Source organism: Polyodon spathula, chromosome 6 (genome assembly GCF_017654505.1).
Source record: "Polyodon spathula isolate WHYD16114869_AA chromosome 6, ASM1765450v1, whole genome shotgun sequence".
Lineage (NCBI taxonomy): Eukaryota > Metazoa > Chordata > Actinopteri > Acipenseriformes > Polyodontidae > Polyodon > Polyodon spathula.
This window is the reverse complement of record NC_054539.1, coordinates 2,988,992-3,061,080: the sequence shown is the minus strand read 5'-3', so window position 1 is coordinate 3,061,080 and position 72,089 is coordinate 2,988,992. Positions and strand designations below refer to the sequence as shown.

Below are 72,089 nucleotides of genomic sequence, written 5' to 3'. Positions count from 1 at the left end.
CGGGTGTCATTTGCAGTGCTGCTGTATTTAATTGCTAATTGATTCCATGACACTCCTATGCCTGGCACAGACACTGTTACAAGTTTTTCATGCTTGGTTGTGATCCAGGTTCTTCAACAAGATAATGTAAGTTTATTTTTGTTTGTTTTTCCACTCTCTTGGGTTGAAACAACAAAACAATGTTTTTTTTTCCCCTACCTTTGTCCCAATATTAATGTTTTCCTGTTTTAAACAAGACAGCTTTCTGTAAATTAATATAGGTAGATTCCAAGCCTTTGTGTGGCTTTGCTTGCAGGGGCTCAGTCCAGTAACTTTTATAGGTTGGGGGTATTCTCTCATACATTTACTATGAAGTGGGAAATCTCCCTGTCATTTGGCCACAATGGAAAATACAGACCAGGATATTTTACAAATCAACACATTCCAAAATTGCCTCATAGCCTTTGGAATTCTGTTTGACATTTGAGTGATTCCATATCTGAGCAAACCCAATTTCTGTACATATTGACAAGCTCCAATCCCTAACACAGGACTGTAGAGTTAGTCAAGGTTAAACAAATATTGTGAGCACACTTGAGAACACCGATCAAACACAGCTGTAAAGTAAGCTGTTGTGGGAGGATGTTTTTCAGCTACCAACCAATTGATAAACTGAGATACGTTTGACCTTGTGTAGAAGAGGTGCATGTTCTGTGCCAGGAACAACATTGTAACTCACGTCATATTGTTAGGAAAACAGCTTCATGCACACACAGTTAGGCAAGATATATGAGACAGTAACATAGCAATTGGTATTGTGCACATCATTTACAGACATTAAATCAGTTTACACATTTCATTATACAATTATATATTTTCCTAACTATGAATTCACAATACGCCCTGCACTAACTTTTATTAAACTGCCCACAACTCCAATTTTCTCATGAACAGACTGTTATGTTGAAAGTGTGTGAGTCAAAGAGCAGCCCCAAGGCAGGTGTGGCAGAAGCAATGGAGTGTTCTATAACAAAAGAAGCGGGCGGATGAGAATTCTTCTTGAGCTTCCCTGTTGTAATAGAAGTAACAAGCTATACTTAAATAGAGGGTGAAATTTGAGTTCTGCTTGCATTCATCAAGACATTCTTTTTTTTTTCAATTGACCTATTTTATATATATTTTTAAACATAGAAATGCTACAATATAAATGATATCCATGTGATTTGATTTCTATATACAACAAGGTACACAGGGTTATTTTCCAAGTCATTGTAACTTGGGTCGAGTAAATCTCTGCTAGAACTTGTTGCAGAACTAAAAAGCAAATCACAGGTTGTCCATGTTTTTTTTGTTTTTTTTTAAATAACTCAACTGAGAGAGAAAAATAGTGTTCATTTAATTTGAAATACAAAAGGAAAGCAGACCTGTGCTTTTGAAAATGCGGAAAGTGGTTGAATTTGTGTTTACCAAGTTTTGAAAATAAAACCCTTTAGCGCGTATTAGCCTGGCACAATAGAGATAAAATGTTGTCACAAAACTAGCAAGAAATAACTCAGACCAATAATACGCTGTTTAAATAGCTTGTACATTTCAGCCTTCCCTTACCTTGTATGATGTTTGTAATGGACTGAATATAGGGATGCGTGGGTTTGCCGGTCCTGTTTATCATATATTAAAATATCATTCATAGTCCATCTCCTTTGCTTTCACTTTTTATATCTTTACCTACACATCTTTCTTTGAGCAACATAAAGTTGCCAGTCTGTATGAGAAATTGGAAAACAAAAAACATAACCTTGACTGTCACAAACCTGGGGGCCGAGTATAGGAAACAGCATTACAGGAGGGAGGTGAAAAGCATTTTCATGTTTCCCGATTCTGTACTCAGTCCTGGATACAGACTCATCGATTTAGACACCAGTGTTTTCTTCTACGGATCACTAGAACAATGAAGGAGTCCAGACAACACGTGACAGTGGCTGCCGCTGGCTGCTTTCTCCTCTGTTGTTTACTTTGCAAAGTAATGGAACGTTTCCAGAAGAGTGTTTTAGGATTGCCGCTGTGTGTATAGTGCGCTATGCATTGGCTTGTTTTGAATGTACGTTTTTTTTTTTAGATAAATAGTGCATATTAAATAGGGAGCATAATGTAATTTGGACCCAGTGTCTGGAAAATGGGGAGAAGATCCTTACAGAAACTATAGTCTACTGGCAGATCTGATTCGTAAAGAACCCACTAGTTTATTAATAAGAACATAAGAACATAAGAAAGTTTACAAATGAGAGGAGGCCATTCGGCCCATCAACTCGTTTGATTGTTCATAGCTTATTGATCCCAGAATCTCATCAAGCAGCTTCTTGAAGAATGCCAGGGGGTCAGCTTCAACAACATTACAGGGGAGTTGGTTCAGAGACCCTCACAATTCTCTATGTAGAAAAGTGCCTCCTACTTTCTGTTCTGAATGCCCCTGTATCTAATCTCCATTTGTGACCCCTGGTCCTTGTTTCTTTTTTCAGTTAGAAAAAGTCCCTTGGGTTGACATTGTCAATACCTTTTAGAATTCTGAGTTTTTAAAAAAGATCGCCACGTAGTCTTCTTTGTTCAAGACTGAATAGATTCAGTTCTTTTAGCTTGTCTGCATATAACATGCCTTTTAAACCCGGAATAATTCTGGTCGCTCTTCTTTGCACTCTTTCTAGAGCAGCAATATCCTTTTTGTAGTGAGGTGACCAGAACTGAACACAGTTCTGGTCACCTTGCTACCTTTATTTCAATAAAGACCAGGAAACACTAAATAACTTTCAGTCACTTTTTTTTGGCATTTGCTGAAGCAACAAGTTTATCGTGACAATTTTTTTTTGATATTTTTTGCCAAGTTGATCAGTGCAAAAGTGCTTTGAAGTTATTGCATTAACTCCTAAAATTGTGAAAATTCCCTAAGAAAAAGTGGTCTGTGTTTCATGGGCCCAGGTTAAAACCCAAATGCTTTTAAAAATAAAAAATCTTAAAGGAGAGACTAATTTAGCTACAATATGCATTTATTTTCACACTTCCTAATTCCCAATGTGCTACATTAACTGCTTGGTGATTGTTAAAGGAAATGGCATGCACACATGACGCAAGAAAAGGTCATAGGCTATACTTGGTTCATGTTGATGTAATTTCCTTCAGCGAGGGTCATAATAAAACACCTGAATGTAGGACAGTTTTTTTTTTTTTTTTTTTTTTTTTTTTAAATATAAAGCATTAACATACTGGTAAGTGCATTGCAAAGCTTTGTATTCATTAGCATGTTAACACATCACAAATAACCCTAGAAGTGTTGACAACCAACAACAGCTGTTACAGCCCCTCATTTCACCAACAGGTGTCACAGTTATGCAGTGGTGGTGGATGAGGACTGTTTTTTTTTTCTTCAACCCACAAAGCATGTTCAGTATTTTTCAGTTCATAACAATACTCTTGCACTACTAGAGGTTTTGGACAATTTGGCCTTTGGCGCTGGATCATTACTTCCTGAAACTGGTATATAACCTAAAGTCTTATTTACTATTCTTAACAAAACATTTAAAGTGACAGAATGAATAAATAAACACATATATAGCTACATGATGAACTACCATATCTAACCCTAATAATAAACGGTAGTACAAAATAGAAACAGTATTATATATTAATATAAACGTGAAGGTTTGCTAATGTTGAAAGCTATGGTAAACAACTGTTATAAAACACTTGTTATTACATTGTACAGATATGCTGCATACAAATGAGATTTGGACTTTACCTTTAGGGGTAATATTAAAACTAAGCACTAAACTATGTTACTAAAAGTAACAATCCCTCCAGCTTGCATCCCATCAAGACTCATTTTGAGTCATATTGAATGCTCTCTTAAAACAGCAGGTTCTGTTTCCCAACCTGCAGCCTCTGGGAAGGTCGTGACCTCTGTTGTCATCTTCCACATTCACATCCCGAACTTTGCAGTGTTCAAATGATCCAGTTATCCACGTGGGAGTGGATCTGGGGATGCAGAATAATAACTGACTCCATGTCAGCACTGCAGGGATGCCCTTGTGACCTGAGCTGGTGTCACATGTCGCACATTAATTGGCACTTGATTTCCTAAAGCTCCCCCTGACAACAACATTTGGTACAAGGTGTAAATCCTCAATTTCAATATTTCATTGAGTGCTCCTCAGAAACTAGCCTTCTCTAGTGCAATCAGGAGCCATAATATAATCCATAACACAGCAGTTCTCATGTACCTTTTCATGATGAAGTAGATTCAGGGTAAGGATTTAATATGATTGACTAGGATCTACAGGGTATTTTTGCTGTTAAACATGTAATGTGTGATGACTTTCTGGGTCATGTTGTACCCTGGAGTGATTTACAGTGCTGTGTCTTATATCTTTTTTGTTAAGTGGATTGACTGCTGGACTGAAGACTGAAACTCTCCCCACTGAGCCACAGAACAGCAGTGTGAGTTTCCCTTCTTTGTCTCTCAAGCATGCCTCAAGCCTGCCCTGAACCATCCAAATGCTGCTCCTCTTATTTTGAGACTGTCTGGTCATGTGATCTTGGGCACCATACTAATTCCACTTGTGATATAAAACCGATTTGAACCCCAATCACCAAGATTAGGTAAAGGCTGAGTCTGTTTTTCCGCTATCACCTAAGATAATACAGTATGCTGTGGTTGTTAATGGTTAGTAATCTGATATTGAAAGAGGAGAGAAAAGCAAACTTAGATATTTAGAAGGCCTGCCAACTTTAACATTACCCACATGAAAAAAAATACAGTTGTATTCTATATTACAACATACCTTACTATGTAATGTATTCCATATAGTAAACTAGAGAAAACTATAGTGTTCTAGACTCTACTATACAATAATATTTTCATTCGCTTATGTTTTCCCAGTAGAGCATCTTGTCCTGATTATCTGAAAAGAAAATAATTTGACTTACTGCTCATTTGAGGTAAAACTATATGTTTCGCTCTTTTATCTATTCCAGCTCTTTTGTTCACAAATGAAGTAATATGAGCATGAGAAACACTGATCTTGAGATGGTGCTTTTTGGCCTGTTGAGTCCAGTCCCCTTCCACAGCACCGCTCCTCCAGGAGGGCTCTGAATGACCCTGATGATTCAGCTTCTGTCACCTCACCTTTCGTCATGGCTGTTATCTGTCCCATCGGCGACCCACTGATTATGTCAAAACCAAGAGGTTTGCCTTTTTATTATGTGTATATATTCAGTTTAATGCCCTGCTCGTGCCACCTTCAATCATTGTGGTTTGTCCCCCATTCCAGTCCCTTTTTTTGCAAACACATTTTCTCCCAGTGACCTTAGCCTGAGCTGAACTATCTTCACTGCCCTCTGCCCCACCCCACTCCCTCACTGCCAGCCTGTAAAGATGAGACGTCTGGTATGGGTTTAGATTTGAAGGTACCATATAGAGTCCAGACAAACAGAGCATGTTGATTGTGCTAGTCAAATCCTTCAGACTGCATATAGTGTGCAGAGGACCCATTACTAGGGTACTCACACTGCCTCACTGGAAATGAGCAGGGCTATTAATCTATGAAGTGGAGACGGTTGTACGGACGCATGTTATTGAGAATATAAGAATTTGGTGATAAATGGTGGCGTCTGTGTGTCCGTACACTGGTCAATCTGTATGTCACAGATTTTTTACATATATCTGATGAACCATTTATCCAAATTTCTGGAAACTTGGTATAATTGACATTGTTGAGAATGCCAGACTCTGGGGATATACTGTGGAGGAGTTTGTACATCCATCCTGCGCCTGTATGTCACACTACCAGATACCTGGAGAAGTACTTATCAAACTGGGATTAAACCTTTCATATTCTAAACTATTCTCTACATGCTGTCACGAAGCGTCATTAGCTTCCTGAGGAATTTGAAGAGAAGCTTTTACAATTTCAGCACTTTGTTATTAGGATCAGTTCTAATCAGACCCCCGTATTTTTCTACTTGGCAAGCAATATCACAGTTCACAAAAAGGGCGAAAAACATGTACGAGTAATCACAACTGGAAATGAGAAGCAGCTCATAACTGTAATGCTGTGTGTGACAGACTGGAAATGAAAAGCAGCTCATAACTGTAATGCTGTGTGTGATAGCAGACTGGAAATGAGAAGCAGCTCATAACTGTAATGTTCTGTGTGACAGCAGAGTGGAAATGAGAAGCAGCTCATAACTGTAATGCTGTGTGTGACAGACTGGAAATGAGAAGCAGCTCATAACTGTAATGCTGTGTGTGACAGCAAAGTGGAAATGAGAAGCAGCTCATAACTGTAATGCTGTGTGTGATAGCAGACAATTGCAAACTGCCTCCATACGTCGTTTTCTTATATGAGTAAATGCAGCTTTGTAAATGCAGCTTTGTAAATACAGTTTTGTAAAAAAAAATTTCCTCAAGTTGTGAGTGGGTAATTTGGGCAGCATCTTAAATTTAAGGGTGTCTTAAATTCAAAGTAATTCTGAATTTGTTTACTAAGGATTTTGATAATGAAAACTATATTCATTGTGCAATCTATCTGTGCAGTACTGGTCTCTCCTCCTTCTTGCTTGGGTTGGCTCTTTGTAGTCACAGCCAGGAGCTTTCTTAATGCGCAGTTAATAAGCTTTTTATCTGTGCATTATTCATACTCTGAAAAATGTACATTATTGTTAGGGATACTTGTAGGATCTGAGGACTCGGCACACCCCTAATACTAGAACATATTAATCCATTGCTTATGTCCTTCCATTGGTTACGTAAAGGATGAGTCCTATAGACTAGAGATCGCAGGTTCAAATGTCAGTGCTGACCGCCACAGGGGGTTTATAGGGGCTTGCGCACAATTAGCTTATAAGGAAAAACAAAGACACATATTTAGTAGATGATGAAGAAATACATACTATAGGAAAATATGTATTAGAAAGAAAAAAATGTTTTATTATTTTAAAAATACATAATCATCCACAAAAAATACATAATGATCTCAAAAGCTGGAGGCAGGGGAATAAGGATTTTTATTTTATTTACTGAATTAATGGAAAACATACCTCAAAATAAATATAGACCCAGCAGTGTTGGGTAACTATATGGAAAAATAATTAAGAGTCAAACAGGAGGTCACAACAAAGGTGGTGCAATAAACATGATGACACTGCCTTGGCAAGTTTGTGCAATTGGAGACATGAGAATTTTTTCATATATTTGCATAGCCTTACCAGCTCTGGAACAGACTGCATCCCTAAAACCTTTTTTAATATAGTCCTTTCTTTGTAAATGTGGCCCACTATATGAAATATAAATTGGATACCATTGCTCCACAGTACAGTTGAACTGCCATGTGGCGCCACTTAAATTCATTCTCTGAGGGTGTCATTCCACAGCCAAACACTTAAAGAAGCGCTACAGTTTTGATTTTAATCAGCAGCCAGCACTGTTATAGCTCTGAAAGCACTCCCAGCAATTTTGGTTTCAATTAGGAATTCAATACTGGTTTTTAACATGTATTTCCAGCTCACACAACACCTACAGCATCTGACTCTACACACAGTGAGTGTGTGGATACAGGGAATGCTCTAGAGCAGGGGGCACAACTCCAATCCCCGAGGGTCATTCCTCACCAGGTAGATAGAATAGATGTTTCATTGTTCAGGGTATGGTTGGAACAAATAGCTGAGATAGGATGGCTCTCGCTGTGTAGCACTGCTGCAGACTAGAGTCTATAATGTGAACCAGATTGCAATACGAAATAAAAAACAAATAAAAAAGAGAACAAGTTTAAAACCACTGAAATACTGGAGATTATTTTTATATATCTCATAGAAACAAAGAGTGTAGCTTCAAATGTAATTAATAATTTTGACTATTTTATTTTATTTGTTTATAATTTCTTTTGGTGTTTTTGCAATACACACACACACACCACACACACACACACACACACACACACACACACATATATATATATATATATATATATATATATATATATATATATATATATATATGTGTGTGTGTGTGTGTGTGTGTGTGTGTGTGTGTGTGTGTGTGTGTGTGTGTGTGTATAGGGGCTGCTGGTGTGTTTGGAGTCTGGTTGTTGGTGAATTCAACCGTAATTAAAGGTAGTGTTTAAAAAGCCTTTTTTTGTGTTAACATGTTTTGGTGTTACAGGTAAACAGCTTAGCTGTCCTGTTTTAGTTAGGTTCCTGTTTGTGTGTATTTAGTGCTCTTGTAGAGCTAGGTGTTTGTTATTTTGTGTTTGTGTATTAAAAAAATAATGCACAAGTGCTGGAAAAATCAATTTGGGTCCTGTCTTAAAGGGGTAATGAACCATGGTGAGGTGAAATCATTTCACTAATATAGAAAGAGAGAGAGAGAGAGAGAGAGAGAGAGAGAGAGAGAGAGAGAGAGAGAGAGAGAGAGAGAGATCTATCTCAAAGTTTTCAGGTTTTATTTTTGATCACATGATGTCCTTTTAAATTTATTTTGAGCTGATACTGTTTCCTAAATAAACACAAAAGTTGTTCATTGCAAAAGGTTGAGTTTACATGTGTTATTGACACGTGAAGTAGTGACTTGCATGCACGTTTGGGAAGAAAACTCAGGAGAATCAGACTTGTGGCCGAAAAAACGGCCACAGAGAGGGATAAGGTAAATCTCATTTACCTGAATGCATGACGTAAAATTCACGTCCATTTTCACCTGGAAACCCGCATTTTACATAAAATATCCACTGTTTCCAATTTCAAATACAGTACTGTAAACTGTATGTAGCATACATGTAAAAGGAGATTTAAATTTCACATGAAACATCAGTAACAATAGTAGCCTTTGTGTGCATTGTAAAAGTGACCATTTTACAGCCAAACTTTGAAGAGACCACCTCTACAGGTGACCACTCTTGCTAACTCCCATGAGTGGTCGATCTTGGCAGGTTTTACTGTATGTATGTATGTGTGTGTGTGTGTGTGTGTGTGTGTGTGTGTGTGTGTGTGTGTGTGTGTATATATATATATATATATATATATATATATATATATATATATATATATATATATATATATACACACACACACACTCTTAAAGGTATTCATGCGCAGCAGAGCACAAAACAAGGTGCCGATCAAAAGGCACATTATATATTAATGTCTCTACAGAGTTAAAAGATAGTTAACAGCAATGGCATGTAAACCATATATACCCCGTTCGATGCCACTCGTAGAGATTAGGCTGGTTGCACTCAAAAATCTCTTCTTTTAGACTTGACTGCTAATATTAGGCACATTTTAAAAACTTTTTTTAATTATTTATTGATACAAAACAAACAAACACAACGTGTTTCGACACATAATATCTTCATCAGGTGTCGCAGGGACATTATGGGTTGAAGCTGATAGAGTTAAAAGGTCAAGTTTAAAAACAGCATTCTTTCTAATAGTTTTTGTTTACAGTAAAATTCCTTCAACATGGTATATTTTTCTACTTCGGATGATATACGTGCTGGATTGTTAAAGTGCCGTTAGTGTTGCCAAAGTCAAACAAAGCCCAGCACATTAAGAACACTTACAATCAACCAGCTGCAGACAGAATGAACCAAACTTCTCCAGAACAGATTGAAGTGACTGCAGGGTTAGATGGAATGTGGTGTAACAATCACAGGACATGGCATTTCTGTGTCAGCTCCTGTTTACACATCCAGACCAAAAACAGCTATCTGAATACTCGCTGAAATGAGAGGCTTGTGTTCTTCCCCTTGCTACTGCCATGCTAGCAGACCCAACTGTTATAAAGGATTAGTTCGCAAACTTGGCAAATAATGGCAATAAGCTGGTAGGAAATATATATTAAGGTATATAGAAAGAAACTAAATATTATGTAAATGTTGCTGATGAATACCCATTCTCTTTGAGTTGTGTTTTGACCAGTTCTTTGTTCTAACCTATTACAGTAGATTTAAAATCCTCGGTAGAGTCCCTCTGTTCTGAGCACCAAAAGGAAGCTGAGGTTTGAAGTTGTAGATGGTTTTGGTTGATTGTGTACCAGTTTTGTGTAAACGTTTCTCTGTTACCAACGTTACGGTGCATCAGTTGTAGATTATTAGTGACAATGATTGATGCGATGCAAAGGATCTCTCCTGAATGCCCACTGCTTGTCTGTAGATAGTCAATATTTAGCTGTGTCACATTTCCATGCACTTGTACATTAATTCTCTATAGTACAATACCAGTTGGATATCTCTGATATGGGAATTGAATTATCAGTGTAGCAGGTAGGACTAATGTTATAGTTGCCTCCCCGCACACAATTTGCGTGACATCATTAGAATAAGCACGCTAACTGGGTACACTCTGATGGGTGGGCTAGCATTCCAAAACAGCATGACAACAACTTGACAACAAAAATAAACCCTTCTAGAGGGGTGACAAATTATAGCTATTGTGCATTTCTGACCAAGACCACCAGACTCCATCTCCACTGCCCCTATATTATTCAGTTAAGGACCTTGACAATCCTTTTCAGCTGTTTCTTAAGTGGCACCCCACAGGTAAAACACACCACTCTTGCTGGTAAATGGTAAGTCGTTTTTTTAGGCAATTGGTGCGATTTATATTGTATCGTACAACAACCAGACACGGCTCTCCCATTGTTTTCAGTGGAGGTCAGCCGTTCTGTTATAAACTCAGTAATGGAATGGCGAATAAAGCACGGCTGAGATGACATTAATTAACGACAGCTTTTACCAGTTCAAAGGAGTGCCATAGCACTGATCAAAGAGTCATATTCACAAAGCATGTCACAGCTAGGAAAAATGAACAAAATTACTACTCTCATTAATTCCTGGATTAAACTAGCTGCCTTAATGTTCTGGAGCTTCAGCCTACCAAGAAGATATTCTTTAAATCACAGGTTTCACTTCAAGATGGTTTCTTCTAATCCCCTATAAGTGTCATTATCCAGCAAGACAGCTGTAAATAAAAGGTGTAGTTGAAAACGGGTCAAGATTGTCCTGGAAGGGAGAGCATTCATTGGTGTAGTAGCTAATGAAGCAAACACATCACTATCAATTACCACATCACTTCCATTGTAAACACATTCCAGGCTATGTAAAAAGACTAACACCTTCCTAAATATTTATTCATCACACATTTAACTCAACAAACCTACTGTAGAAATACACAATTCTGCCCCTGGGTGATATTGTGCAGTATGCAAACATCCCATTATAAAAAAATCAATTTCAGTCCTGTGTCTTAATCAGTGTGCTAAGCCTTTATAAATTCAGTACTATGAGTTTCTTTATTGCTTCGGATCCAATTTCTTGTCCAATTTCTCGAAGAAAAATAATGTATACTTAGCCTTTTAATTGTATTTTGATCAGTTCTTTGTTATCATTTTAAATGTTCAGCGCCGTCTCACTGTTCTACCCACCAATATGAACTTGATGTTTGAAGTTATGCATGGATTTGGTTGCTTGTGTGTACCTTTTAAAACATTTTCAATGACAAAGTATATATAGTCATTAGTATCTATGCATGCTGATGCGCTGGGGAGGCTCAATCAAGGCTGATCCTCAAAACCAGCATTGCATGTTAATATAAATATAAATTTATATAAAATAATGTTAATTAGAATTAATAAAGATTTAAAGATATAAGTAAAAATGATGTCACAATATATAGAACACCATTACATCATGTAAGAATAAATCATGGATTTGAATATAAACAATAACAAGTAGTTGTCATGCCGTCAAAAACCTATAAATACCTCCAATGTTTTGATTCAAACACATGCTCCCTTGAGAAAGATATGTACAACATATCAAAACGTTGGGCAGCATATATATATATATATATATATATATATATATATATATATATATATATATATATATATATATATATATATATATACATATATATATATATATATATATATATATATATATATATATATATATATATATATATAGTATTTTACTTCTCTATTGATTTATAATTTTACATTGATTTTCACACACAGCAATCAAGTATATTGACTTACATTGCATCAAGATATATTATACATTCTGAACAGTTTTGTAAACCAAAGTAGTGTGAAAATGAATGCAGTTAATTTTTTGTTAATCATTTGTTAAAATTGTATGCCTGTGAGGTGACAGGGAGAGAAGGAAGTCTACTTCCCAACCAGGCAGGGTGCTGGGTAAGGTTGGTGGTACATCTTCTCCAAGATCGATGGTGGGACGGAACTGGAAGTCGGTCATCTTGGGGAAAGGGCGTAGCTGTATGACTGCAGAACTCCATTGTGATCAGCTGTGTTGCGGGCGGCAGTTGGAGAAAGCGCGGTGCTGCACTGATCACTGGGAGGAGTTTGACAGTACAAGGGGGTGCTCTGACGTTAATGCAGCTGGACGTGTGTGTGTCTGTGTGTGTGTCTGTCTGTGTGTCTGTTCTTGTTTTTGTGTGTTTTTAAGCTGAAGCCTCTGAGCCAGCACGAATCCGATTCACTTTCCCCTACACCTCGCCAGTCCATTACCCTACACTTGGAGCACAGGTGGATTATAACGATTGGATACTGTGTTTATTTTGTGTTTGAACTATTTATTTTGGGACTGCAACCCTGTATATGTGTACCCCTTGAAAATTTGCTGGAAGAGGGGTTGAAATACAATTAAAATAGTCTTTGTTTTGGAACTGCATTTCACTGACTGAACATTCACTCCTTCCATACACCACTCACCTTCCTGACAGTGCCACTTAGGATTCGTTTGCTATTTAAATGCACATTTAAAAGCACATTTATCTTCAGATCAATAATAAAAACAAACATTATTGTCATAACCCCTCCCCTAATCCTGAGTGAAATCCAATTCACAGTGCCTGGATCCGGTGTTAGAACCAAATTGGGCATCAGCAATTGCCCCTTGATGAGGCGAATGCAAAAACTACAGGACCTGTTCGTTGGACCCTTTTTCATGGCACAGCATAAAATCCAGTTGCGTTTTTTTTTTTTTTTTGTGATATTGTTTCTCTATCCTAGCCTTTAATTGGATTGCAATTAATCATTAAAAACACCTCACAATTGTACACTGCAAGGAAGTGCAAGAGGTTCTTTATTAAAATGGGGGGATGGGGGCTAAAAAGCTGCAAATGCCACCATCAGACAGAGTTGATTGATTGAGCCCTTTACTAAAATCATTAAATACAATACCATTTTGTTGGAAAGGGATCTGAGATTTAGGTGCCGTTTTAGGAGTCTCATAATATAAATAACATGCACAAATAAAAATGGATAAATACAAAAAATAAATGACAACTTAACAGATCAATGATGGCTGGCATTTAACAACCCCCCCCCCCCCCATGTACATTGTAGCTGAATCAGGCAGGCATTCTATTTCTGTGTCAGTGCTCAATGCTCATCTGCAAGGTCTGTACAGCAACCAGTATGAGTTGCATGAGCTTAAGATGTCTGGCTGAAGGGAGGTCATTTCTGTTCTCAGCAGAGAAGGAGGGGCTGTGGGGTGAGTGAAAGCAATTGAGGACCTTTGAAACCATAAAACACTATATAAAGGGTTAGAGTTACATTCACATGTCATGTGCCAGCAGGAACAATTAAAATTAAAATGAGGCCCAACCATGAAACTGTGAAATGGAGCATGGCCTAATGGCCCCTCCTCTGCCCAGTCAGCAGTGAATTAGTTGGGTTAGAACACATAGAGGCTCCGCCCCCTCATAAATATTTAGAGAATACAAAATCATCCTTAGGATAAAGTTAGGGAATTTGCCAGTGTATTGACAGTAAACAAAACAGAGGACTGTTCTACGCAATGTATTCAGAAGGAATCTGATAATTCCAGATACAATAAACATAATAGTGTCCACAAAGTATGATCAAATATCCCAATAGTATAAATTACTATAGTTATATTACAGGATTAGCAAAAGTACTACTTTTTATTGTGCTTACTGTATATCTTTTAAATGCAGGAACTTTGCTAGTCCTATTGTACTATACCATGGTATACAGACTAAAGCAGATTGACAATACAATAGAAATATGCATTTTAACACAGTCAAAAGGGTTTAGGACAAACAGCAGGCAGCCAGGACAGTGGTTTGGAGTGATGAGTCTGCAGCATTACACTGTTCTGGAGGGATGCATGATCATTTGTCAATGATTACTGCCTATAGTTATTTCAGGAAGCTGGGGGAGGAAATCTGCAGCAGAGCTGATCTGCAGAATGGTCTTTTAAGTCATGAGTGTTCCTAATAGTGAGGCATGGAATCCTGAGCAGGCTTGGAGTGTTCCTAATAGTGAGGCATGGAATCCTGAGCAGGCTTGTAGTGTTCCGAATAGTGAAGAACTGGAATCCTGAGCAGGCTTGGAGTGTTCCGAATAGTGAAGAACTGGAATCCTGAGCAGGCTTGTAGTGTTCCGAATAGTGAAGAATTGGAATCCTGAGCAGGCTTGGAGTGTTCCGAATAGTGAAGAATTGGAATCCTGAGCAGGCTTGGAGTGTTCCGATGTTTTATATTGCTATGTATTTGAAGACTTTTTTTGCTTCTTGCTTTTGAATAATCATGCATTCTCAATGAAATGATTAGCAATTATTATTGTTAATTATTACCTGTCCGTGTGTTCGAGTAGGGAATCAGTTGCCGACTGCCTGTCTCGAACTAATACAGTCTAAATGGGTTAACTCTAAATACCAAATACTTCTCACATCATGTAATCTAATAATGCTGGATGGATTTCAGTCATTGGCAGTGATTTTTACCCCGGTTTTCTCCCCAGTTTGGAATGCCTAATTATTATTTTTATCCTGGTTCACTGCTGCAACCACCTGCCGACCTAAGCCCTCCCTACCCGGGCAGCACTCAGCGAACTGTGCACCGTCCCCTAGGAACCCCGGTCACGTTCAGCAATGACATAACCTGCATTCAAACTTGCCATCTCCAGGGGCCGGTTTTTCAAAAGTACTAATTTTGATCAAAGTTATCCAGATTTTGTAATCCTATATTTTGTGAATCCAGATAAAAGCTTTCTGCAACACCCTTAAACGCAAAGAGCACTTAAGGGGAAAACGAAGGCGAAATTTAACATAAGGTGATTTATGCAACAGCCCACTGAGCCTATTTAGCTTAGAAATTTAGAAAGGTTGAGAAGAGATGATGATATGTGTTAAAAATATTTTAAGGAGTCACCAAAGTCAACCTCAGTCACTATTTCAAACAGCACAGAGACTGGGACCAGAAGGGTTGAGTGTAGTAGGGGTATGGGATGGGTAAGAACATAAGAACATAAGAAAGTTTACAAACGAGAGGAGGCTATTCGGCCCATCTTTCTCGTTTGGTTGTTAGTAGCTTATTGATCCCAAAATCTCATCAAGCAGCTTCTTGAAGGATCCCAGGGTGTCAGCTTCAACAACATTACTGGGGAGTTGGTTCCAGACCCTCACAATTCTCTGTGTAAAAAAGTGTATGACATGCCTTTTAAGCCCGGAATAATTCTGGTCGCTCTTCTTTGCACTCTTTCTAGAGCAGCAATATCTTTTTTATAGCGAGGTGACCAGAACTGCACACAATATTCAAGATGAGGTCTTACTAGTGCATTGTACAGTTTTAACATTACTTCCCTTGATTTAAATTCAACACTTTTCACAATGTATCCGAGCATCTTGTTAGCCTTTTTTATAGCTTCCCCACATTGTCTAGATGAAGACATTTCTGAGTCAACAAAAACTCCTAGGTCTTTTTCATAGATTCCTTCTCCAATTTCAGTATCTCCCATATGATATTTATAATGTACATTTTTATTTCCTGCGTGCAGTACCTTACACTTTTCTCTATTAAATGTCATTTGCCATGTGTCTGCCCAGTTCGGAATCTTGTCTAGATCATTTTGAATGATTTTTGATGCTGCAACAGTGTTTGCCACTCCTCTTATTTTTGTGTCGTCTGCGAATTTTGCTTACTATACCAGAATCTAAATCATTAATGTAGATTAGGAATAGAAGAGGACCTAATACTGATCCCTGTGGTACACCGCTGGTCTGTAGTTACCTGGTTCAGTTTTGTTTCCCTTTATGTGGATCGGTATTACGTTTGCAATTTTCCAGTCTGTCGGTACCACCCCTGTGTCAAGAGACTGCTGCATGATCTTGGTTAGCGGTTTGTAAATTACTTCTTTCATTTCTTTGAGTACTACTCAAGGTAGGAAGGTGCTGCTGATTCGTTGGATCCTTCAAGATCCATCGGAATGCAGTTTCACTTGTAGAAACCAGACGAGCATCAACGGGGGTACGGGTCCTTCTCTCCTTTTGTACCTTTTCTTTTGTCCCCATTTTATGAATCATTAAGCTCAAGACAGATGAAATCTGGCTGGCTGTCCCTGAAGGGGACAATAAAACAAAAGAAGGTAATGCAATTGCATTCCAATTGTAAATCACCAGTCTGTGTTTTTGAGTATTTGAGGGTAACGCATAGAGGAGCTGCTCTGTCTGATACAGAAAAGATGCTGGGGCCATTCTTGTATTCTTCTCAACATTGTAGGAGTGAGAGTGCTGATCGATCATGGCTTGTACCAAATGGCTTTACAAGACAGGTATATGCTATCTGGAGGCATAAAACCAAAACTGTACAGTAGCTTTAAGAGACATCAACCCCTATGAGAAACATATTTAATTCTAACAGAGTGGAGAGTGGTTCACAACAGATGAAATATATTCCTATCTCAAAATGTGTAGCTTTTTAAAAAAATCTTTTTGAAGCAGAATTCACACTTGATAGTCATTGCAATAGAAATTGACTATTCATTTCAGAAACTGTACTACATAAACTTACAAAATAGTAAAAAAAAAAAAAAATTATAAATTCTAAACGTGCGCTGAGACCTGCACATCTCCAAAGTGTCGGAGTATATATTCCATAGCCTGGGCTACCTTATTCCGTGCCAGTAATAAGGTAATTTCAAAGCAATTGAAAAAAATACACTATCACTACACTACTGTAATTATGAAATGAATAGTATTTGTTGTACTGATAAATTTTGCTGTGCCTGAATGCTTATTTTGCCAGGTTATTGCCACTTACAATGTTCAGGGCTGTCCTTCAAAATGTGCGCCTTCCCTGAGCAGAGACAAAGTTGTTCAAATACAAAAGCAATAATAAACCAAAAGCAGTCAACTAGTTAAAAGGGTGAACTTAAAAAAAGCCCTTTGCATTAACTTGTGTGTTAATGCCTTACTAATACAGATTGATTTACAAATATAGCAAATATAGCACCCCTAACAGACACACGACGCTTTCTTTTGTTTCTTTATAGGAAAGCCAAATTCTCTATCAACTACATTACTTTCTGGCAATAATTCCCTATTGTGTTTCTGTTTCTGTGAAAGAGCAAGGACTGTTTGCTTTTCGTTGGTATGTCAAGTCCCTAACCCGTGCGTACTACTTACTGCAGTAGTGTAGCTTTTAGAGTCACGTCTCCACTTTTAGAAAGTGACAAGGCAGATTAAGGTAGCCTAATTTGCTTAAAAGAGCCATCGAATGCGCCCAACCCCAAACGTCTACACTACTTGTGTATTGCATTTTTATTTCCACTTTCTCGTATCTCAGTCAGAACCCCACTATTGATTTTAAAAGAAGCATTCCTATTTGCCGTCAACACTCAGAACTATGAAACACAGGCGGTGATTGGCTGACAGTCTTCCCGTGTGAATTTTTTTTTTGTGTGTGTATGTCTCCCCCAGAGTCAATGGCTCCTCCTGCCAGAGAGAAACGGAGTATAGAGAGAGGAGTACGGGGGATCTTTAAGAAAAATATAAATAACACCCCCAAAAAATAACAATTCCTGGGCGTATGAGGTAGGGATTTCACGTTAGAAGGTTAGAGGAATTGTATTTATTGGTTTGTTAGTAAAAATAATTCTGGAAAATTTGAGGGAAGGGTTCACATTTTTTCTTAAAAATAATAAACTCCCCAAATGAACTCCGTCAGAGCAGCCAACAGAAGACCCAGGCGAGTGTCGAGGCCGCGCCCGGTACAGCCAGAGAGGAACAACGGAGAAAGAGGTAAGGAAAGACATTTTTACACGCCCAACGAAAGGTGGTATGTTAGAAAGAGGTGTCTCTGGCGTTTATTGTATCACAGAACCCCAGTGGGCCTGCGTTGTAAACGGGCATGGGGGGGGGGGCTCAGTGCCTTTCAAGTTAGAGATCCATCGATAGGAAAGCTCGAGGCTTCCCCTACAGTGGCCCATAGTCCAGGCCGCGCTTTGTTTAGCTTATTTGCCCTAATCCCTGCTGATCTGGGCACAGTGTTAGAGGCATGATCTGTGCACTGTAACACACACCGATAACATGTATTGTTACAGGAAATAAACATTTTTAGTTAGACGTACGCTTCTCAGATATTCTGCGTTTTAGGGGATAAAAAAACTGATTTACGCAGGTTTGCAGTTTTTTTTTCTCTCTTTGGGGTGTAGTGTTAAATCTGAACTAATTTGTGTTGGTACCCCACCCCACCCCCCGCCCAAAAAAACCAACAATAATTTGTTTTAATGGTATCCTAGTTAGCTATGTAAGCTGTATGCTTGCTGCGCAGTTGGGTTAGAGGTACTTGGTAAAGGGATCTGACAAACACTCAAACCGAATAAGATAACCTGTACAAATGTTTATTGCGCCGACATACGAGAGTGATCGTTGTTTTATTTTTTAGTATTTATATATTTTTTTTATTGCTGAAAAAAACAAAAACAACATTTTGTCCTAATGTGGTCTTTTATTAATGACCAGGCCGTGTTTTGGGTGTCGATTGGCCAACTGTGTTAATCTATCAGGCACCATTGTCTGTCTGTGTTACAGAACTGAGAATGCTTGAAAACTGCTGGTAAACTCATTTTGTAATTTAAATGTGAACTTGGTTTCAATTTTGGGTTGACGTTCAACTTGATGTCGTATATTTCACAGGCGATAGTTTTTGTTTGTTTGTTTTTTGTAATTGTTTTATTATAACCTCATGTGCAGATTTATCGTACAGCATATTCAATGCTGAAAATGGTAATCGTTGCTAAATTACTGTAGGGGTTATATTTGGACTAACATCCAGTGTGGCGATCTTCTGTTTAATGTCGTCGAGTCAAGCATATAGTCTTCCTGTTTTGCTGTATTTGATTTTGCATAATATTCTTTTTTAGCCTAGCCTATTTTTAACCCTTCTCAAATCTTAGACCCTGCGAGCCAAAATGTGGCAAATCTAATATATATATATATATATATATATATATATATATACACACACACACACACACACACACACACACACACACACACACACACCTGAAAATCAATATTAATTGAGCCCATTTATACAATGTTTACATTTATTCATACAGGTTTGTAAAATGTTACGATAATATTAATGACTACATATGCTTAGGTGGCCATATCTTTTTAAATGTTTTATAGATACTCCCCATGCTTAAGTATGTCAGTGAGTAAGTCAGCCATGTATTCAAATGAAACATTATTTAAGTTAAGTACAATTCATACAGAAAGCAAGCTGTGCCACCTAGTTTGGATTGTAGTTAAGAGCCAACAATCAGTGCCCACTTATTTGTGTTTTTCAACCACAGTAAAAATGAAAACATCCATACTCTGGCCCAATAGCAACATTGCAATTGTTACCGCATGGATTCCAATTTGCACCAGTTTGGCAAGTTCTACATAGATGACAAATTAGAACAGGAGCCCATAAATTGTTTATCGATTTGTTTGATAAAAATAAAATAAAAACAAAAGCCTGATGTGCGAAAGGTTTAGTTATAGTCTGAGTGATGAATGTTTAGAGCTGGTGACAGCAAAGAATGCTGTAGCCTAATGTTCCCTTTATCCTCAGATGAGGTAATATACAGGCAGACATGGAGTGCAAGCATCACAACACAGTGAGAAATGTTCTACTTGTATTTACTCTCTGAGAAGATCACTCCCCTTATTAAAAAATTTAAATTAAAAATCCCCAAATAACAACCTTTGACAATTAATTAACATTACGTTACAGGCATAGGAAGTAGATATTCTAAAAGATGGTAAAAAAATAGCCTTCTAATTTAATTAATTTTAATTCTTTTTTTTGCATTCTGACTAGCACCTGTAGGCAGCAGAGGTAAAAAGCAGTTACCCGTTACCTCCACAAAAAAACCCCCCAAAAAACAAGCAATGTTACCACGGTTACCGCCAGCAAAACCTAAGTTGTATGGAGGTTCATTAACGCAAAATGGTGCAAAACCGAATGTTGCTGGATGAGGAAACCTCTCAAACCCACACATTTTGCTGCACCGCGGATATTCTGTAGAACAAGGTTAATTTTGCTCCAAGTCCAGAGCTGCAGTAAAAGCTTCAGCACTCTGCACAAGAAGCATAAGCAGTTCACATTTAAGGGATATGTGCAGGGAGCATTGTGCATATGACAAGTTAAGCCTTCTATATAGATAAAATCCAAGACAGAACCTGACTGCTCTCTTCAAGTACAGTAGATGTGTCCTGTAATTGTAGATGTTAAATAGCAAATATTTTGGTCTTTCCATTAAGATCCCACATTAAGTAAATAAAATTTAAAAAGCTCTGCTCGCTATGGACCATGCGCAGCATTTTTCAGTTCATTTTAAATGTTTAGTAGTAAACTAAGCTGAACTGTCGGTTTTACATTTAAACTCGACACCCCTCGTTTTGTTTTTTCTTAGCTGCAGAAAAAAAACTGACAACATATGCACATGGTTATCGTTGCAGGCAAATTTTTACGTCTTTTTCATACATCTAGTGTTACATTAAAAAAAAGTATGTCGTGGACGAACAGATGCAACATATCTCATGCATCATATCTCATAGATGTAACTCGTATGATGCGGCACAGTAGACATGTAATAGTCTGTTTCTTCCACAATAGGGGTGGGTTCATCTCAAAGGTTGCTGCCTTGTAGCAAAGTGTATAAAGAAACGGGGGGGGTGTCACGTCTTAGTCACATTAAGTCACATTTTACAGGTGTAATTCACCTGGAGTTGCACACAAAGTCATTGTATTCATGTCTGTACTATTGCTGCAGATCCTTTGATTATTGCTTTTGCAGATGGAAAAGAGAGGTTTGCTCCGATCCGCTCCTTTCCAGATTTATGTTGTGAGTGTACATTCTTTGGATTGTAATGGGTTTGTAATTCCTTGACAATTAAATAGTTTACCCGATTTTTACCAAATTCTAATACAGCAGTGCTTTTTGCTGTACATGTTTCCATGATCATGTTTGTTGCATTTCACTGAGTTGTGTGGGACTATTGTTTTCCATAGTAGAAGTAGATATGATGCCATAAAGGTTGGGAACAACCAAATGCCTTGGCATTTTCTCAAAATCCTTCTTTAACAGGAAATTCCCCAAAGCCAAATTATTGCTAAATAATCTCTCCTAGAAGCTCTTTTGTTATTGTTTTTTTGTGAAAACATTTGTAGATGCTGGTGACTTATTGGTGAGACAGAAATTTGAATCTGGAACCTTTAAGATACTGTGTGATTAGGAGTGTGCACTGGTTTTGTAGAATGGGTTTTTTAACATGGACAAGGTGTTTGTTGTGGATTCATGGTGAAGTAGAAATTATCTATATCATTAGTAGTGTGCCAGCAATGATACTGTGGCACTTTAAACTGACACAAATCTGCCACCTTCTGATCGGCCTGTAGTTCTTAACCACCAGGTGTTTGTAAGGTAGCATTTTTTATCATGGGTTTTGAGATTCTGGAGAGACACAGAAACATGACACACAAGATATGTGTCTAGTAGACCAAAGTACTACATAAATTCCCTTTGTTTCCCTTGAGCATACAGGCTCATTTTACCATATCAAGGTTTCTTATGCCATGAAAAGAAAATGCGGATGGTGTAAGAGCCATGCAGCATCCTTGGTGTCTGGGTACTAGGAGTGCAAATGAATACTATCGTACTCCTCACAAACCAAAATAAAATGCTTAAAGCAAACAGTGTTTTCCTTTTGTCATTTATTTTGTGCTGTGTGCATGGACTGAGTTTGGTAATTGCCGTATGGATTCATACCCATTTTTCAGAGGTGAAATATCTCGACCTGCTGTGGTTTCTAATTTATATCAACTGAATAGGTTTAAAAAAGCCACTACATTGAAGGCAACATTAAGATTTAACCTCAAGAACTGATGCCATATACATTCTCAATGAAGCATTTCCATGTGTTTGAGCAGACGCAAGGTGCATGTTATCTGTTCTATTACGAATGAGCATCGAAATATTTCATATCAACTGGTTTGTGTTATGCATGCACACTGTAGCAATGCAAATCTATGTAGTAAAATTCAGTTTCAGTACAGTGCAAATGCAAGAACTCCTGTTAATTACGTTTACAGTAGCGTATGATGGACTATGCTAGGTGTAACAGGTCATTCTAGCAGCTACAAGTGACTTTGGGCAAACTAAAATCAGTCAGCTCAGCTAGCTTGGTGGAGCTAGAATGCCACTGGTTCTAAACTATATACGGGATGCCAGCCTTGAATGTAAATCTGGCTACCAGGGATTGTGGAAGATCAGTTAACCGTAGCTGTCACATAAATCTGAAACTATACCAAGTGAACCAGAAAGTTGGGGAAAAAACAAGTGTCTAATTCATCTTGCAGGGAAAACATAAAGGTCTAATGCATCTCGCAGATCTAACTTGCCCAGATGTCATACCGTCTTTTTAAGGTTACGCTCATAAGCCTGAATGTTGTTTTTTAGAGTTTAGATTATCAAAGAAAGCAAAAATGTGATGTTTAAATATCCCTGTCCTAAATTGTCCAGTGTCAGACAGCCACCCCCTACACAGTAGTTACTGCATATTTTCTAGCCATTTGGCACCATGGTGTGATGTTACTACATTTCCATATTGTAGAAAATGTGTATGGAATTTGATTTTCAGGTTTTCCTAGTTGTCAAAGAGTAATTGAAAATTACTATTTTTTATTAGCCAATTGGGAATTGATGTCTTATTATGAGTGCTTAGCACAGTGATCCCTTTTATTGTACATTTTGATAAGTCATTGGACTATTATAGTTGCACGGTTATGTTGACAGTACATTTGTACTGTACTTTGCCATGTAAAGACCCTTTACAAATTATTTATCCACTATTTCACGATTTTGTATTATGTCAGATGGTGAAGTAACAAGGGAGCATTGTACTGTGTATCTGTTAAGATAGTCCACAAGGGAATTCTTCAAAACAGAACTGGTTAAAAATATAAATGGAAGAATCATGGCATAATGTTTTTGAATTGTATAATGAACAGAAGTCTGGTAGCAAGCTCAGTGATGTTTCTTCATCAAATGAGCAAAATGCATACAACACAATTGCAGGTGCTTTTGGTGCGTCCTGTCCATGTCACAAGGCTGTGTGGTCCAGTGGTTAAAGAAACTGGCTTTTAACCACCAGGTACCTGGTTCAACTCCCAGCTGACTCATTGTGTGACCCTGAGCAAGTCACTTAACCTCCTTGTGGTGTGACATTGTTGTAAGTGACTCTGCAGCTGATGCATAGTTCACTCGTACCTTGTAAAGTGCTTTGTAAACGCTCCTCTATGAAAGACACTATATAAAAGTAAAGATGATGATTAATAATAATAATAATAATAATAATAATATTTGTCCACCTGCTGCATGTTCTGCTTTTCAAAATAGCATTTCATTTTTCTGATGTCAACACATATTGTGGATAAAATAAGAATTTTTAAGTTAAGTGTTAGTGAATGTAAACATTGAAACAAGTGGTCTATATCTGCCTTTGGGCAGCTTTGCATATGTACAACATGTGCTGTGTTCTATGCTGCCATCCATTTGAAGTAACCCTTCTTGACATGTTGGTCTCAAGCTCTATGGAATTTGGCATGTTGCCACATTCATAGTATTTAACTTTTACAGGAGGCTTTTAGTTAGGAAGGTTTTCATCACAGGAGTCATAACTCATGTCATGTCAGACAAATCCACCTACAGTGAGAGGCGAGGCATGAACAGAGTCAACATGTTGCTATCTGAGGGTGTTTCTAATGAAGTACTACTGTAGCAGATCACTGCCTATGATTGTTATGTAGGCTACAGCATGTATTTGTAAACAGGCTTTGAATCTTTTGCAAATCTAATTTTGTGCACAGTCATTTGCTCAGCTGGGCAAAATAACGTTACTAGAAGTGTAACTGTAAAAGGAAAGCGATTTTATATCTTAAGAATTAGTCCGTGAATTTACTTTAAACCCCCCTTTGTTGTAAAACGTGAGTAACACTTCCTTCTCAAATTTATGTTAGTTACTGTTGGAGCAGACTAAAGAGCCCAACAAATGTGGTTATCCTGAGTTGTTAATAGTTGAAATATTTTCTATCCTGTCATGTTGCTTTCATTTTGCATGTTATTGTTGAGTGAACTTGGACATACTGGCAATATCTGGCCTATATTTGCATTAGGGAGTGATTTCTGCATGTAGTAAAAGTGATTTTTAGTTACTGTCATTTCAGGAAGCAGGTAGCATGAACACCCATAGCACTAATCATTTACTGTCCAGCATCTTTCAAGTAATCTCTAATCACTGAAAAATTAACTCCCAACAGATGCTGTCTGGTTTAAAGCTTGCACAAGATGCAGTACTGATGAGAGATGTGCAGAGGCAGAGCCTCGTATAGAAGTACAGTATGTGGTACTTTTATCCTGGTATATTACCAAATTAGTAACATTTGTTCAGGGCTGGAAATAAAACTCCCATTGCATAGCAGTTTCACCCATTCCAGGTTTTAATATGAGCTTGATTAGCCACAGTGACAAGCTCAGGTGTGTGATTTAAACTTGTGGTAAAACCAGAAATGGATCAAAGTCTTATTTCCATCAGTTTATTTGTGATGCAAGGAAAATAGAGCTTGAAGTACTTATTGGATTCTGGAAAAGAGGCAAATTCAACAAGTATGTTGGTGTCAGGATTGTGAGTAGTTGCAGTGTGGCATCTGTAATATTCTATAGTGACTAATATACCAAAGTAGTCATATAAAACACAAGTGGATTGTATATATGAGATGAGTAGGTTTGTAAAATGACCAGGAAAGAAAATTGGTGTTTATTATACAACCTTTTCTTGCAGTGTCTTATGACTGTCTGTATGTTTTAACAACATTATTAATGCAAATAACAATTAACATAAATCTATTGCAGTACAAGTATGTAGCCCGTCTTAGGCTATGTAATGGTATAGATGCACAGAATTGACAACAATGCTTCAATAACATGTGCCTCTAAGTGCCCCCCCGAGTCACTTTGGACTCCCAAATTACGTTCCTTAAATTGAAAGTGCTGTTGGCTGTTCTCCTGGCTAGCAACAGAAGGTAGTGACAAGGCATGAAATTTAAATATTCTTGAAGGTTAGTATCTGTTTCTGTAGCTAAAGTTACAAAAACAATGTTTGTCACAGCGTTTTATTTTATTTTTTATAAACAGTCCTGGAAAGTTTAATACATTTATTTTATTCATAAAGACTTTCTTAATGTAGGCTAACTCATGGATTAATGCTTTGTGAGTTAAGCCCCATGCAATTTCTGCAGTTACAAATACCACTCATTAGCCCTTATCAGTTTGTTAGAAGTGTTTTTACATTTTTTATAGCTGTTGTCTGAAACTGGGTTTTTGCTGGGCTATACTGTTCTTCTATATATACAGAATAGACTGCGTGTCAGAGATACAGTTTGCATAACATAGCAATTTAAGGATGTCTTTTTTTCTTTTCCCCCCTTCTGGTTTAAGTGTATTCATTTCATTATAAACATTTGGGAGTTTGCATCTGCCTTAAACTGGGTCTCTCAAGAGAACACTAACGATTGCATCATTTTCTCAGGCACGTGAGCACACTCGTGTACCGACAAATCTGTTGACTGAGTTGTACCCTCAGTCTGTTTTTTAGCTGGGCAGTCTTGAGCAGGATATGTGCTGTGTACTAAACATATTTGTGTGTGTGTGTGTATGTATAGTGCTGCAGGGATTTTACAAGCAGTAGTGATTAAAATTACCCACACTATCCTGCCAACATGGTTCAAACATCCCCCTGGTGCAGTAGTTCAACCTCAAAGCCTCCTTGTGTGTGTTTTTTTTTGTTTGTTTTGTTTTTTTTAATTAAGCATTTCTGTAACGGGAGAATGTTTTTGATATCCCTGGCTGCTGCTTTGACTACTCACGCAGACTTCATGTTTTCAGTGCTGTGGAAATTCATTATGTAGTCAAACCCCTCAGACTGAATACGGAAGCCAGTTGAGGTTTTGTGACTTTTTTAGCATTCGGCATGATTGAGACAGCAGGCAGTTTATTTTCTTCATATTTGATACACAGCTGTATTATAAGATTCTCTGTGAAGTTCCATTACAGATGTGGTCCATCAAAAATGAATTGTTTCATAAAATTTGATTCTACTTTACAATGTGAGGCAAAAATCTGACTGCCAGCTAACAAAGCCTGCTCAAATTGAGGTACAGGGGTGTGCAATTCATATCGCCTGACACCCAGGACAACAAGATCTGCCATTGTACTTTGCCTATTTTGATAAATAGTTATTTATTTTTCCTATGTTGGTTTTGTTACTAGAAAGATATTCTGGGTCTATTTCGAAAGAGCCACAAAAGTTTTTGAAAAATGAATTGTGGAAGTCTAGCACCGACACACAAACATTTTGTAAAGTGTTTACGTCCCACCCCTATCGCTTCTGATTGGCTATTTGTGGATAAAGCTGATCTTCTATTGGTTACAAAGAAACCCAGAAATAGCTGCCAAGTGAGCCTCTGGCAAGGCAGAGTAATCTTTTAATCTTAAGGTATTTACAGTTTTTGTAAATTGGCGAATAACTGACACTGCTTTCTTAATACTTGAACCTGACATTTTAAATGCAGCAACCTAGTGACGTTTCTTTCAATATTTATTGTTGCTAACCTAGTTTTGCCATTAACCATATATACATTTTTTTTTAATTTAGTATAAGAATTGACTTTTTTATGAGATTTGAAATGAAGCTATATTCATTATTTATTGGACATGCGCAATCCATCGATTTTGTGGAACTATTAAAACATGAAGATTTGACAAATGTTTATAGTGACACAAATGAAGTGCTTGTACATAATCTCTAATTTTAAAATAAAGTGGACTGTAGATTTCATGGCAGTGTGTTTATGTATTTATTTTTGTATTTATTTTTCAGTGAGTAGTGCACGGAAAGAATGCTGCTGTAAAATGTTGTACACTATTCAAAAACAAAAATATAGAAATAAGCATATTTTGTCTTTGCATAATTTGATGGGGTCTACCTAAATATTGCATGCATTTTTTTGTGTATCTTGAAGAATTTAGTGAACCTGTCAAGCTACAAGGCTAGATCCACCCCTGTTAATCACTGATTGATTGTGTTCACTGTTTAATTAAATAAATAAATAAATAAATCCTAAGAGTTATATTCAACTTTTTTTGTGTGTGTTTTGTGCGACGGGGAAGGGGGCAAGTAGATTTTTCTATTATTTTGTCCCTTGGACAAGTTTTTTTTAGCATTTCTTTTTAAATAAGTAACCGATTTTATTTGGTGGTACTGTGATATGTGACTAACAGAACTGTAAATCATCGGACCTTGATCGCACATGATCTTTGTCCATTTTCATTTCCTGTAAGCCATTTTTTAAAGTTTGTAATTGAAGGTGTCAGGATAGTGAAACACTTCTGAATAATGTTCAGTGTTCCAAAGTATACAACCCTGCGCTATAAATGTTAAACTGCTACATGCTTCTGTCTTGAACCAGAGATCTATAGGCCATGTGCTGCCATGATACTGCTGAAGTCTGTGTGTGTTATTAGGACAGTTTATTAAATGCATCTTGTTTTAACAGGACATGTCAGACGACAGGCTAGTCTTTTTTACTTGTTTGTGTACACTTGCGTTTTCATAATTAAACTCCCGTGCTATTGTTCTCCAGTCCAGTAGATTGCGCCTACACCCTCCCTGGTTACAGTCAACTTTACAGTAAAGCCTGGACAACATCAGGCTTGTTAAGGCCCGGCGCAAATATAACCTTGTATCCCTGTTACACCCGACCATTACTTCTGGAAGAATAAGCAATCGGCTTCGGCACTGACTGTTGAAATAAAGGCTATTGTATTTGTGCTTAAATACTGTGAAATTCATCTGCTGTAAATCTTATCTATTTGCTAGACAAAATATCTGTCTGATGTTTGGAGCTATGGAGTGACACAGCAAGTCAATAGGAGAAATGTGTACTTTTTTGTACTACAGTACAGTTTATAGACAAAGTGCAGTAGATTTGTGAAACGAAAACCGCATCGTGGATTTAAAAAAAAAAAAAAAAAGCCTAAAGTAACTAATTAAAAAATATGTGAAACTTGTCTTCTGTGACAAATGCTAAAATTCAGGGCCAAAATAATTCAGTATGTGAAGTACCAACTGTCTCTTGGCCATTTTGCTTGTAGGCCTGTATGGTATGACAAAAAAATATTTATACAGTGTATGTGATTTTTATACAGCATTGTATATATGCCTACAATACATCTTGCATGGAGAAAACACCACATGAATCAGAATACAAGGAATTATATGATACAGTTCAAGTGCAGTCACGGTTTTGAGAAGTGCTTCAAAACCATATCATTGTGTGGAGTATTAAAATATGTTAAAGTATAGCAAATCCACAAAACCAACGAAATACACATTGTATGTTTTTGACATTTTATTTTTAGTGTTCTGTGTAACACATGCCATTGTTTAACCTTGAAAAAAATTAAATGCAGTACCTGAAGCAGATATACACGTTTATCATATCAACATCAACATGTGTTGTAAAAATAAAGCAAAAATTGTTTGAAAATTGTCTAAAGGATGACAAATGACAAGGAAAAAAATGCCATTTTTGATATGGAAATTGTCAAAATAAAGGGGCAGCTGGAACGTAAGAATTTTCCAGTCAGGACAATGGCATTTAAATACTACTACTACTACTACTATTAAACTGTATCTGTTGGTAGTGTGGTTTCTTCTGATGCAGCGGTTTTCAAACTGGGAAATGCCAAATTTTGAAATGGCGGACAAAGCATTTTTTTAGTACCACTTGTCAATCATATCCATTTAATGTGTGATGTGTAGTATTCACACGTTGTCAAACAGTTCCTGGGGGGGGGGGGGGGGGGGGGGGGGGGGGGGGGGGGGGACATGTGCGAATGGTGCCTGACAAACCTTCAAAAGTTTCAAACAATCTTTGAATTCCTGGCTAGCGAACAAACCTAACACAGCCCTAAATTTTTTTGTTTTTAGTTAAACTGCTATAAGCTATTTGTTTTTCAAAATATAAAAAGTAATAGTTAAGAGTGTAAAATCAAGTTATGCATCACACATCACATATTTATTAAACTAACGGTATTTTATTTTAACTTATCAAGTACCCAAACAAGTTCAAGAACATGTCACCTTTGCTTTATTGAACATTTCTTTCCAAAACCATACTTAAACAATAGTTCCCACTTCATTGGCTTTCACAAATTTGTTGTATTAATTTAAAAGAAAAGTATTAAACAGTGCTGCTTCATCAATTAATTTTTTTTTTTTTTAATTAAATAATAAACTAAACCGTGCACCATTTAATAACCCGTTGCAGTTACAAAGAACGGAAGACTTAGTTTATCACTCGGCTTTCTAACCAGTAGCTGTTTGGTACAGATCCCAGAGGTGGGTTCAGTTTGAATGTTAAAAAATCAATAACTCAGAAGGATGGGAATAAAGAAATTCATAGTGACAGCTATTGGGTTAACACTAAGTGAAGCAGTATAGCTGTGACGTTTGAGAGGTCACTCAAAAGACTGAAAGCTTGAGTTTTAACATTCAAAATGACAAAAGGGCCATTCACACCGGACACAGTGCGGAACAAGCAATTGTTTTCAGTGAAGGCGGACACACGCAGCGGCAGAGGTTAGTGGCACTCAAGCAACACCTCAGAGCGATGCTCAGTAGATAAAATATTTTCAACTTTCGCCGTGACGTAAACTACCAGCAACCAATCAGGGGAAAGTAGGAGGCTCCTTTGTGAGGAAGAAAAAAAAAAGTACAATGGAGGAAAAGCTTGTGGTTCTGATTTTCCAAAGTTGTATAATATAACATTAAGTAGGTTTGAAATCTGCCTTCATCAAACCGGAACTCCTGTGTCAGCCGATGATATTTGCCGTACCTTTTTCTTTTCTTGGTGATGTCATGGACCCACAGCGATCTTACACTTTTTTTTCTTTCTCCCATAGAGCAAGGCGATCGCAATTACCTTTTTTTGTTTGCTGTTCCAGGTATTGTGTTAGATGCTAATCATGTATATAATGCTCAATAATATCAATGCATAATTATGCTTTTGACTCTCACTGTCTTTGCCTAACCCAGCAAACCAGACAAAACTCACAAAGAAAGAGGGAAAATAACTCAGTGTTTAGAAGCAACATGTTTTTATTTTATTACACAATTGCCTGATATTTTGAGTAATTGTGGGGGGATTATGATGGTGTGTGTGGGGGGTTAAAATTAGGTTTTTATAAAAAAAAAAAAAAGTATAGATAAATGTTTAGCACAAACAGTGAATGCCAGCAGGAAGGGAAAACCATTTTTATACAGAACACACAAAGCTTAGAAAATAAAATAATATATATATTTTTTTCTAAGCTTGGTGTGTTCTGTATAAAAATGGTTTTCCCTTCCTGCTGGCATTCACTGTTTGTTGCTTGTACATGTAGCCGTGATGTAGCAGCAGACCGCCCACTGACTTTCCCCTGCCGCGTTTGGTGTGAACAGTGGTCTGCAGCGACTGAAAAGTGACACGCAAGGATGCGGCACACGTGCCGTGACCAGCCCTTAAGGGTATTGAGAGTAACAAATTAAAACTTTTAATTAGAACAGTGGTTTTGTGTTTTTCCCTAGCAGCATGACCTGAAAGCCGTAGATCCTGAACAAATAAATCGGCTTGTTGGCAGTTAAGTTTGAGCTATAACCATGGCTGTAGTAATCCTATTGTGGCACTGGTACAGTAGTTTAATATTAGACACACCGGCGCACGTGTCGCACCAGTGTATTAGTCGCTCCTCTGCAGAAATTGCCTAGCGAATCGACTTATTCACAGGTTTTTATGATCGTTGAAAAGGACAGTGTTTATAGGGCCGTCAGGGCTTGTTTTCAAAAGATATCAGCATGAAATTATATACAAACCAGTGGAATACCGTGTGTGTGTGTGTGTGTGTATATATATATATATATATATATATATATATATATATATATATATATATATATATATATATATATATATATATATATATATATATATATATATATATATATATATATATATATATATTAATAGAGAGAAGATACGTACATGTCTGTCTCCAGTCATATGACTGAATGTGGTGAACTCATTGGTTGCTGACCTTTGAGACTTGCGAGTGGGTATGAAACACTGCCTGATACGAGGGAATCGCATCACAAAATATAAAACCGGATTAAACTTTGATCGATAGACCAATCCTGTAAAATCGCATCGCAAAGCATTGTCCAGGGCTTAAATAGCAGACTCTCTCCAATATTTTCCTGTTGTGTAATTTGTATTTATTTAGGCTCTACGTTGATTTCCTGTCCCTTTTTTATTATTTATTTTTTTGAGACTAAAGTGTTTCAGATGCAGGTCGTGTTGCATGAGGTTAAACTATTTGACTTTTTGTCTAATTTTGGAAATTGACATGCATACTTTTACTATCAAACACAGATGTGCAGTATTTGTATCCATGTGTGTGTCGGCTAGAGTAAATTAGACTTGGTCTAGTAAGCACTAAGCAGACAAAATAATTAACGTGTTTTCCTGTGCAGTATATATTTAATCATAATTCCTTATTTTTTTTTGTAATGAAATTCCTGTTTATTTTTTTAATTTAACAGTTAGAACAGTTTGGATTTAAGGGTGAATTATTAACAATAACAAAACTACAGCCGTGATAGTGTCGAGTGCAGTTTATCCTACAAAACTACAGCAATGATAGTGCTGAGTGCCCCCTTTCTCACTCTGACATAAGGGGTTCCCACCCCCTTTCTCACTCTGACATATGTGGTTTGTTGGCAGGGAGATGATTTGGCAGAATTGGCACTGGTGTGTCATTACTGGTTTACACTGAGGTTTTTAAATGAGTGCCTTTCAGTGTGGCACAGTATTTAGAGCTGTGTTTGAGAAAGTGGTGTCACACTTCAAAAGCCACACACATTCCTCACTTTTTTTTTTTTTTTTAGGAAGCACACAATTATTGACTGAGTTTTTTCTAAAGTAAGTTTGGTAATCGTTTTCATTGTGTGCACTGTACGTTAGCAAATCTACAGTACTGTCATTTCTGATGCAGTTGTAGGGTTAAAATGAAGTAGGGTAAAGTAAACTGTTGTGGTATTTTGCCAGTACTTTGTATGCTAAGGTAAGTTTACTCAATTTGTAACAGTGCTCCGTGCAATAATGGTGATTAGTGAGCTGTGTCAGACTGACACACTACGTGTGTTTGTAGTGGTTACAGTTGATTGTCAGTAGGCTTCTAACCTATCGCTGCCACACAGAGTCGCTGGAGCTCAAGCTGTGGGCTGCCTGGTTTACTGTTTGACTCATGGTTTAAGTATTGAAGCATGAGTTACTTCTGCTGTAAAGGTACATAATGAGATGTTTCTTTAGTGGTATCTAATTCTCCAACATCTGTTGCATATACTGTACCATGAAGTTGCCTGGAGGAAAATTATAGTATGTCTTTGAACTTCAATTCCCTTTTCAAGTAGGAAATGTAACCATTGCCGTATGGGCATTCACCTCTTAAAGATCTCGGCACCATTTTTCCTTTAAGACTGACGTGATGGGAGAACTTTGTTCAGATAAGTACATTGATGTTTCTATCTATATACATTCAGCCTCGGTTAACTCAGCTGGTGGATTTGACGCCTTCGCTTAATTAGACCGACAGTCTCGGTCCTGGATTTTTTTCCATATGATATGCATCCTGCCTCTTAATTTGATGCCACGCTTTATTCGTAGCTCGACACTTATTACTGGTACCAAAGGAATAAAAACTCATTCATTTGGGTTTAAAAGCTCAGGTTATTCGGGATAACTGTATATTGTAATTGATTCATTCACTACAGTTTTCAATTGTTTTCCTATGGACAGTTAACTAGAAATAAATACTGTAAATGTATGAGTTCTGTTTGTGCATGTTAATGCCATGGCTCATGTGCACCCGTGGTTAACACACACCTTGGATAAGCCTGCTTCATTTTTACAGGGGCCAAGACAAAGGTCACCCTCCTTACCAATCCAGCCTTTTTGCTATCTCGCTGTTCGTTCAGGGTTTTCCCCAGGTCTTTTCAGCTGGGCTACTTGTTGCCACCTGGCTGAAAAAACCCGATCCGCCCGTCTTGCAGATTCTACTGTGCCTTTAACAAAAAGGATTGAATGCTGTTCTAGCAAACTAGATCAGTTGCGTGTTGCTTTTTTAAATATCCATGCGTCCATAAGGTAAATATCCATACGTTCACATGTTTCGATTTCAGGGAACCATGGTTATGATGTTTTATTTATATATATATATATGTGTGTGTATATATATATATATATATATATATATATATATATATATATATATATATATATATATATATATATATATATATATATATATCTAGACTGACTAAATCTGACTAAAACATTTATCATTATTTAGATTTTATAATTCAGTGTTAAGTGAATTCATGACTGTTGCATTCTTACCTCCTGAGAAATATAACCATTTGAGTTGTTGCCAATTTTAATAGAATGTGTTTTTTAACAATAGGTTGGATTTTCCATCAGTAGTCAATGATTCTTATTAGTGGACCATAAGTGGTGGCTAATGATATAGTATATCAAGTCTACAGACTTTTTTTTTTTTTTTTTTTAAATAGGCTAGTATATATTTTATGCCTAGACTAGAGTAAGGTCGTTGTTGCTTGTAAATTTATAGTTGTGTAATGTGAGCATTTATAGCAGAGTTATAAAATTAAAACCTGAATCAGCCATCAGTTGTTTCTTCAGTTTTGGGGAATTTTGCAATGAAATTCTTCCGTTTTCTGCCATTCTGCTGCATTGTTTTTAATCTGAATATTGGTGGTTCAAGAAATTATGTGGCTTGTTCAATGCATTAGGGTGGAGAACATCTGAATGGGACATTATAAAGCAAAATAAGAAAAAATATTATTTCAACAACTTTAGAACAATTGTATAATTATTTGTTACTGAACTGGAAAACCTTGTTAAATAGAGTTGAAAATAAGATTCCCGTTGCATAGCAGATTGGTTAATTCCTGGTTTTAAGACACGCAAAGCTTGTTATCTATACACTCTGGCAAATGAAGCACGTAGTAAAACCTGGAATGGATGAAACAGCTGTACATTAGGAGGCTTATTTCCAGCCTCGACTACATATAGCTAACGATCAATTGTAATTAAAGCATTTTGCATTACAGGTTGCATTAGAGGTAGGAGGGCTTTATATTAAAAAAATAAATCTGTTAAACATTTTTTTTTTTAAATCAATGAATGAGAAGGAAGACCTTGAATTGGCAACTAAAAAGACGTCCCATAATGATGAATCAAAATGTGATGTCGTTGTGGGCTGTATTTCTGTGAATGGGGGAGATTTGGAGAAAACAAAGAAACTGTGTTTATTTTGGCTGTATTTCTCCATTAATAGCCTTCTGGAAATGATCAGGCACTTGTCCTGATTGTAATTGTACTGTATAGAGAATTGTGCAAAGTTGACGACAAATATACCAGGACAATTTAATATTTTGAGGCTTATAAAGTAAAAGCCATAGCGATTAATCAGTTTTAACTGCTGCCTATCTTTTGAAATGAATTTAGTTTTATTATGAGATTCAGAATCTGGGGTTGTATGGAGGTGCTAATTACTGTACTGTACAGAACTGGGCATTTTACAAAATTCATCTAGCAATTGATTGTAGCTTTTGTGTTTTTGTTGAAGTGGATGTAAAGTGAAATGACTACCACATTGAAGAGCCCCATCAGGACAGACAGTCAAAGATGAATAACATTTTTATTTTGTTGGAGACACATTCAGTTAATACAAAAAGCTGGCCTAATTAAAAAAATAAATGATACAATTGTTGCTTTGACTGAAGCAGACCATGTTTTAAGATGTGTGAAGTGTTCTGAGACCAGTCATCAGGGAATTTGTTAAATCTTAAGTTAAGCAATAGTGGATAATGAATAATGGATGTAAAAAGCTGTAACCCTAATGATGTTTGTATAGCTTTCTTTAATTTTTTTCAAACCTTTTTTTAAAGCTTTAATGTAGGCCTATTTTAATTTAACCTGATCCCATATTTCAGAGAAAATGCCATATTCCTTCAAATTTAAGACACACTTTTTAAACCAGTTTCATTCTAAGAAATGGCCTGTGTCTTAAATTCAAGTATAGTGAGAAGTATGTTAAAATTGCCAACAAAAGACGTGAATGTCCGAGTACACAAACAGGAATGTGACTGACTGCCAGAGAAAAGACGAACAGAAACGTTATTGCCAGCTCTCGAATCATCCATGACATACAGGCAGACGTTTTCTAAGAGGCGGAAGTCATTGTCTGCGAGATGTCAAGTAATAAAGAGGACCCCTTCAACTCCGAGGAGGGTGACTAGGGGAGAGCCGCCGTTAGACATGTTAATATACAGTATGGTTTACCAATATTGACGAGTTTGTTACATTTCATTGAGTATTCCTTTTGTATAAACGACTTCTGTGTAATTGAGCTTGTGTCTTTGTAAATACATCTTATTTTAGGTTTTATTATTTCTTCAAATTGGGAAATTTGGGCAGCATCTTAAATTCGAAGGAATACGTTAATTCTAGTTGTGTTCTGCTAGGAATTATGACATTTTGTAGTTTAATATTCAAAATTCTTTGGGCTGGGTACAGATCACTAGTTTGAGTAGCCTATATCCTTTAGTTCATGCAGCTGTAGCTTTAGAGTAATCAGCTCCAGAGACCTCCCTGTATGGTGATGCAAATTTGTTTATTTAATCGTGAAAAGCAATAGATTTGTATGAGTTCCCTTTTGAAAGTAAAGGTGCAATTTGAGCTTTTTTATAATTATACTATTACCAGTGCCTAACTGGTAGCCACAAATATGTTCTTAAAACGGATATATTTATTCCTGTGTTATTAAATGACTGTATTATAAGATATTCTAAGTCAGCAGGTGATTTTTATGGTTAAATAACATTTTGTAATGTGTTTTTTCTTCAGCAGCAGCAGCTCAATCAAAGCATGAGATGCATGTATTGAGGGCTTCATTTCATTGTCATTATTGCTTTTTTACAATAGATGTTTCCCCTACATGCTCAACACTGGTAAATAGATACGCAGGTCATTCATACGCAAGTACTCCATTCAAACAATGTTTTCTACATCGGGTCATAAACACGTTCCTCCTCTATCAGCTTGTTTTTCTTTTGCCAGGTTTAAGTTAGTCTCTTTCGTCTCCAGTCACGTACTGTTTTTTCAGCAGTGCATTTCGGTAAATTCAACACCCAATTTCAAACCTGCTGTGTAGCATTTTCATTTCAGGCTTTGTCCTGTGTAACTGACCCTTTGGCTCTCAGGTTTGTTGTGTGCAAGTTATTTGACCCAACACAGGAATTTCTTTTTTAATGTGTTATTTTATTGACACAATAAAATAAACAAACATATCAAAAACCTAACTCCAACCAGGAGTGCTAAACTAAACTTTTTTTTTTTCTTGATTTAAACCTAACCTAGCACTACTTGACAGCCAAGCCATTTCCCAGTCACACACAGTCCAATACAGGTCTCCACAGTACCTTAGCTGCTTCCAACCAGACAGGTCTGCTCATGGCTTCACCACAGCAGCCTTCACTTCTGGGTTTCCCCGGCCTTTATGCTGGGCCCCCATTAAAACAAATTGGAGCCAGGTGCTTCGCTTGACTCACCCCCCTTCTGCCACACCAGTCTCAAAGCAGTGCAGTTACAACAGACTCAAACTTGATAAATTCACTCAACTTTCTTACCAATAGCTGTTTGCTACCAGGCAGGTTTAGTCTGCATGTTGACGAATCATTGGCTCGGAAGGGTGGGAATAAGGAAATTCATAGAGGTTGACAGCTATTGTTAAGAGAAGCAGTATAGGTGTGATGTTTTTAGTCTGAATGAGTCTAAACGCTTACGTTTAACATTCAAAGTGACTTAGGGTATTGTGAGTAACAAATGAAAACTTTTAATTAGAACAGTGGTTTTGTGTTGGTTCCTGAAAAAACAATCGGCATGACAGTTAAGTTTGTGTGAGATGTAACTGTGGCTCTAGTAATCCCATTTTGGCCCTAGTACAGCAGTTTAATATTACACACACTGCCGCATACGTCGCTCCAGTGCATTAGTCGCTCCCCCATTTTAAGGGCCCCACAAAAATGCCTAGAAAATCGACTTATACGATGTTTTTTTCGGTACGTGATGTTTTACTGGTAGAAAATTGCGTGCTACAGTACTTTAATTAGGAACTAAATGAATTTTACAAAACAACTGTTGACTTCCTGTATTTTTATTTTATTTTTTTTTCTCCATGGAGACATCAAGTTACAGTGGAGGGGGCATACCGTACTTTTACAGTATCTAACACTAACTTGGAAAGAGCAATGGCAATGCACATGTGTTGGTAGTGGTATTTTAATAAGCATGTTTGTCTTCACAGATGAGGAAGTTCCAGCAGATATGGTTGCAGAAGAATCCGGTCCTGGTGCACAGAATAGTCCTTACCAACTCCGCAGAAAGTCTCTCTTACCAAAACGAACAGCTTGTCCCACAAAGAACAACATGGAGGTACATGCATCCAGCATTAGTTGTGGACTTTTATATTGAAGCTTGCTTAAATGTTAGATATATTGATATATGGAAAAAAAAATGGTTTGTCATTTCTAACCCTTTACACATACATTGTCAGTGACTTGATGCAGTATTTAATATTTGTAGTCTTTTTGTGTTTTTAATTAATTTTACATAGCGTATCATCTGGTGTACAGGTATGAAAATACTGTAAATGTATACAATCATGCAGGATAGTGATAAAACATTACATTTGCAGATAAGTGTAATTTCTTTATTTTTTTATATATAGTTTTTCAAACGATTACATACCCCAAATTTATAATTTTAGGAAAAGTCTTTTGTAGCAAAAGTTTTGCATTTTGTGGATCAGGAAAAAGTTACAAGAAACAGATGTTTACAGTTATTTGTAAAACTCCAGACATGCTAACAAAAGTATTCATACTCTTTGATGCTATGATGGTGTTGTCTACAAGGTGCTAGAAATTTCAATATGATAATGTAGAACCTAATTCTAGAAAAGTCTAGAAAGTGCTGGATTGTAGGTAAACATTCGTAGAGAGTATAAAGGGGTTAAGCATATGATGATTGCGGTCATTACCAATTGGTCAATATGGAGAAAAAGTAAAGAGCTAAGACCTTAGGCAGCAAATTATTTATTGTCAGAGTTGGAGAAGGATACAAGAAGATTTACAAGCATTTGTGTATCCCATTTTCAACTATTGTTTCTATTATGAACAAGTACAAGCCTTATGGTACTGTCACAACAGTCCCTTGATCTGGAAGAAAATAAGGTTCTTTCACCAAGAACAAGTTGAAGAATTGTGAGGAAGGTTAGTAACAATCCGCGATTGACTGCTAAAGATATTCAAAGTAAATTGGCTGCAAGTTGGACTGGGGTTTCCATTTCAACTAGTCAAGTATTGCATGGTGAAGGTATCAATGGTCACATGCCAAGGAAAAAGCCACACACAAGGACAATTGCTTGAAGTTTGCAAAATGTCATTGACGTTGAAGATGGCTGTGCACAAGAGAAGTCCTCGGAATTTGAATGAACTGGAACAATTTTGCATTTGGAGAATTGGTTAAAAATTACTAAAGAATCCTAATCATTTCAAAGAGGTTATTGCCAAAGGTGCCTCAACTAGCTATTAATTTTCCTTGTCAAGGTATGAATACTTTTTTGAATTAGCATTTTTGGAGTTTTGCAAAAAAATTGCTGAAGTAATTCACAAAAGGAAAACTTTTGCTGCAGAAGATTTTTCTATAATTTGAGATATTTCTGGAAATTATTATCCATTAGGGTACGTAAACTTTTGACCACAAATGTATATATAGTTTTATATCCCCATTAATGGGACTTGTTGGCTATTCAGGGAATAGCTGCAGTACCCTGGATGTGTCATTGTTGGAAATGTTTAGTTGTGTTATTGACTGTGCATTTTTGTTTTATTCTAGGGTGCTTCCACGTCTACTACAGAAAACTTTGGCCATCGAGCAAAACGTGCTAGAGTATCCGGAAAGTCACAAGACCTCCCAGGTTTGCTAAGTGTTTTTGAATGTGTATATAATACATTGCTTGTGTCTCAGTGTGGGTGGGAGCGCATAGGGCCGGCGCCAGGTTTTTGTGGGCTCTGGGAAATGGACCTCCAGTGGGCCCCCCTCACACACCTTAACCTCCAAATCAGAGGTTTTCATTAGCAATAGTCCCTCGCTAAACCAGACATGAGTTGTTCGGTTTTAAAATAATTTTGTAATAAATCTGTACGGTAGGCCTGTACAGTTGTAAAATCTAATGAATACACTTATTTTAGTTATTTCAGTACAGTGTGAAAATAGTAATTAATTAAAATAATTATTTTAAGAGTATTTTCTTTTTTTACTGTAGCCTACTTGGTACACAATTAGCAGAAAACAGAGCACACACATTACAAAAGTAATAATTTAAATTTGACTGTATACTTATTGCATTTTGTGTTAGAGTTTTTTTGTCGTCTTCCTTCCTTTTTTTGACATCCAGGTTTGTGTTTCTCTTTATTTGGAGCTTCCAGGGGTTCAGGAGGTTTCCTTTTAGGATGGTTTGAAATCATGTAATTATAATAGAGGTTTAGACGTTATGATAATGAGGCAAAACGCTTGTCAAATGAAAGTCTTGATTGTTGGATAGTATGATGGAAATGTACCAATTATAGAATGTCTTTAATTGGCACATTTTTGTATAATTGTATGTTGAGGTCAGACAATTGCTTTTGGCTTTACGAAGTACTAGGGAGGACGGAAGCCAATAGAGAGTGAGAAGAGGCGGGACTAAGGGAACAGGACCCAACCAGGAAAAGAGAAAGGGAGATCTGAAAAGTTGCACTGCACACGTAGTTTAGTTTAGTGAAAACTACGTTTCTAACCCTAAAAGCTTCTTGAGTAGGATAGCTGACACAGAAATAGTACATTTTACTCATATTCTCAATTTCATTTCTGTATGCTTGTGGGCTCTCCCCTGGCGTCGGGGCGCCGGGCACTTGCCGAGGTTCCACGGGTGGTCACGCCTGCCCTGGGGGCACATTATCACTCGACATGCTGTCTTATTAATTTGAATTGCACAAATAATTTATTGACAGACCTGTATAATCTCACACTAACACTTCCCTCCAGCACTAGCGGAAAAGTTTGTGTATTTGGATTTTATTTTTGTTTTTTTCTCCTCTTTTTTTATTTTAATGTTTTAGAAGCTGTGGAGGAAAACTCTGGCATAGTGTTGAAGTCAGTTTGCTTTCTTTTTCTGCTAGTGTAGTAATTTACAGTTCAAAATCCCACTCATTAACAAGACAGAGTATCTGTCACACTTAACGTATGTATGCCCATTGTAATAGTCACTTTTTTTTCCATCGCAGTGACATTATTACTTAAATTGACTTGTATTTCTCATTTTGTAGCTGCTCCAGCAGAGCAGTATCTCCAAGAGAAGCTACCAGATGAGGTGGTTTTAAAAATTTTCTCCTACCTGCTGGAACAGGGTCTTTGTCGAGCAGCGTGTGTATGCAAGCGCTTTAGTGAGTTAGCGAATGATCCCATTTTGTGGTAAGTGAGAAGCTACCTGCTATTACTTTGTCACAGGGTTTATGCAGTGTCAGATTTGCAAACCAAAAATGAATTTCTGAAATTGTAACAACTTTCATTTTATTGGAAACCAGGAAAAGGTTATACATGGAAGTGTTTGAATATACACGTCCAATGATGCATCCAGAACCTGGTAAATTCTATCAGATTAACCCTGAGGAATATGAACATCCAAATCCCTGGAAAGATAGCTTTCAACAATTGGTATGTCTGTCTTGGTTTCACTTATTACTTTAGCGTAACTTTCTGGTGAAAAGTGTTTTAATGGCAGTGGAAAATAACAGTTTAAACAAATACAAATGTATAGCATAGACATTCTGGAAACTATCCTGGGAGAATGAACCACACACAAGCTTACTAATAAAATAACATTATCACCACTAGGGTCTCATTGGTTGGTTTTAACAAACTGCTAGAACAAACCTTTTTTTCTTTTACAGCAGAAACACATTTTAATCCTGCAACTCATCATGTTACCAAAGTGTGTTTTGTGGGTCTCTTTCTCTACTCAATGTGGTTATTTTTTAACACATTGTAGTCAATATGTTGCAGTTTTATTTTTTTATGTTTCAGAGGTTTTAAACCATGTTGTCTTTCCTCTTTTCAGTATAAGGGAGCACACGTAAAGCCAGGGTTTGCAGAACACTTTTACAGTAACCCTGACAGATATAAAGGAAGAGAAAATATGCTTGTAAGTGTTTTATTTTAATTGTGTTTTTTTGTTTTTATGATAGATCTGTAAAGTCATTTTAAAGATTAAGCTTAATTGCACCATTAGTTTATTTCCCCTAAACTGCTTTATCTGTGGTGTTCAGACTTTTTTGGAGTGTTTTTGCTTCCATTAAATGTGATTATAGTGATTTCTAAGAATCTGTGTTTGTAATACTTTCGCACAGATGTAGTCTTTTGTCCAGGTTAACAAGTTCCTACTAATGTGTGTCCTGCTTTCTAGCAAAACGAGTATTGAGAAAGTCAGGGAGATTTAGAAAATGTAAGCATAAATAAAATATAAAATCAGTAAAGTTTTATAGTAAAATCAAATGTTTGTTCTTGGAGGTACTGAGATGGCTGATGAGCAACCCCAATATGGCAGCCCCCGGTGCATATTTCTAACCCAGCAGTGTTTGCCAGACAGCTGATTCTAGTTAGAAATAATGTGCCTTTAGTAAAATAAAATATTTGACAACTTCCACCACATTTACTGCCTTTGCCGCCTCCTCCTGACTGTGGCTTGTTTTCCCTTCAGTATTATGATACCATTGAAGATGCATTAGGAGGTGTCCAGGAAGCTTATTTTGATGGACTGATATTTGTTCACTCGGGTATCTACACTGATGAGTGGATTTACATTGAATCGCCTATCACAATGATCGGTGCAGGTAAGGTTTTGTTCATCCTTTTATTCTTTTACATTATTTCCATAGAGGCATAGCCTGTGCAGTGGTGGAGAGTTTATTTTCTACAGACTGAACATGTTGGGCTTGAAGATTCAGTGGCCCATATGGTTTTAAAATAGCCAGATGGCTTCATGAAGAGGAAGTGTAGGGCCTGGAAGCAAGGCCTGAGGTCAAAGTAGAAAATTGGCATATCATGAATACATTTAAAACTATTTTATTTGAGGATTTGGGATACCTTTTATATCCTCTAGGCAACATTTTGAATGCATGGCACTTCGTAAAGTTCAATTCTCCTTTCTGTTTCAGTACAGTATGTAAAGTTAAGTTGCTCTCAAATATTGATCACAGAGGAACAGCTAAAGAGTAGAAAACAGTGATCAAACCTTTCTGGTTGGTAGGGTGCATTTCTATTTCTGCAATCCCTGGAAATGTGATGTTTAGTCATGTGGAAGATTAATTGGGCCTCTAGTCCATTTAGTTTTTTTTAAAGCTTTTTAATTGTAAATGTTCCCTTTTTAAATTGGGGATTAATTATTTACAGACAACTCCTTTTCAATGAGTTCACACTGCTAAATGCCTGTCATTTATGTTGTATAATATTTTTTTATTGTAGCACCAGGAAAAGTAGCAGATAAAGTAATTATTGAAAACACTAGAGATTCCACATTTGTCTTTATGGAGGGATCTGAGGATGCTTATGTTGGTTACATGACAATTCGGGTAAGTGGCTTCCATTGCATTGTCAACAATGTTGGTTTACCCCCTCCCTCCCAAATGTCAATGTTTGTCTTGAGATAAGATGTTTGAAGTAGGATTCACCTTTTTTATGTATTGTTTTAATTTCAACAGTTCAACCCTGATGACAAGTCAGCCCAGCATCACAATGCACACCACTGCCTGGAGATCACAGTAAACTGCAGCCCAGTAATAGATCACTGTATCATCCGCAGCACATGCACAGGTCAGTGTCCCTTCAACATGCTGGGCTTAATTCTTTTCATTTGTAGTCATCAGTGCTTGTATGTTCAACATAGCCCTACTCCAACTCTGCTTCCCATTTGTAGAAAGTAAGAATTGCACAAATGAGATACATTATATATACAATTATTTTTATAGTGTGTGTGTGTGTGTGTGTGTGTGTGTGTGTGTGTATATATATATATATATAATATATATAAACACATGTCACGAACATATATATAATATATATATATAATCTTTCATTCTTAAATTTATTAACAACACCACACACAATTATATATAAAAGGTATTACATTTATCATGGTTATTTGAAATATATATATAAATTATATATATAAACCAAAAAGGTATTACATTTATGTGTGGTTATTTGAAACAAATGTTTAAAATTGTTTTATTTTTTGGATTCTGGACTGTGTCATCTGCCTTTTTATTTTTTTTTTGGTCTTTCCACTACAAGTGAAACTTTCTTATGTTGTTGCAGTGGGCTCAGCGGTTTGTGTCAGTGGCCAAGGAGCTTGTCCTACAATCAAACACTGTAACATCAGTGACTGTGAAAATGTTGGATTGTACATAACTGATCATGCCCAGGTAAGCTTGTGGTTAAGGAGTTCACAATCTTTATTTGATTTATTACAATTTATATATTGGCACAATAATTCAATTATTTCAAATATCTAAATGTTTTCTGAATTAGCTGGTCATCTGTTCGGAAGGTGATTTTAATCCAACTCGAACCACAAAAGAACAACCAGTTACGGGTACAAGTGAAACCAGTGGGTTAAAGAAGAGGGTTACATCATAATTATTGCTTTCAGGCGGATTTAACTACGGTTTGTCTCCTCAGGGCATATATGAAGATAATGAAATCTCCAATAATGCTTTAGCTGGAATTTGGGTAAAAAACCACGGCAATCCCATCATCCGAAGGAATCACATTCACCACGGGAGAGACGTTGGTGTTTTTACGTTCGATCATGGCATGGTAAGTAGAACACAACGCTTGCATTCAAGACTTGCTATAAATGGTTTGCCACTGCAAGTGTTAGCGATAGAGCAGCAATCATGTTAACCTAAAGCTCAACTTAGAGCCCCACTTACGACACTAACCATTTGACAATGTGTGCAATGACCACCACACTCATTGTCAGTTTAGATAGAAAGAAGTAACTTCTATCCAGATGCTCTTGTATCATGTGATGATTCTGTGTGTTAATGTTGGCTTGTTACTACAGTGCAGTATTATGATCTCATAGATATGGGCGGCTTTGCAGCTATTAAAATGTTGCTTAATATAAAAGTACACATTCTGCGTGCTTCTGTAATCCTTTTGATCTATTTGAAACAAATCTTTTACATATAAAGAGTGATCGAAGATCAACATCCCTACTTCATTCAGTAAAATATTTGCGAAGTATCTTTTTTTTGTTTTTGAAACTACTGTTTTATTTTAATGGAAGTGTGAGGTGGTGGACAACATTTGTTAAGGCAAGAAAGTTACATTTGTGCTACAGATTTCTGCGCAAGTCAGATTCTGGGGTCCAATGAAAGTAATTAAATGCCAAATTTTATATCATTGGTAATTAATGCGAAATTGATTTCTCTTTAGGGTTACTTTGAAAGCTGCAACATACACAGAAACCGGATTGCCGGCTTTGAGGTGAAAGCCTACGCAAACCCTACGGTAGTCAGGTGTGAAATTCACCATGGGCAGACTGGAGGGATCTATGTCCATGAAAAAGGAAGAGGCCAGTTCATAGAGAACAAAATCTATGCAAACAACTTTGCAGGTGTATGGATAACTTCCAACAGCGATCCCACAATTAGGTAAGTTTGCATACATTCCTTCTTTCCTTTTATTTCATTTGAATGCAAATGAGGACATTGGTTTATGTGAAACAAAAGTACTGGTAATGTAGACAGTGCTTTTATCAACCAAATTGAGACCACTTCCTAAAAACTGTTTCAAGACAGGATGGGGTGGGGTCTGAAAATGGGAAAGAAACATGCAAGGAAAACTTAAAGTAGTATGTATTAAACTAGTCAGGAACATTCACAACAGTTTTATGCTTAACCTTTTGCGGTCCATTTATTCAGCTCCTGTCAGGCGTGTCGGGTCCAGTTTATTTCACACACACTGTTTATTTTACACTTGCTGTTTAAAAGTAATTTTATTCAAAGTAAAACTGGTTTAAAAGATACTGCATATCAACAGGTCACAGGTACTGCATCCATCTTACTGTCATTTTACTTATTTTTCCAGGGGCAATGCTATTTTTAATGGCAATCAAGGTGGAGTTTACATATTTGGAGATGGAAGAGGCCTTATAGAAGGAAATGACATCTATGGCAATGCATTAGCAGGCATACAAATCAGAACAAACAGTTGTCCTATTGTTCGACACAACAAAATTCATGATGGGCAGCATGGAGGCATTTATGTGGTAGGTCCACCTTCAATACTTGTTATACAATTTTTATACTTTGTTGATTTTTTAAACTCTGTATTAAGCCATCTTTTATACTTGCCTGTTGTGTGCATGAGGAAGGTTCTGTACTGAAATGTTGCTTATCCAGAGCAGTGATCAGTTACTGTGCATTTATTTAATATATACTCTATTGGTTCACCTTGATGGAAATGTATTCCCTCAAGTGCAAGATGCAGCCCTTCTAAATACTGGAAAACTAGATTACCCAACTGTTTCATCCTGCAGTGTTACTTAATCAGTTAAGGGCACCGAGAATAGGTAAGAAATAAAGCCTTGTAATCGTCCGTTGAATTTATTAAAATGTTTGTCTTTTTAATTCTCCATTTGTATTTGTTTTCGCAGCATGAAAAGGGACAAGGTGTAATTGAAGAGAATGAGGTGTACAGTAATACTCTGGCAGGTGTATGGGTTACAACAGGGAGTACTCCAGTGTTACGGAGAAACAGAATACACAGTGGAAAACAGGTATACAACCCTAGATGTCCTTGTGATGATTTATGACGTGTCGTCTTTGTGACTGAAACAATTGACATTTGTGTTTTAATTTAATAGGTGGGAGTTTACTTCTACGACAATGGACATGGAGTACTGGAAGATAATGACATCTACAACCACATGTACTCAGGGGTCCAAATCAGGTATTAATCTTTATCACTGATAACGTGAGTTTGTGAGAGACTGCTTGTGTCTGACATTGTTCTTGCCAAGGCCTTGGTCTCGATGCTTTTTTTGAAGTAAAAAAAAAAAAAAAAAAAGTTCTGCCCCTGTGTGTGTGTGTGTGTGTGTGTGTGTGTGTGTGTGTGTGTGTGTGTATTATTATAATATTATATTTTTTGGATATTAAAATTGGATATTGTTACTTGTTGTACTCATTGTTTTTAATCATTTTCATTTTTTGTTTTAAAGAACTGGAAGTAACCCCAAGATCAGACGAAATAAAATCTGGGGAGGGCAGAATGGTGGAATTCTAGTTTACAACTCTGGTGGGTACATTTTCTTCCTGGCGATGGCAGAGCTAACATTCCTTTCTCAGGGGTGTCCATGCTTGAAATCATGCAGGTATTTATAGATGTTTGAAATTGCCTTTTTAATTTAGTTTTATTCGTTTTTATATACAGGTTTAGGATTTATAGAAGATAATGAGATCTTTGACAATGCAATGGCAGGGGTTTGGATTAAAACAGACAGTAATCCCACTCTCAGAAGAAACAAAATTCATGATGGGAGAGATGGAGGCATCTGTATATTTAATGGAGGCAGAGGTAAATATGTACTCTGGTGTCTTCTGTATTTAAAACTGTGGTTTTCAACATGATTATGTAACTGTTAATAAAAACCCTGCATATCATTTATTTGTAGTTAAGCGCTTTTGTGCTATAGAAATGTGTGTGTTTTAATCCTATTGATGCTATAAATACATTTTAAATGTTGTGGGTTTTTTTTTTTTTTTTTTTTTTTTCCTGGAGGGAAGGGTGTAGTTCTTTTGTAAAGGCTCCTGTGCCTCGTCCTTTGTTGGCCCACACTCTAAAATTTCTATGAAAAATCTTCCTAGAGTAAATATTGATGTTCCCATTTGTAGTTAATGTTTCAGCTTGATACGCACACACTCACTGTGTCGGTAATTCTGTTTTGGCTTGTCCCAGGGCTTCTTGAAGAGAATGATATCTTTCGAAACGCGCAGGCTGGTGTCCTCATTAGCACCAATAGCCATCCTGTATTGCGCAAGAACAGAATATTTGATGGCTTTGCAGCAGGTCTGTATTTATTTATTTATTTGCATTTGTTCTTGTAGGACTAAGGCAAGTCTTATCTGTCAGGTTTTTTTTTTTTTCTTTTATACTGAACTATGTGTAAACCTCTTTTTTGTTATTTCTAACAGGTATTGAAATTACAAATCATGCCACAGCAACACTAGAAGGCAATCAGATTTTCAACAACCGCTTTGGAGGGTTATTTCTAGCGTCTGGTGTAAATGTTACAATGAAAGGTAATAACACTTTAAATTACTTGCAGTGTATTGTACTACTTGTACATGGACATACTTGCAAGGACTGCAGAATTCTGTCGTGATTTCAGCCTTGCACTGCCTTATAATTAATGTTGTGTCATTTAGGCTTTCATTTTTTTGTATGTAAATGAAAGCTTGGGTTGCCCTTGATAATTAATCACTTGCTTGCTGTCGATGGCTAAATAACGAATTGTATTAATTTCCAGCAGCGGCACTTCCCTAGCTGTACACTTAGCAGCTGTGCTGTATTAACTGTAGCAATATTATTCTCTTGTTTTTAGTGACAGGGTTTCTTAGACCTGATTGAATCCTTCATGAAAACATTTGACTTACCCAGAGAACTGAATTATTTGTTTCTGAGCCGTACTGTTCAGTGCTTCTTTTTCCAGTTTCAGTTGGAAGTTTCTATTTACATTCAAATTCTTGAATATCCAAATGTACTTAATGTAACACTCTTGCCTCGTCCACCTCTGCATTAGTAAAGTCATTCTTTGACCACCCCATGCTGCTTGTTAGTGAAACTTCACTATTTGGTTATTGATTCCATTGACAAGCAATTTCAGGTTGAATCTAATGTCTAGTACTCTTCACATCAAACATCTCAAAAGCGCACCATTGAGTATTGGCTTTTTTGGTTATTGTTTTCACCAATGTTAAGCGTGTTTGTTTGTGTGTGTGCACTTTTCCTGGATTACATTTTAATATATGTGAACACATGCAAACATTCACATGATCGAAATCAAACCATGCTCAAAAAAAAAAAAAAAAAAAAAATCTTGCTTCCAATTTTCTTGATACAACAGCATTTGGGTATTGTTGCATGGCTTGAATTTTCCAAACCACAGTAAACCCTGTGGTTTGCACTGTAGTATATTCTCCAAGGAATCACCTGCCAAGTACAAAGAATGGTTCTTGTATTTATTGGAGATTGTGTGACATTGAAGATCCTATTAAAATAACATCAACTTTGGCGTAATCCTTCTACATCATAAAAGTAACTCTGCTGGCTCACTTTGAAGAAATGTATACATGACAGAACTAACAAGTGGTTTGCTAGTACTGGTATTGTGACTGGGCTTTAGTACCTTACACAACCATTATTTGGTTGTAAAATGTGTTGTGTCCTACTGGCATGTATACTTCTGCAGCATACGGTACTACTTCTCCAGTTGTCACTAAACTTGCTAAGAACCGTCTTTAACACAAATCACTGAATGTGTAACAAGTGGAGTACAAGGAGACTGACCGACTGTCATAAATGCATAGGGAGGAAGGAACCCTATTTGTCTGTTTTTACATACATCTAGAGAAACTTATTTGTTATAAAACTTGGTCAGGACAGACTTTAGAAAAACTTTTAAAAGAATAGAATCTGTAGGTATATATTCATAAAATATTTTCTTACTTATGGCTCTAATTACCTGCCGTGACAGGGATGACTGTCACTGACACGCTTGTTGTATCATTACCCTTGGCCATTCTAATCATTTCCCCCAAAATGTTTTTGTTTCACTGTAGATAACAAAATAATGAACAATCAGGATGCCATTGAAAAAGCTGTAAGTAGAGGTCAGTGCCTGTACAAGATTTCAAGTTACACCAGCTATCCAATGCATGATTTTTACAGGTAAATGTATACCACTTCTGCTAATTGTCTTAAAAAATAGTTGATCAAATATCAAATTAAAAAATGTTCTGCTAACTTACCTTGTCTTTTTTTGCATTTTAGGTGTCACACCTGTAACACAACAGACCGCAATGCAATTTGTGTGAACTGCATTAAAAAGTGCCATCAAGGGCACGATGTAGAGTTTATTAGACATGATAGGTCAGTAAATGCCCTTTCTGGTTTGTGATCCATTATCTGAATGTTAAATTGCTTTGTTTCTCAGTCTGTTAGTAAATGTAGTGTCTTTCCAAGTAGTTTTATGGTCCATTTCAGAATTTGATATTTCTAACAAAAAAGCACATGTTCTTACAAAGAGAAGCATGTGGTTTTTAGTTGAATTATGTATTGTTTAGACTGCAGAACTTTTTCCTTGCATGAGAGAAAAATAAGATGCTTGCTCAAGTAACATTATCTGCGCAGCTGTTGTGTCCTGTCATTTTCTGTTGCAGCCTAACATTTTTTAATGTTCCTTATTTGATATGCTGCAGGTTTCCAGGTGATATTTATTGAAATTGTATTTAATATGTCATTATTGATAAACTGGATTTGTAGATGTTCTGAAGCTTTAGAACAGTAGTGCAATATTCTTACCATGTGTTTATTTGTTCCTGCAGGTTTTTCTGTGACTGTGGTGCTGGAACACTTTCTAACCCGTGCACGTTGGCTGGAGAACCTACCCATGATACAGATACTCTGTATGACTCTGCTCCACCTATAGAATCCAATACGTTGCAGCACAACTGAACTCAAATCGAGAGCTTCTGGCATTCTAGTTTATCAATCGTTGAGGTATAAGTTTCAAGTTAAGAAACAGGAGGGAGGGAGGGGGAGGGAGGGGGGGGGGAGAGACAATACAGCTACCAAGTTCTGAAAGAAGATTGCATTAAGAGTTCTGATATCTGTGGATTTGACAACTGTTGCAGCTTTGGAACATTGTGTTACTAACACCCCCAATGTACGTATTCAAGAGGAAAGTAAACGAAAGCTAGCAAGCAACATGTTGACTCAGGATTAAAGAAAGAAGAGGTCACTCTAGCATTACTGCATAAAAACTTAAGACTTTCTGAAGGGACAGACATGGAAAAGTTATGCTGCAGTTTTGTACAGATCCAACTTGAGCTGGTGTTTTTACAAGCAGCATCGAGCCATTCTCCACCCAGCGGCAGTACCATTCTGTAGACAAGCAGAGCTATACATATTCTGTTGCGTCGATGAATATATGGGTACCGATTTGCATTGGTATATATGTATGGTAATATGTGATCTACCACTTCCTGCTTTTTTTTATTTAACATGTATTGAGAAATATGATTTTAATGCTTTCTCATGTAGTTTTTGTATTTTCAAGCAAAAATATTATTGTACTTGAATTTTTTCTTAGCACACCCTAGACTTGCTGTAACTGTACTCATGTCCCAGTATCTAAGTTCTTTCTGTGAAAGAGGAAAAAAAAGAAACACACTATATTGCCTCCAGCAATGTACCTGGTTTTAATAATGTGTTTAAAAAAAAAGTCTGGATTAAGTTTTAAGAAAATAATAAAAAGAAAAGTAAGTAATGTTTTCATGAGACTGAGGTTAGTAGGGATTTAGGATTTCAGCCTAGATCTGTACTAATATTTGTTTAAGTAGTGTTATTTATATTGACTTTTTTTTAGGCAGACATAAGGTGTTTTACCTTTTGTATGATCAATTTAAATGTGGAAACCTGCTATTGTATGAAACTCCCAAGGAATACTTGAATACTATTTTTTTTTATTTTTTTTTTTAAATCAAATGAAAGAGTAATTTGCCCTTTTGAAACATTTAATTTGAATGGGAACAAACACAGTCTCATGGAAGCACTCATACAAACACTCTGTTCATAATTTTTTGAGCAGCTTGGTGTTTGTTACAAAGTGTAATATTGCTGGAGATTATAGATAGATATGCTTCTTGCTATATTGAAGCTGAGACAAATATATATATACAGGCCTATAGTTTCATAGCTTTTTTTGTGTATTGGTGACAGTGGGTTATCAAAACAGCCTGAAAGTGTATGCATGTATCATAACATCTAGACTTAATATATTGTGGAGTATTCAATAACCATTATGTAGATGCTAGTGTGAATTAAAAAGGGTTTAATTTCCTAGAAGAAAAAAAAATGGAAACTGGTCATTTTTAAATAAACTTTATTAGATCATTACAGTAGTGAATAACCTCTTTTTTTTTTTTTTACTGGAGGGGGAAACAAGAGTTTTCCAGAAAAGAACACTCTTTACATAACGTTTTTAAAGTTAAAATATGGTCTTCACCAGTGAAGTGAATGTGCTGGCATCTGCCTTTGGATCTTCAGCATGTGAACAGAGTTCCCTGAAAGAACACAAGTTGGAAATAACTGTCACGCAACCAAGGTATCCCCTGTACAAAAAAACACCTACGTTTTTTGTAATTCTTCTGCAGCTGTTAAACCCTGGATGCTACATATGCGATAGGATCTGGATATAAATCACATGAGATATTAACAGTACTGTGCCCTAATCTGAGCTTCACCATGCCTTCTACATACATTTTGCCTTTCTTATTCAAGCTGGAGAAATGAACAATACACTAAATATTAATGTGTGAGCTGCACTTTTGACATTCACCTTGAATCCATTTCAAAAGTGAATATTGACAACCCTCCCTTTTGTTTCATATTAACAGGGAAGAAATAACATGGGAGATGCACACTCCTGCCATCTCACAATGGGGAAGGTCTAGTAAGGATGTTTGTGCCAGGTTAAATCTGTTGCTGTGCACACAAAGGCTTGCCAATTTTTCACTCCCACTTTGTGTGTGAAGTGCATTTCAAAGGGAAGGCTTTTTTAAAACTTTACTTCAAAAAGGTGGCCAAATAGACAAGTCAGGTTACCTAAAACACACCTGACACCCTTGTTAAATTTAGATCTATTTCAAAATAAAACCACTACTGTTAAATTTCAAGTGGAACAGCAGTTCCTGTCAACCTGAAGTTAGGGCCACAGAAATGGGGTTTAACGTCCACTTGTTTTGCAACGTAGTCATATCAAATGTAATCCATGCTTAAGTCTGATCTATTCTTATACAGGGGGGGACAAACCACACCTGCAGTTCTGGGGGTGAAGCAAGCATTCCATGGTTTCATAACAAAAGCTACTTACTTGAAGATCCTTAATGAGACGGTCATTCTCTCAAATTCTTTTGCCTTTTTGTGACCGATCTGAATGACTTCCTCAGGAATGTTTGCAAGCCTGGCAGCATTGAAACCATAGCTTTTAGGACAGGCCCCTCTGATGAACTTGTACAGGAATGTGATTGTCTCCTGGCTGGGATCTTCACACTCATTTTCAACCATGCACGCCTGCAAACAATATGATCGCATTATGTCAGCATTCGACCCACAACGATTAATGTTAATTTATAGGCATGCAATCCTGATACACTGTTAAGTTAAAATACTAACTCTGGTGGCAGGGAAAATAGGGAGTTTGTTCAGATTTTAAACCAGGTTAATCAAAATGTAAAAAGTGTCCCCTCCTCTTAACCATTTCACTGCTGACAGAAGACTATAAAAACAAGAGCCAACTCAATTGTTATTTTTGTACCTTCATGGATGCAATTGGTTATGACTGGTTGCCAATGTGAATTAATCACTTAAAAAGCTTTCACTTCCTGAGCTGACATGTAAAACACATACTTCACACTCCCTCTAACAGAGGACAGTAAAATTCAAGGGAGGAAGCTACAACTGCTTTAAGCAACGTAAACACGATTAGTTGAAATGGCAGTATGACTGGGTTTCAGGAGGGATGTCAATTTTAAACATGGACATCCTTCCATTTATTGTAGTACTACTAAACATTAGCACTAAACCCATTCAGCGTGCTTTGATGATACTTGGAACAGCACTGTTTTAGTTTATATCTACAGCGGCTGAATACAGCATCATGTACTGTATTATACTACGTACCATGTGCCCAAGCCGTACTGCTGTGCAGTGTGAATAGTCCTCCACCAGGGAGTGGTAATGTGTGGAAAACAGAGTGCGGCACTGGATATTCTCAGCAAGCTCCTTAACCACAGCACTTGCAATGGCAGTGCCATCATAAGTAGCTGTGCCCCTTCCTACATAAAGGGAAAAAAAATATATATATGAAATGCATGTGTTTGACAAGATGATGACTGCCTCAAAATACAATGAGCTTAATGAAAATGAGTGCTCCAATAAAGTTTTTTCAATTAGCACTGAGTAAGAATCTGAGTTACACCCACCAACACTACACCTGGGGAACTGAATTCACAGTGTAGTGTGTGAATACAGGGACACTGCAGCTAATTTCTGCTCGCAGTTTTACAATGTTTGTAAATTGTTTGAAGTCTGTTTTACATCCTTTATAGGTTTTTCCCAGTTCACCTTATGTTAAGCTAAGTAAATCCAAGCTTAGACTGAATACACAAAATTAAAGAAATGCATTACCCAGTTCATCCAGCAGCACCAGGGAATGGGATGTACCATGATGCAGAATGCTTGCTGTCTCGCTCAACTCCACGAAGAACGTACTTTCACCTAAGAGAGGAACCACACGCCAAACTCATCAGCGCTATTCGCAGTGCTTGTTTCAGCAGCCAGGGTCATGGGTTTGTCTCGGCTCAGAGCCACATAAAAATGAAACGAGCAAGACATGTTTAGAATCCGCTTTCTAACTCTTTAATTTTTCTGTCTGGACAAGTCTGATTTAATGGTGGGGGTTGGGGTGTGGGGTGGGGGGGTGATAGGACTTTGAGATTTTCCATAGCCAGCTCACCTGCCATAATTCTGTCTGATGCCCCCAGCCGGGTGAAGACTCGATCCACAGGAGTGAGCCGGAAACTCTCTGCAGGAACATAGCAGCCCAGCTGAGCCAGGATCACCATGAGCCCACACTGAAGAGAACAGCAAGACAGCCATTGTTGGGTGTGATGAAAAACAGATCAAGGTGCACAAACAGCATACGTACACATACATACAATACCACTTCATACCAAAACAGTTCCTCCAGTACCACCACAGCATCCCTTTTGGCTTCCACACATCATTCACAACATTTGTCTTAACTGCTATCTGATCATATTCATTGTGATTCTGTTGACCCACAGAGCAATAGGAAATCTATCCTCATGCTAACTTACACATTTGCCTCATACATTACACCTCCCCACTGGCTGCAAACCAAAACACTAGGGACCATTGGCATCATAAACCTTCTTCCAACAGCACTTGAAATTAACATTTCCATTTGACTACTGCTTCGAGCCAATTCAGGTTTTAACGCAAGCTTCAGCACCCTTCCAACGTAGGCACAGCTTGCATATTTTGACATACAAGGCTTTCAGGAAGACCTGGCCTGGTCCTATACATCTTTCATTTTGCATTGCTTTTATCTGTTTAGCCAATTCAGCGTCGAGCCTTGGTGGATTCTCTTTTGGTGGCCACCTGGTGAGGTAACTCTCAACACAGGAATCCCCTCACCTGTCTCATAAGGGTAGACTTGCCACCCATGTTAGGTCCTGTCACAAGCACGCAGGAGGCCTGGCTTTCACTCTCCTCTTCATCCTCCTCTCCACTACATCCGATAAACACGTTGTTGGGGATGAAGTCATCCCCAAAGAAGGTCTTGGTGATGCAGGGGTGGCGCGAGCCTCGCAGCTCCAGGAAAGGCACAGCGCCATCCACTGGCAGCACTACCTCCGGGCGGCACATGGGCCCATCCCCTCCCTGGCTGTAGTTTGCCAGACAGATGAGGACGTCTGTGAAAAGCAAAAGAAAAAGCATTCAGATTAATACTTTGCTTTGTGAGCTGGCCACTGAACACTCCCGATTAAGCGCTGATGTGTTTAGCCAGTATTCCAGACGGAAAACACTGTGCAGTCATATATTGTTTTTACTATTTCTTTAAATGCAACAAAGCTTTTTAAAAGAACATACAAGTTTTCATGTGTGTGCAGTGTTAATCCCTTGATTTTTTGGTTGAAAATAGCAAAGATATTTAGAGTTAGTGCTTTTTTTTCTAGATATAGACTATTTGTAATGCATACACCAGATCACACAACAAATGAAGTCTGCATGTTAACAAACTAAAGCTAAAGTGAAACACAAATTGAAAAGCAAATGCCTTAAAAGGGAAGTCACACAAGAAGGAAGAAAATTTACCTAGCACTGCGATGCATTCCACAGCAGTTTGCCAGTCCTTGTAATTCTTGTCAAAGTTGTAGAAGAGTTTCCTCATACAGTCCTTCACAGCCCCATCTCTTTTGTCCTCGGAGGTCACCAGTTCACCAAACAGTCTCTCAATCTCTCCAGTCCAGTAACGCTTGTAGCCCTTTCTAGTGGACTTGACCTCATACTCCTCTGGCACATGTCTCTCCGTCACACTCTCTGGGATCTCCATCTGGTAACGGTTCTTGCCAGTTCCCCAGTAAACAATGGACTTGGTTCCCAATCGCTTGCGCTGCTTCTCCAAATATTCTTGTAAACTGCGTTCTGTACCCTTGATTTCAGACAGGGCTTGATCAAACTCCGGATCGAAGCCTGCTTTGGGGGTTATGACACCGGTGTTGCGCGCCTTCTGGTGGTCAAAGGCCATCTCCCATCTCTTCAGCTCCGCTGAGAAGTCTGGGAAAAGTCCCTTGTCACTTTCGTCTCTAAGACTGACTATCTGCTTCAGCAGCTTCGATCTGAAGTTCTCTACAGCCGGCTGGATGATGCTGGTGACCTCCAGCATAACTTTGAAGCCCTCGAGCGCAGAGAGGAAGTCTGCGATCTTCCTCTTGTTGTAGGTGACCTCTTCGTAGAGGATGGCCCTGCTGTCGGGATGATCTTGGTTCTTCAGAGTGGAGCCCAGGCTGTGGATCTTGCTGAGGAGCCTCTCTAGGTCTGGCAGCTTCTTCAGGAGCTCCCTGATCTCGCTTAACTTGTCCGGGAGGGCCATCAGGTCCTCTGCGGCGTGGAGGCGATCGTCAATGGAGGAGGGGTTGCACAGCGGTGCGCACAGCCATTGCTTCAGGAGCCGCTTGCCGAAGGGCGTGCAGCAGCTGTCCAGCCTCTCCAGCAGGGTGCCCTCAGCGGTGCCCGTTGACCCATTCTGAAGGATCTCCAGGTTGCTCAGTGTCACACCATCCAGCACCATGCGCTGCAGAGTCCTGGCAAAGAAGCTCGACGAACCTTTAGCTTTGCCCATCTCCATGTCCACAGGCACGTACTCTTCAAAGTTGGCCATTGACAGCAGCTCCTGATCTACAAGACACCGCTTCAGGTAAAACACACAAGCGCCAAGTGCCGATAAGGCTAGTTCATAGCCTTCGCCAGGGGTGAGGCTCAGGGAATCACTGTCCGAGGTCATGCTTTTTAGCACAGCGGGCAGTGCCTCGTCGGCATCTCCATTTTTCTTGTTACTTTCTTTGAAGTAGCCCTCTTCTGCTAGAACTTTTAGTGTTTTGGATGCATCCCAGAACTGGGATCCAGATTGCAAGCCCTCTTGTATAACAGAAGCCAGAGAAGATTTTATTATTTTTTGGGTTTCCACCGAGAGATTGCCCTTCTCGAAAAGCAGCTGGGCTGGAGCGTAGTGCGCAACCAGGGTCCTGAACCTGGAACAGTGGCGGTCATCTTGAAACTGACCCACGTGGAACTTGCCCACCGAAGTGTCCACAAAACCAACGCCATACATACGATGGCATCCCGAAGACTCCTCATCAGCTTTCTCTTTGACACACAGGAGGTACTTGCTATGGCTTTCAGATGAAGCTCCATCTAGGACACTGTAGGTCTGGGTGCCTTTGGTGATCACCCTGCACACCTCCCGCCGCACCACTCTGTCAAATTTAGTTGGGCGCGCCATGGTTTTGCAGCGGGCTTCCATCATATCGGGAGTTTCTAATTGCTCCACCCTTGCCACCTTGTATCCTTTTTGGACCAGAACGTCAGAGTAGCGCCCAAAACCAATCTCTGGGAAGCCGGAATGAGCCCAGGAGCCCTTCATGAACACCAGCCCCAGCTCGGTGACCCCTATAACAGCATCCATGTGATACAGCTCATAGAACTTGCCCACTTTGTAGAAAAGGACAGCATCAAACATCTCAGACTTGAGCTGCCACCATCTCCTCATGCCTGGAGTGCATTTGTTAAGAAAGTCCTCCGAGATGTAGAGAGTAGTCGGGTCGTAGTCCGGGTCTGTCTGCTTTCGTTTTTTGGAGTCTTTCCTTTTGCCGTCCTGTAGCCAATCCAGCTTTTCATGATCCCAAACCATCCCTCTGCTTCCTGCTGCTGCACCCCCAGCAGAGTTGGTCTGGCTCTCAAAACTATCCGGTGCAGAGAACGCAAACAACCTCGACTTGGTGTCGGCGGCCACTGCGGGCGACCTCTTTGGCATGTCTGACAGGCTGCTGGGTTTTGCTGTTTTCTCTCTGGCTGGGGTTCTGAGGGCCTCCTGCTTCCTCTTGAAGGGTTTCACTGGGCTCTCGGGGTCTGCCTCAGACTCAGATTCAGGCTCGGTGACCTCGTTCTCATCCACACCACTGCTCGCCTCATCGCTGCTCGCCCCCGCCTCATCTGGATTGAACTCCTCGTCCGAGTTCTCGCTGTCCGACGGCACCATGATGCGTCTCCGCTTTGTTTGCGGACCACCTGCTCTGCTCTGCCTGGCTGGCCGTTTGTTAGATTTGACCGCCTCTTCCTCCTCATCACTGTGTTCCTCATCAATCTTAAAAAAAGAAGAATACAAGATTTATCTTAAAACCTCTCTTGCATCTTTCTACTCTACTCCAAAGATCTTTATGTATCTAAAATGAAGGGTAAAAATCAAGTGGGATGTTAATAAGACTCCCATCACACCGCAGTTTGATCAATTCCTGGTATCACTTGAGTTTACTAAGACACACCTGACCTTGTCACCTATACAGTGTGGCTAATCAAGCTCCTAGTAAAACCTGCATTGGGTGAAAGTCTTATTCTCATCCTTGCAAAACAACTTCAGTATAGAATTGTAATACTCAGGAAGGAAGGCTACCGCAGAGAGACTAGCGCTTTCATATTTTCTATTGAAATCCTCCCATGATGAATGCTTATAAAACTTGCATCAACAGGTCCATGGGGGAACAATACAACAATTTCCACTTCTGTCTTTCCATTTATATTTTGTTAGTGATACTTTAAATTTGTTTATTACCCCCCCCCTCCTCCTCCTCCTCCTCCTCCTCCTCCTCCCCTCTCCTCTCCTCTCCATTGTGATTGGCAGTGTTTTCCACAGTAAACCCAAATTCAAGATATAAAACCATTTATTCTGTATGTGTTCAGTGCTAAACCTACAGCATTAAATCATTCTCTTTGTGCAGCAGTTCAAAGCCATGCAACGAAACACAGGCACAAGCAGGGTTGGGGGGGAAAAAAAGGAATTGACCCCAATTCCTTTTTAAAATCAATCCCAATTACCTTTTAAATCAACTCCAACATACTGATGGCATTTGCAATTAGCAGTATTTTGTTAGTTAGCTTCAAATGAAAGCCGTTGAACAATCAAAACAACTGCTAATGTCTCTAAAACCAGGAACCGATTTTAAAAATGAATTGAAATAGAAATTGACCCCCAACCCTGGCCACAATACACAGCTTCCCCAGCTCCATGCACAAGAATGGCTTCGTTATGCACAGATCCCTGCAATACCAGTTCCTGCTTGACGATGCTCACAGACCCTGTATAAACACCTCTGGATTGAACCAGGTATTGAGATGGGCCCCGCCCTGAACCTCTACTACTGCTGATCAGCTCACCTCCATCTCATCATCATCCTCCTCCTCCTCCTCTTCATCTTCAGATGGCTCCACACACACAGCCAACTGAAGCCTTTTCTCTGCGTCGTCTTTCATGGCACTGTCTGCCAAGTCCACTGCTCTGCGAATCTCAGGCCTCCCGCTGAAGAACACACCACCCACTTTTGCACTGCTTGCGTCTGAGCCTTACATTAAAAAAATAAAATAAATTAATGCAAAGTCAAACATACAACAAAAGGAATTCAGTTATCAATAAGACTTGAATAGAGGCAAAGGACCATTCATAACAACATTTTAAACATGCAATTCTTTGTTTTGTCCAAGGAGTTTTCATATGAAGTTGCAAGCTGAAGTGGTTTATGATACAGTATATTAACTCCCAGGATGCAGCATTAGCACAAAGTCGCATCTAAAACTGGCAAAATTACATTATTAGGGTTCAAACATTAACCGCTAATATCAAGTTCAGAGTACTTTTCATGAAATTTCCAGGACCTTTTTCAAGGAGCAGGTCATTTATTAGAGTTTTGGACAGTTACAGTTCTGAGCCTTGCTATCATTAGTGATTCTATCCCCCACCCCCCCACCCAGAAATACAAATGGAATGTTAACCATTAAGTACCACTGTCCTATTTTGAGGACAGGCTACTTGCACCAAATTGATTTATTTATTTATTATTTTTAAATGTAGTCATTGCCAATGATTTTATACCAGTTTTCTCTTTGGAATCGCCGACTGTGGTATTATATCCCTTTGGAATCGCCGATTGTGTTATTAAATCACTGCTGCAACCCCCCGGCGACTCGGGAAAACGGAGGCTGAAACACAAGTCCTACGAAAACGTGTTCCTGCCAAGCTTCCATTTTTCACACTGCAGATCCACACTGAAGCCACCCTATCAGCCACAGGTGCACGGTGAACTGTGGATTCCCCTGCGGACCTAACCCCTCCCTACCCGGGCGGCGCTCGGCCAATTGTGCGCCACCCCCTGGGAACTCCCAGTCACAGTCAGCAATGACATAGCCTGGATCCAAACCTGTGCTCTCCAGGATACAGGGCGCATCCTGCACTCCAAATGGAACGCCTTTACTGGATGCACCACTCAGGAGCCTGCTTCAATTCTCTTTAACTATATTGTTTTGATAACTTAAATTTCTGTTAACCGCAAAAGTCAAGTCTAAACTATATAAATCCAAATATTCCATTTTTTTTTTCCAATGAAATTTGGCAAGTTAACTGAAACCTCCCTTACCTTGGTACGGCTTGACATACTTCACGTTGACCCAGCCCCTCATGGGAGGCACATCGAAGTACTGCACATGGATTCTCTGGGCTTTCCCCTTGCCCCTCAGGAGCTCTGCAGTCTCAGGGTGATTGTACACCAGGCAGGGCCACCATGGGTGTCCCTCCAGCTTGGCCCACACCAGGTCTCCAGGTTTGAACTGGCATGTGCTTTTACTGCAAAACAACACACGTTACCTGGATACTGCAGACAGACATATCAACATGCTTTCTTTTCTTTCTGCATAGTGGGTGGGTGAGTGAACAGGAGAAATGCAAGCTGTCAGCAATTGTAACAAAGCACCCCCAGCATTCCTAAAAGAATGGTTGGTAAACCTTTAGTAATGTAAAGCAAGCAAGGTGTTAAAACGAAATGGCAGTGCAATTGTTACTTTTTGTGGACACACTGAATGGAACTTACAGCCTACAACCAGTTCCAAATATGAATTCCAAGTGTCCTGTCTCATGTTTATACCCCAGTCTTTGACCAACCACACAATCAATGTCATGGTCTTCAACACAGACTCATGGAGTCTGAGATGTGTCAAAAAAAGGTAATTTATTCTAATACAATACCCACAGTCCTATTTGACCAAGAAAATAGTTTTGTATGTATGCAGCCAACCAATATCTCCGTGCTAGTCTTTATTAGGAATATATCCCTATGGTGTTAACATTGGCATTATCAAAAAGGTTATGAGCTATTAGAAAACATATTGCAGATTTCCTTTCGCCTGACTGGTCAATATGAGGTCCCTAATCTCTGGTAAAGGACCTCCGGTATTATCTTTCACACTATGTTTAATCACTTTGGCAGATGAAATGTAACGGCCTCAGAAGACAGAAATGCAAGATCAGGGTGAGGCCAATTAGTTAAAACCCACTACAAATACATTGTTAATGCAAATGCATAAGGCCTACAGCCCATTATATTTGGCTATTACTGTACTGTAATCTGCAAAGTACAAAAATCCAGCAGCATGACCAGACCCGCCCACACAAAAGACTGAGCTGGGCAGAGATTCAATTACCCGCAGAGTGGAACAGCAATGTGTGAAAGGTTGTGTCCGACAGTGGTACTTTGGGCAAAATATTTACAATTTCATGCATGTTTGACCTAACATCTTAAATTGTATACATTTAAAAATCGCTTAACACCAGCCCACGTGGCTAAAGAAGGCACTTGTATGCGTTTCCCTTCATGCATGCCCTGAAGTGATGTAAACATTTTAAAGTTACAGGCAAGTTCTAACAGGTAAGTTAATTATTAAAAGTTCAGCGGTATCTCAACTAAACCAAGAAATGAAAATGTTTTATAAATTGAAGAATCTGTAACAACTCAATTTATTAACATTATTTCATTATTTCCTAGCCACTGGTACGAGAATGGCTATTTTGAAACGACGCTCCCCTTCAGAGAATGAATACTGTCAGTACTGATCAAACTGTAGGCTGGGCACAGCGTGCGCTCTGCAGCTCCTTACTGCTGGCTCAACAAATCGACTAAGCGAATAAAGTACCAAGAGCACTTTATAATTAAACTACAGTTAAACACATCCAGAACACACTACCCATCCTATACTGGCGATGAACCAACTCAGACCGAGACATCCATAACTGTGCCGACTGTCACACATTACAAAGCAAACATCAAAAGCACCAGGCCATTTGTATTTATTTATTTTCTGTTGACAGATTAGCTTGTCCAATCAGAAACTGTTCCAAAAACAATCATAACCTTCCCAGTACTTTAAAATAAATAACCACGCTATTGCTTCACATTGTAAATGCGGGCCTTGTGCTATACATATAGAACTATAAAAAAAGACATGGGCACACATGTATTGCGAACATTAGAGAGGATCACCATGCCGTTTTACCTGTCTGTTGTTTCTGTCGTCTTTTTCTTCTCTCCGAAGAGCTTGCCGACGATCCTCGCTTGGCCAGATGCCGGCTTGCTCAGCTTTGCAGCGGCTTTCTTTGAAGAGTCAGCTGCCTGCTTCGCTTCTTCCTTAGGAGAAGTGTTGGAGTTGTGCACCGAAGAGGGCAGGTCCGCCTCAGTGGGAGACGGGCTAGGTTTCAGTTTGGTTTTCAATGGGGGCGACTTAGCAAAGAAGTTGAAAATACTGCTTTGCTTCGCCATGTTTGCTTGGTATTTTTGAATTAGACCTAAACAAGGGTAGCGATCTCCATCTGTCCTTTCCTCTCATTTACAATGCAATTAAACTCATGTCCAGAATTGGCGCTCGCGGGAAATAACCACGAGGTAAAAGGTTGGAGAGGAGGGGTCGAGAATGGGCGAGAGCCAATAGGAAGACGGGACTACACAGGTCGCAACATCAGCTGCACTGCCAAGACTTGTAAAAATAAAGACAGACCAAGTCGTGTGTGTGTGTGTGTGTGTGTGTGTGTGTGTGTGTGTGTGTGTGTGTGTGTGTGTGTGTGTGTGTGTGTGTGTGTGTGTGTGTGTGTGTGTGTGTGTGTGTGTGTGTGTGTGTGTGTGTGTGTGTTTTTACGTTGTTTACTTGTGTGTAGTAAATGGACCTCAAACTTATGTTTCCCAGTCCTGTATCTCTCAGTTGTCTGTATCTATGAAGAATTACAACTTTATACAATGTGTGTGCATTTTTCCCTTCTTTCTATGTATTTGCATTTTTGAACGTTAATTTTGAATGCCTTCGCGTTTTTGTATAAACCTGTCTAACTGGAGTCAATTTATTGCAGTTATTATATGTAATTGGATATATTTGTGTGACTCTTGTTTTATACGTTGATGCCCCGATGAAGGCGTGAATCCACTGAAACGTCTGTTTTTGGCTTTTATAAAATATGTAGACTATAATAAAATTATAACAGCTGAATTATGTTAGATGTTTATGCAGTTGATAATGTTTCTGTACATGTGAAATATTTTGGTGTGAAACAAACATTTTAGTTGATCATGATGTTCTTTGTTTTGAAATGTTTAAAAAGCTTTAAAAACTAAATGTAATATTAAAATTCTGATCTAATTAAATAATGGGTGTGCGGAGCAATAAACTAATAAACATACTGAAAGAAAAAGTAGTTTTTTCTTTTACCACTTCTTGCATGCATTTTTCGCTTGTTTCATTTTTACAACAAACAGCAGAGGTGAGATTTGAACACGTGGCGTCAGTCATTGTTAACCTCTACACAGTATTAATCCAGCGAAGACACAGTTTGGCGGTAGCAGTTGCATGCATTGCCAAAATGACCAAAATGCTTATAATTATATACTACAATCCCATTGTAACGAATATGTGATGTAACGATTCAACATATTATTTACAATCACGGGCGTAATTTACACGGGGGACTGTACCCCCTCACGTTTTGATTATTTCAGATAGAATCATCTTTATACATTCATCGCTATCGTCATATTCAGTGTCCAATCAACTGTCTCACTAATCAGGTGATTAAGTGCATATGCTTCAGTCATGGTCAATCAAGCATGTCATGGTCAAGGATGAATGATCGAGTGATTAAAAAGAAAACAAAAACATTTCGTCAATGTCCATCATTTATATACCTTATTCTTCTGAAAAATAAATGTGTTATAATAGTGATATGTTTCTTATGATAAGTATTGTATCAATTATGGGGCTATATGATTATTTAAATTTAGTAGTCGCCAATTATTTTTTCCCAATTTGGCATATCCAATAATTTTTTAGGCTCAGTTTACCGCTACCACCCTCGTTGACTCGGGAGCGGCGAAGACGAACACACGCTGTCCTCCGAAGCGTGTGCCGTCGGCCGACTCCTTTTTTCACACTGCAGACTCACAGTGCAGCCACCTCAGAGCTACAGCGTCGGAGGACAACACACCTCTGGACAGCTTACAGGCAAACCCGCAAGCGCCCGGCCAGACTACAAGGGTCGCTGGTACACAGTGAGTCGAGAACACCTTGGCCCGCCACCGGGCAGCGCTCGGCCAATTGTGTGCCATTATTTTCCTATTTTTCACTTTGATAAAGCAGGTGTTTCCACTGATGTCAGGAACCAGAACGCTTTCACTTGCCTGTACCTTCTCCAGTATTGCAGCACCATCCTGAAAATGGTCTTATAGCAGTGGAATACTGCATGTGTGCGGGTGGGCCCACACACAGGAAGAGGCGCACAGAAGCTTTTGGTTGTTTTTCTTCTTTTATGACAGCTAGGCATTATTCTCTGAGTGTCTCTCGCAGGCAGCTTCCAGCTAATGTACAATCTACCTGCTGGGAGATACCTGTCCCTAGTCCTACATCAGAGGCATCAGTCTGCAGGATGAAATGTATGAATCAGGCTCAATTTACGTATTCATTTATTTCAGTTTTAGGGACAATTTAAAAACCTGTCCTGTCTCAAATGTGCACAGTATGCCTCTTTACATTTTATAAACTTTCCTTTTTAATTAGGGACTTGGAATTTTAGAAAAAAAAAACAGGTAGTGGTAAACGTGTACAATGCAGGAGGCTGTAGGAAATTCAAATGTGGATGTCTGCACCCGGCAAGAACTAAGTCCTTAGTGTTTGTTTTTCTTTCTTTAGCTACAAATAAATAAATAAATAAAAAATATATAATATATATATAAAACCATATTGCATCATTTTGTGTTCTGTGTTCCCACAGATGTTTGAGTGTAAGTTGAAATGATCATTAACAGCAGTGAGATTGAATTCTTAACACTGGCATGTGATTCCTTTTGTATGGTACAAGGCAGTAAAGTCATGCACAGTTTAACAAGCCTCATACCTGGAGTACCCTGGTTGTTGTGGAAGAGTGAGCAGGTAGGTGACTCCAAAAATATGGCTTGGTATAGGTCGCCAACGCAGGGTCAGATTAACCAACATGCCAATAAGATAATATCCACAGGGCCCTCAAAATATTGGTTATCGTTGGAGCCCCCATGTCTTTTAATCTGGCTGTGGGACCCTGTGAGTCTTTTCGGTTTCATTCCAACTGAGCTGTCAGTTACTTAACTAGACCCTTAATTGAACTAATAATTAGATGTTTTTAATTGTCCTCAACTCCTAAAAAGGTGCATAGTTTGTTATAAAATCTTACAGCTAACTTGAAATCTGCAACTGTTTAAGAGTCTAGATCTATTAAGCACATTATCAGTTCAATTAAGAGTCTAGTTACGTAATTAGAGCTCAGTTGGAATGAATACCAGCAGGCACAGGAGGTCCCAGGACCAGGGTTGGGAAGCCCTGCTATACACTGCGGGTCGTATTAAAGCCTGGAATGGATGAAACTGCTATCCAATAGCAGTCTTATTTCCATTCCTGTGCTGTCAGTTACATGGTCCGATTGCAGTTAGACCATTGGAGTGAGTTACAACACACACACACAAGCAGCAGAACAGCGTATGGATTTTCAAACAGATTTTATCGCGCCTTTAAAATATGGTCATCATGGGGCCTTGTGTGTGGGTAAGCTCACATTGCCGAAGCTTGTCTTTCAGTCTGGGTCTTGTCTTAAGAATAGTTGTTTTTAGCCTTTACAACCACTGGGGGAGACAAAACGTTATTAACCATTTAAAGCTTTTACTTTGTTGTTTTTAACAGTGTCAGAAGTGAAAGAAGATGTCAGTGCTAACCATGCTGCAGAATTGTACTGCGGGAGTGTCTGATGATGTATGCAACGTTCACTGTTTCAGACAGCAGGCAATGGAAAGTATTAATGCTACAGCAATACTGGATCCAGGCACCACCAGTCTGTTTGTTCTGTTGGCCTTGCTTTCCTCCCAAGGGTGATTTGTCAACCCCATTATTTCTTCAGTAAGTAGCTCTTTAATAGACTGGGCCTCACCTCTGGAGTTCAGTATCTTGTTGATGTATTGAGATTGGTTTGTTTGGTTAAAAGAGGTGAGACCAGAGGTGGTCAGTTGCGACGAGCCAATATTTGAATTGGGTAAACCATTTAAAACCAGGTAGAAAAACAGGTCAAGCACTACAGAGCTCTGTTTTTTTATGTGGGATATTTCATCAAAATAAATCAAAATAAATACTGCAAAGTTGAACTAAACAATGACAACGAGTAGATAAAGTGACACTGGGGCTAGTTAGGGGCAGGCGAATGGATACAATTACATTTCTAAATCAGTTAATTAGTTGACCGAGTTGTCAGGCAGACACTTTTCAAAGGATGACAGTTAGATGGCCACAAGGGGGTGGTGTTGCTCTATACCATTAGACATTACACAAAACTCTGAGATCTTTCCATTTAAATCCTAATATGCTGTTTCCAGTAGCCCATAAGCAACAATTGAAGTTCATCATCTAAAGTTTGTTTCAAACCTCCAATCAGTATATCTTGCTACAAACAGTATGAGTTGAAACTCATTACCCTGGTGGGTGGGTCTCATTTCAGCACTGTGTGGGCATTAAAGACCCATGCTCATATTTGGCGGCTATTTGGCGCACCAAAGCTGGTCCATTCTCAACACACCATTGAACCAGTAACAGAAGTTTAACAACAGCCTATCATATCCACGGCATTGGACACTAGTACGTAACTTCTTCCTTTGGAAACTTATATTGATTAGGATTGGGTTTGAAACCACTGGAATAACTACTTTGAAGTCCGGGGCTCCAGTATGTCCACTAGATGGCAGTAATAAAACAAATGCAGCTCGGTAGCTGACATCAGTTCATATAATAAAGTAGTATTGCCCAAGTCCTCCTTCCCTCCCTACTTTTAATGATATGTGTGTTTCTGCAGTTGATAGATTGTTATGAAACATAAAGTATAAATATATATATATATATATATTATATATATATATAATATATAGTATATATATATATTATATATAATATAATATAAAAGAAAAACATCTTTTTGTAATAAACTGGAAAGAAACGACACAATGCCCAACTTTCATTCAAACGGTTATGTGGTTAACTTACATACAATACACCATTTGAATGAAAGATATATATATTATATTATATATATATATATATAATATATAGATATTATATATATGATATGCACTGATATCCACGTTATATATACATACTTTGCACTGAATCAACAGTTAGCGTGTATCTGATGTAAGCATTAATAAACCACCTGAGCTGTGAAAGCTGGCAGTGTGGTACAACAGTCTGCAGAAAATAAACCACAAACACACCAAGGCCAAAATGTTTTACTGCAAAATAAAAATGATTTAAAAAAAATTAAAATGTTAGAAGCTGGGAATTAACAATTTGTGTCACTTGTGTTTTGCCCAGCTGGAGTTTGCTGAGGAATAATGTATGCATGAAATGCATACTTTGAGAGAACACTTGCTTGCTAGATATTTGCTACTCATTTTAAACATGAACCATGCAATCACTCATAATGCAAGATCAACACTGAATTGCTATCAAATTCGTTATTCTTTTTTTCACTTTTTTGATGCAAGAATACAATGAAAAATAACAAATGAAAAAGAAAATAATCTCAAATCAAATTGTTAATGGACTGTCACACTAACGTGAAAATATCTTGTGCCAGTTCCAACATATGAAATACAGCCCTGTGGCAAAGTGCCCCGCCCCTGTGTGCATTTTGTGTTGTATGTTGTATGTTAATGTTGGTGTATAGTCATTGGTACACGGATAGTAAACAGGTCTGTATACCACGAGTGTTTAAAATGTATATTTATATTAGACACAGGGATTGCACAGCACTTCACATGCAAGTACAAAGTATAATATGTGAGCACAGGGAATTGCACTTTATTAATTCATGTCCAATTGAATGAATGATTAGCAATCGAGTCTCGGTACAGCTGCATAAAACAGCATGTTTTCACTCACTCACTCTGACTCATATCAGTATAATCATAATAATAATAATAATAATAATAATAATAATAATAATAATAATAATAATAATAGTTAATAGTTAAAATATCAGCTCCCCGTGTTTGTCTGTGTAGTCCGTTTTGTTTGTCTCTTTAATTTGGCGAAAGTGCCGTGTCTTGTGTTTTTGTTTGTTACAACCTTTTTATTTACTGTTCTGTTCATTCTTTAAGTGACGAGTGAAACCAATCGCTCTGTTCCACCCAACTCCACCTCTCAGTTGTTTATTTCCTGGTTCCTATTTCTGGTCTGACGTCCCCTACTCCGGCCATCTTTGTGACAAGCACCCAACACAATGATGAAATAGGGAGCTTTGATATACAGGGTGGCAAATAATGATTTACCCAGGACACCCGATTGAATGTCTTTCACGAAGAATGAAGACCTCATAGATGTGTACAATATTCAGTTCATCTAGGTTACAGACTAACAGAAACAGTCTTTCACCAGAAAGTCAGTTTTATTATTAAATAGTACATGCAACTGAAAGCCTGCTTGATCTCATTACTGGCAGAAACAGGTTTAACTATTCACACAAACACAAGACATGCCTGTTTGTCTTTAAAAGTAGAAGAACAGAAATGCTTATCAGATTGCGTTGTTTTGTATTATAGTGATTTGAATTGAATTGGATTGCTAACAGTGAACGAGTGGCCTCCAGTGGGAGTATAATAGAATAATGGAACAATGGGGAACAATATTGGAATTCTGATGTTCTATCACACAAGCAAAGTATTCCCCATGAAGTATATTCCACAACAGAGTTTGATATGGTTGGGAAAGCAGACTTTAAAAATGAAACCCTTCTCATGTACCAAATTTTGAAACTAATAATAATAGTGTTTGCAAACCTGTAATTGCTATAAAATGTTAACATATGATGAATAAAACAAACCCTTTATGCTCCTGTGTACTACATACCCATGTTCAATATAGAGATAAAAATTTTAAAAAGCTGCTAAATAATGCTAATAACAATAATAATCAGTAAATAGTAATTATCAAATAAAAATCAAACAACATCAAAACGTGTGTGTGACAGAAATACAATGATTCTTGGTGGTAAATCTCCCTCCCGACCTGTGAGGGTGCTAAGCAGCGAGAAAAGAGTTCTTTAGATGGGCTGGTCTGACAGTTCCTTCCCAGGGTTGGGAAGTCAGCCAGTCTGGAACAAGGCGAGACTCCGTTGCAAGAACGTATTGACCTGGAAGGGAAATAACGTGGCAGCCATATTGGTGTGTACTGCCAGGAATTATTGTTTGGTCTCCAGACCCGGAAATACAAAATAAAAACATCTCCAAACTGGAACTGCCTTCACAACCACTGCACATTTTTCTTTGGTCTTTTCTTTTGTTTTCATTTTCATAGCGGACCCTGCACCTTCCCTTGTGTTGGACGGATAGTCACAAATTGAGACTAGATAAAGAGTAATTAGGAGGCACTTTTTTACACAGAGAATTGTGGGAGTCTGGAACCAACTTCCCAGTAATGTTGTTGAAGCTGACACCCTGAGATCCTTCAAGAAGCAGCTTGATGAGATTCTGGAATCAAAAATCTACTAACAACAAAACGAGCAAGATGACCCGAACGGCTTCCTCTCGTTTGTAAACTTTTTTATGTTCTTATGTTCTTATCTCCCTGGGTCATACTTTTCATATCTTGTGTTAACCGACTGGCTTACCTGTAAAGTAGCTGCATGCTCTTTTGTTTGTACAGTCACAAAGGTAAGTGATTAGCTTTTGGGAACAAAAGCCAAAAAGCACTCTAATGTAGAACGCAAACTCTCAAGTTCCATGGCGGGGTGCACATCTGTGTAAACAGGTGCAAAATCAAATGATGGAGGACTGGCATAATGGTAGGGATCAGTAATAAAAACCCACCCAGTCCCCTGCTGTTCCTGGCTCCACATTCTCTTCATCATCATCGCTGTCGCTGGTATCGGAATCCTCTGAACAAACTTCGCTAAAAATTATATGAATTACAACTAAATAAGTAAAACTAATAATAAAACAAAAAATAAAAATTAAAAACACTATATATATATATATATATATAGAGAGAGAGAGAGAGAGAGAGAGAGAGAGAGAGAGAGAGAGAGAGAGAGAGAGAGAGAGAGAGAGAGAGTGCTTCCCGCAATATATCTCAGTCTTCTAAACGCTCGCAGGTAGATTAGAATCTCTACACGACACGCAATTGGATACAAATGTCACCTGACCCTTCCCCGACTTTCATTGCACATTCCACTGTACTAGCACTGCTTTAGAGAATGAAACCTGAAACGCTAGACTGAGAAACCGATCATAGAATAGAATGGGAAACTTGACGTAGACACATATGGCATAGTACTGTAAGGGGGTTTTCATTTGACATGAGTGTGTACGTCATGGTGTTTAATTGGTTATAAAAGGGGAAAAAAACACTTTTTTTCTTTTTTTTGACAGTATATACTTTTCATTATTTGACTTGTCATTCTATTCATAATTACTGTTTATATTGATGGGGAAATTATCTGTTTGTTAATGTGTGAATGAATCATAATTAAATAATATTTTCCTTTTAAATAAGCAGCAGAAAGCATGGCTGCAAATAAGATGCATTTATTCCATTGTTTAATTTCCATATTGAATTTATTCTCAAAAGCACCAGTTAAAAGGTCGGAATTATTATCTAGATTCATTATTTTCTTCGAGCTACAAGCATTAGCATGCCCCTCCCAAGGTTTTTTAAGCATGCATAGTAGACATTACGAAGTTACAAATGTAAGATACAATTTGTTGTGCAGATTATTGCAGCAGCAGATGTGTAGTAAAAGAGAACACATCCACAGAAAAAAAAAAAAAACATGGTGTGGAAGGGGTGTGGGTAATTCACTGACTAGGAGACAGACAGGTGTACTTGAAAACACCACACAGGTGCCCAGTTTTATTTGCAAACAGTTCTTGCTTTTACCGGCAGAGGGCACTGTTGACCTTGGGCTGCCTATCAACGATGATAGACAACACCACGGAAATACCACAGCTGGTACGTGAACAGCAAGTGCACTCGCAGGTGCTCAAAGAAATAATAATGAAAACAGAAGGCGAAAAGAACAATGGAAAATAAAACAGTAATAAAACTACAAATAAAAGGTGCTGCACTCGGCAGCGTTATCCCGGTCGTCGCTACCCGCACAACCCGGATCACCGTCCTACTCTGTAGGCTAACTAGCCTGTTCTTTCACAATACACCGGGGTCTGCCCAAGGGTTCCCCGCTCTCTCTGTCTCGCTATGAAACTCTTTGTTTTGCCTGATTCCCGGTCCTGGATCAGAGCTTCCGCACTCTCGTTGCGTCTAAGTGGGCAGACCTGAAGAAACAGCAGAGCATTTTTTTATAGGGCTAGCAATCTGCCAAGACTCGCCTCTAAGCCATTCAGAGAGGGGGAAAGTCCACACACCCACTTTCCCACCTCCCCGTGTCACTGCCA

General features: G+C 38.2%; 2 protein-coding genes across 3 annotated transcripts; one reads left to right on the top strand and one right to left on the bottom strand.

Annotated features, from left to right (window-relative positions):
• The first annotated feature begins 17,769 nt into the window (after positions 1 to 17,769).
• Positions 17,770 to 50,446, top strand: LOC121316698 (F-box only protein 11). 2 transcript variants are annotated; one of them, XM_041251763.1, is made up of 22 exons: positions 17,770 to 18,089; positions 37,889 to 38,016; positions 39,478 to 39,559; positions 40,950 to 41,094; positions 41,208 to 41,337; positions 41,741 to 41,824; positions 42,380 to 42,512; positions 43,144 to 43,250; positions 43,380 to 43,491; positions 43,996 to 44,102; positions 44,359 to 44,496; positions 45,121 to 45,338; positions 45,775 to 45,955; positions 46,343 to 46,465; positions 46,553 to 46,638; positions 46,907 to 46,983; positions 47,119 to 47,262; positions 47,644 to 47,754; positions 47,880 to 47,987; positions 49,527 to 49,635; positions 49,738 to 49,836; positions 50,292 to 50,446. In XM_041251763.1, the coding sequence occupies exons 1-22, from the start codon at positions 18,002 to 18,004 to the stop codon at positions 50,419 to 50,421; spliced, it is 2,640 nt and encodes an 879-aa protein (XP_041107697.1). In that variant the 5' UTR covers positions 17,770 to 18,001; the 3' UTR covers positions 50,422 to 50,446. The 2 variants fall into 2 exon arrangements, with proteins under 2 accessions (XP_041107697.1, XP_041107698.1); XM_041251764.1 differs by lacking the exons at positions 17,770 to 18,089; positions 37,889 to 38,016 and having other exon boundaries at positions 39,545 to 39,559; positions 40,743 to 41,094.
• Positions 50,447 to 51,833: 1,387 nt separating this feature from the next.
• LOC121316697 (DNA mismatch repair protein Msh6-like) lies at positions 51,834 to 63,005 on the bottom strand. Its single transcript, XM_041251762.1, has 10 exons — positions 62,647 to 63,005; positions 60,738 to 60,943; positions 59,485 to 59,669; positions 55,870 to 58,417; positions 55,189 to 55,466; positions 54,485 to 54,602; positions 54,157 to 54,246; positions 53,650 to 53,804; positions 52,841 to 53,040; positions 51,834 to 52,031 (listed from the first exon to the last, which is right to left on the bottom strand). Exons 1-10 carry the CDS (start codon positions 62,907 to 62,909, stop codon positions 51,956 to 51,958), a joined length of 4,119 nt encoding a protein of 1,372 aa, XP_041107696.1. The 5' UTR covers positions 62,910 to 63,005; the 3' UTR covers positions 51,834 to 51,955.
• Between the last annotated feature and the right edge of the window lie 9,084 nt (positions 63,006 to 72,089).

What these genes read in the sequence shown, in the direction of transcription:
- LOC121316697 (XM_041251762.1), bottom strand. Translation starts at nt 62,909, where the DNA reads ATGGCGAAGCAAAGCAGTATTTTCAACTTCTTTGCTAAGTCGCCCCCA. An exon ending in ACGACAGAAACAACAGACAG is followed by an intron (nt 60,944 to 62,646) that starts GTAAAACGGCAT and finishes GTTGTTTTGCAG; the next exon opens with TAAAAGCACATGCCAGTTCA. An exon ending in GTCTCATTAAGGATCTTCAA is followed by an intron (nt 52,032 to 52,840) that starts GTAAGTAGCTTT and finishes GTGTTCTTTCAG; the next exon opens with GGAACTCTGTTCACATGCTG.
- LOC121316698 (XM_041251763.1), top strand. Translation starts at nt 18,002, where the DNA reads ATGAACTCCGTCAGAGCAGCCAACAGAAGACCCAGGCGAGTGTCGAGG. An exon ending in TTGGTTACATGACAATTCGG is followed by an intron (nt 43,251 to 43,379) that starts GTAAGTGGCTTC and finishes TAATTTCAACAG; the next exon opens with TTCAACCCTGATGACAAGTC. An exon ending in TATATTTAATGGAGGCAGAG is followed by an intron (nt 47,263 to 47,643) that starts GTAAATATGTAC and finishes GGCTTGTCCCAG; the next exon opens with GGCTTCTTGAAGAGAATGAT.